A 72,089-nucleotide genomic window follows, 5' to 3' on the forward strand; every position below is an offset into this window, starting at 1 on the left:
TTTAGGGTTCCCAGGCTTAGGGTCGGAGGAGAACTGTAAGGAGAAGAAGAAGATGCAGGAGGCGGAAGGAGATAGGAGGAGAGGAAAAGCCGGGCGGTGGTGGCGAGATGTGTGTGGTGAGAGAGAGAGAGAGAGAGAGAGAGAGAGAGAGAGAGAGGGAGAGAGAGAGAGAGAGAGAGGGAGGAGGGGGCAAGCAGCCCCTTTTATAGTGAGTCGGCACACCTGGTTGTTGCTAGGTAACTGTGGGGTGGAGCTTAGACAGAATGCTAACACAAATAGTATGTAAATGCAAAGAGTGTTTTATTCTACAGAGGCCCATCATGCTGGGGGTGGGGTCTACCGTCTAGAAAGATGGAGACCCTGAAGTGAGCTTTCAGGTCCGATTTAAAGCATATTAGGGATATTCCGGGGAGGGGTAAGGTGACCTCTATCTGAATCTGTGCATTCTATCTCTAGGGACATTCCAGAACCATTGCTGGGACACGAGGTGGGGGGGTGGGGTTCGTTGGGGATGTGGGTGTGTGTGCGGCTAGAAACTGTTGCTGGGGAAGTCTGAAAACTGTTGCTGATCTTGCTTCAGGCTGGGTGGCCGGGCAGCTTCTGAGGCCTGAACTTGCCTGGACAGTTCTTGGAAACAGATTTAGGCCTAGTCTCCTGAGCTGCTGATCTGAAGCCTGTCATGAAGTCAGCCTGTCTCACCAGTACCCCAAGATTCAACTTCACGCAGTTCCATTATGACTCCACAGACTTCCATCCTCAATCCCTCACCCCGCAGACCTCTAATCTATTTTCCATTTTCACAGTTTTGCCATTTAAAGAATGTTATATAAATGAAATAATATACAGTGTAACCCTTTGAGACCGGCTTTCTCTGCATTCAGTATAATTCCCTGTGAACTATCAAAGTTACTATGTGTATCTCTGTCTGCTCTTTCCCGGACTAAGTAGCATTCATTTGTGGTGCGATGGTGCAGTTTTAATGGAGGGCATTGGGTCATTTCTAGTTTTTGACTAGTACGAACAAAGTCCCTCTGAACATCTTGTGTGTGTGTGTGTGTGTGTGTGTGTGTGCTTGCGTGCGCATGCGCGTGTGTGCTGTTCCAGTGAGTTTAATTAGGGTTCCTGCTTTTAGATGCATGTTCAGGTTTTAGAATAAAGCTGACTGTTATAGTGTGAAACACTGGTTATGTGTTTCAACAGTCGTTCCCCAGCAGGTGGCGCTGTTTGGAAAGGTTGTATGACCTGTGGGAGGTTGTATGACCAGCAGGGACAGAACTTGAGGATTACAGCTCTCGACTCTACTTCCAATTCCATCTCTGCTCCTGGTTCTGCTAAAATGTGAGGAGTCCCAGCTACCTGCTCCTACATCCATGGAGCCTCCTTGGTCTTGTCAGTTCATCTGTCCCCAAATCATATTACATAGGCTTATCCACATGTTTTCTCAGTTAGCCCCAGTTCCTGCCATGCCCTATTGCTTTCCACCTCCATGACTGTTGCCAATGGCAATAGAAAACTCAATGTGTGATGTTGATATAGTGACCATTTATTTATGCCCCTGATTTACACCCCCTGCCTGATGCCTATGATGGTTGCCAAGTTGGCAGATCTAGACTCATCTAGGAGACAGACCTATCCGTGAGGAATTTTCTAGATTAGGTTAACTGAGGGGATGACACACCTTAAATGGGGTCCTGGTCTGAAATCGAGCCAATTACTAGCATGTCTCTCTCGCTACTTCCTGACTGTGGGTGCAGTGTGAACAGCTGCCTCACATTTCCACCTTCCTGCCTTCCCACCTTGGTGGACTGTGTCCTCTCAAACTGTGAGCCAAAATAAACCTTTGCCTCCTTAAGTTACCTTTGTCACCAAATGACAGAGGCAGCTGATACAGTGTTGCAGGCATGCACAGTTGTGATCACAGCCTGGCCACAGCTGATACAGTGTTGCAGGCATGCACAGCTGTGATCACAGTCTGGACACAGCTGATACAGTGTTGCAGGCAGGCACAGCTGTGATCACAGCCTGGACACTAACCTTCTGAGGAGTCCCTAGAATTCCAAACATAAACTAGTAGTGGGAATTTCCCTTTCTTTCTTTCTTTCTTTCTTTCTTTCTTTCTTTCTTTCTTTCTTTCTTTCTTTCTTTCTTTCTTTCTTTCTTTTTGAATAATTAACCAAATGTATTTATGTATAAGAAACTCCCAATTTCATAATGCCAATTTGCAATGATAAGGTCTTATCCCAATATTTCTTTTTTTTAGCATTTTTTTATTGATATATTTTTTATTTACATTGCAAATGATTTCCCCTTTTCTGGGTCCCCACTCCCCGCAAGTCCCATAATCCCTCTTCTGTCCCCCTATTCTTCCATCCACCCCTTCCCACCTCCCTGTTCTGGAATTCCCCTATACTCTTGCACTGAGTCTTTCCAGAACCAGGGGCCACTCCTCCATCCTTTTTGGACATCATTTAATTTGTGGATCTTTCTTTCTTTCTTTCTTTCTTTCTTTCTTTCTTCTTTCTTTCTTTCTTTCTTTCTTTCTTTAAAAAACCAACTATTTATTTATTTATTTACTTATTTATTATGTATACAGTGTTCTGCTTACATATATGCATACCAGAAGAGGGCACAGATTCCATGATAGATGATTGTGAGCCACTATGTGGTTGCTGGGAATTGAACTCAGGACCTCTGGAAGAGCAGTCAGGGCTCTTAACCTCTGAGGCATCTCTCTAGCCCTTGGTTTCTTTAAAAACAGAAATGTTATGTGAATGTTTTGTTTGAATCCCAGGTGTGGGGTATGGGGCTGCTTCAGATTGTCCACAGTGGCTGACTATGATTTGTCTCATGCTCTGGCAGAGGCATGATTCTACCAGCTGAAGATAGTTTACATTTGGAATTCTGAGGACTCTTCAGAAGGTTTATAAATGCCAGAGTCCTGAGAGAGGTGGTGGAGGCTGCTGCTGTTGTGGTTGCTGCTGCTAGCTGTTAGCTATTGGCTGGTTTCTGGTTGGCTGCTGCTGGTCGCTGTTTGGGTAAGAAGAAGAAATTGGGCTTGCCCCAAGGAACTCGATGCCCCTAATCAGTAGGAAATAGTTTATTGAGATCAACACTCTCTTTCCTCTCTAATCTTATTTCCCTCCTACCCACTGTTGGGAGATTGGAAGGGATAAGGGAGGTGAAGGGTGGTGGGGAAAGGAACCCATTAAATAGCCCAGATCCAGCTGCAACAGGGGTCAGTCTTGAGCTCAAGCTGATCAAGGTGATCTCATTTCAGTTCTGTTGCTTTGAAGACATATTCTGATAAGAAAGCAATTTAAAGGATAACGGGGTTTATTTCAGCTCAAGATTGCAGGTTACAGTCCGTTGCAGCAGGTACTTAAATTAAGGCAGGAACTTAAAACATCTAGTTACAGCCCACCTGCAATTCAGAGCAGAGTGATGTGATTGCAGGCTTGCTAGTTTGCTCTCAGTGCAGTCTGTCTATTCTCATACAGCTTAGGACCTGTCTAGGGAATGGTGCCACCCATGTGATTCAGACAGTTGAGGCTGGAGAGATGAGCACACAGTGCACTTGCAGAGGACCTGAATTTGTTCCCAGGACCCACGTCAGATGACTGACAACAGCCTGCACCTCCAGCTTATCTGCCCTCCCCAGGTGCAGAAACCCACACATGGACACACATATTAAAAATCGTTAATAGCGATAAAGGAGGGAAATCACTACAAACATGTCCATAAGCCAACCTGATCTAGATAATTCCTCAGAGGCTCTTTTTTTCCAGTTCTCAACCCGTCGGGTCGGTGGTGATGCCTTTGGAGGTTGCCTTAGGTTTCCATTGCTGTAAACAGACACTGTGACCAACTCAACTCTCATAAGGGACAACACATAATTGGGACTGGATTACAGGTTCAGAGGTTCAGACCATTATCATCAAGGCAGGAAGCATGGCAGTGTTCAGGCAGGCATGGTACTGGAGGAGCTGAGAGTTCTGCATCTTGTTCCCAAGGCAAACATAAGACTGCTGTCTTCCAGGCAGCTAGGATGAAGGGTCTCAAAGCCCATCTCTACAGTGACACACTTCCTCCATCAATGCCACACCTACCCCAACAAGGCCACACCTCCCAAGAGTGCCACTCCCTGGGCCAAGCTTATTCAAACCACCACAGAGGTTAAATGACCCTTTTATGGGGCTTACCAAAGACCATTGGAAAACACAGATATTTTCATTATGATTAAAAATTGTAGCAAAATTACAGTTATGAAGTAGTGATAAAAATAATTTTATGGTTGCCAGGGGAGGGGGGGTTGGGTCACCACAACATGAGAGCTGTATTGAAGGGTCGCAGCATTAGGAAGGTTGAGGACTGATAAATTATTTCTCCACCAATGAAATGAGTGGATCCAAGCCACATGAGATTACATTAAACGCAGGTTTATTAGGAAGCTGCTCTCAGGTGATTTCTCTGGCTCCACCAACCAAGGGCAAGGAAGTCACCATGGGGAGAGAGAGGGGGAGGGGGAAGGGAAAGAGAGAAAGGGTGTGGGTACAGAGAGAGAAGAGAGAGAGAAGAGAGAGAGAGCAAGAGAGACCAAAATGTCTGTTGAGGATTTCCATATCCTTTGTGCAGAAGGAAAAGTCATGTGACCAGATTCTATAGGATCTCGTGGTCACAACACATATGCTTGCTCTTGCCCTGCCCAGAGGGGTGGAGCCTTCATGAGCTGTTAGACAACACGTGGCAAAGCCCAAGAGAAGGTCTCCCCCACAGCAGTCCTGGATGAAGGAGACCGTCCTTGCTTGTCCATACTGCTTTATTCATAGCAGATGAATTTGCTTATGACTTACTCAGGGTGAACCAGTGATTAAATACCTTTTGCAAGAAGCGATGCTCATTGGCTAAACACTTGGGGCCCCTAGATACCTCATTAGCATGGAGAATGCTAGGCTCTATGCTACATAACCAGTTGACACGGTCCTCTTAGTGGAGTGGCATGGTGGTCATGTGCCCCAGGACAGGAATCTGGTCAGGAGGTAGTCCAAACTCCTCTGGTTCTCAATTATGAGTTTAGTTGGGGTTCTGAACTTTGTTACTACCTTACCAGTTCTTCTGTCTGGTAGCACAGTCCACTGCCCCACAACTGTGAGTGGTAGAGTGTCCAGAACTTGCTCAGAAAGAACTCGGTGTCCCCAGATACCATCAAGGCAGGGGTGGCAGTGCAAGGTTGTGAGGCTGAGTCAAACATTCCATACCTGCCTGTCACTTGATTCTAAATGGAACTGGTTAGCGTCAGCACTACTTGCTTAGTTAGATTTTTCCATCTAGGGGTTAAATCAACTAATCATGAAGAATGGCTTTAGCATCACTAAATGAGAAAACCAAATGTTAGGGGTGTGGCTCAGTGGTAGAGCCCCTGTCTACAATCCCAGTGAAGGGCTGGGGTGTGGCTCAGTGGTAGAGCCCCTGCCTAGAATCCCTCAGTGAGGGGCTGGGGGCGTGGCTCAGTGGTAGAGCCCCTGCCTAGAATTCCCCAGTGAGGGGCTGGGGCGTGGCTCAGTGGTAGAGCCCCTGCCTAGAATCCCCCAGTGACTGGCTGGGTGTGTAGCTCAGTGGTAGAGCCCCTGCCTAGAATTCCCCAGTGAGGGGCTGGGGGCATTGCTCAGTGGTAGAGCCCCTGCCTAGAATCCCCCAGTGAGGGGCTGGGGGCGTGGCTCAGTGGTAGAGCCTCTGCCTAGAATCCCCCAGTGAGGGGCTGGGGGTGTGGCTCAGTGGTAGAGCCCCTGCCTAGAATCCCCCAGGGAGGGGCTGGGGGCGTGGCTCAGTGGTAGAGGCCCTGCCTAGAATCCCCCAGTGAGGGGCTGGGGCGTGGCTCAGTGGTAGAGCCCCTGCCTAGCATGTGTGGTGGGTCCCTACTTTCAATTTCCAGTGCCGAGTCAACAACAATAATAACAAAATTGATAATGGTTCACAGAATGCCGAGTTGAGTCATACAGCCTTCGCGTGGACCATCCCCCAATGTTGACATTGTCTTTAGCACTGCCGTTTAGAGATACTTTAGAGAGGAACAAACTGAAGCCTAAAGGTAAACAGTTTGCCTGTGTACAGAACAATTGCAGAACTCAAGCTTTGAGTTCCTCTCTTCAGGTGCTCAAATGCTGTTGGCTTTAGAGGCTGAATCCCTCTGGCTGGAGAGATGATTGTCCAGTGGTTACAGCACTTGCTGTAACTGTTTGAGGGCTGGAGCTCAGATCCCCAGAACCCACATAAAATCCTGGTGGGTTCGCTGGTCTGTTTGTCTATAACCCAATCTTACAAGGTGAAGACAGAGGATCCCAGAGCAAGCTGCTTAGGGGCCTAGACATGTAGTGAGCTCTGGGTTTGAGGGAGACCCTGCCTCACAGGACAGGGCAGAGGAGAGATTGATGGAGGGCCATTCCTACTATCAGCCCTGGGCCCCCATGTGCACGCACACCCAGGGGCTGCCGAGTGGTGATTTGGTTTTTCAAGACAGGATTTTAATGATCAATCAGACAGAGACTAGTCACTACAGAGACTAGACAGACAATATAGAGACCAGATAAACACAAAGACTGGGCAACAGAATGCTACAGCTAGTTTTTTTTCAAATTAACCAATTTTTTACCCATATGGGAATTCTTTATCCCAATTCAGCAGGAAGTAGTTTTACAAAGGCCGTCATCCTGGTCCCTTAAGTCGGGGTGGATGGGTTTGGTCATTTGATGTGTTATGGTTGTTATCATCTAGGGTGAAAGGCTGTTACTAGTTATGATCAGGAAGTGATAAAAATTTCAAGTAGTTTGTTTGAGTTATTGTATATTGATAGAAATTTAAGTTTTTAAAAATTAGACTATTATTTCACTATATTGCTCATAAATCACTTATTTAAAATGTGGTGGTTCTTACAATTATTTCTGCTGCGTGTAGGTTGTTAATGTTAGAACAAAGGACAATTCTTTTTTTTTTTTCTTCATGAAGTTTTTTATTTTTTATTTTTTTATTTTTTTTATTTTTTTATTCGATATAATTTATTTACATTTCAAATGATTTCCCCTTTTCTAGCCCCCCACTCCCCGAAAGTCCCATAAGCCCCCTTCTCTTCCCCTGTCCTCCCACCCACCCCTTCCCACTTCCCCGTTCTGGTTTTGTCGAATACTGCTTCACTGAGTACAAAGGACAATTCTTAAACAGGAAGGGGGATGTGAAATGGAAACTTCTGGTTTCTTTGGAAAGTCAGTTATGTCAGCTGATGATTTGTTGGGGTACACAGGTGAAGAGATGTCTTCCTGAAGCAGACACAGGTGATAGCAAACACGTGAAAGGACCCAGGATGAAGGAGTATAAATATGACCCCACAGACAGTGGGAGAGAGACAGGGTTTCTCTGGGTAGCCCTGGCTGTCCTGGAACTTTCTTTGTAGATCAAGCTGGCCTCAAGCTCACAGAGATCCACCTGTCTCTGCCTGCTGAGTACTGGGATCAAAGGTGTGTGCCACCATGCCTGGTGGTGCTGGCTAGTTTTATGTCAACTTGATAATCGTTAAAGCCATTGGAGTAAAGGGGATATCAACTGAGAAAGCATCTCTAAGATGTTGCCACACCTGGGCATTTTCTTAATTAGTGGTTGATGAAGGAGAGCCCAGCTCACAATAGATGCTGTAATCCTTGGGCTGGTGGTCCTAGGTTCTATAAGAAAGCAGGCTGAGCAAGTCAGTAAACAGCTCCCCTCCCCAGACTCAGAATCAGCTCCTGCCTCCAGCTTCTAACCAGGTTGAGTGTCTGCTTTGGTTTCCCTCACTGGACTATAACTCTGGATATTTAAGTCAAATAAGTCCTCCCCTTCCCATGATTTCAGCAACAGTAACTCTTAAGACAACCCGTGCACATGAGCACCTACATATGTGTACCTGGCATGCATACAACCACAAAACACAAAACAATGTACCCGAACACACAAACATGCAACAACAACAACAACAACACACACACACACACACAAACGGAAAAAAAGAGAAAAATCCCTGAACCCTGTAGGTTAAGAAGTTTGGGTTCATAGCTACAAAGGTGCTGGGGGAGATAGGGGTCATTTTTGATGCCATGAGTTTTGAGACCTCTGCAGACCGAGCTCCCCACTCACAACCTGATGCCTTTCCCAAGGTTCCAGGATTTGATGCAGCACACCTGAGGTGGGAGTCCCTGATCTGATTGGATTTTCTCCACCTTGCATTAGTTCTAGATTTGGAAGTTGCAAGGTGCATGGGGATTCAGTCAGGTTGGGCCAATCTGTCTGTTCAGCATTTAGGATGGGGCTGTCTCTTGTCTGGAGCCATCGTTCTAAAACCAGCAGATACCAGCAGCCTTGATGTTCATGCCTTGCTTCTTAAAGTGATCCTCTGGCCGGGGTGTCTCAGCTGCTCTGGGGTTCCAGCCATGGCAGAGAGGCGTCCTGGCCTGCACTCCTGTCAGAATAGGTTCAGTCTTGCCCTAACTTGGAGGGCTTAACCAGGATCTTCCAGCTCTTCAGGCTTGACTGACAACCTTGCAGGGGTGTGGTGAGGGTCAAATTAGCTATTCGTGAGAAAGCATTTAGGAGGGATAGATATTGTGTAAACTTAGTACGTTCTCTTTATCTCTTTCTCTCGATCTGTGCATATGTGTGTGCATATCAGTCCAGGGGTGTGTGGTGGTGGTGTGTGTGTGTGTGTGTGTGTGTGTGCAGACCAGAGGACAACCTTGAGTGCCAATCTTCAGGAACCATTCACCACTTTTTGAGGCAGGGTCTCTTCCCAGCTGAGATCTTACAAGCACCCCAGGCCAGTGAGCACCAGGGATCTTCCTGTCTCCGCCCTCCCCAGCTCCACTATGCCGGCCTTTTTACATGGGCCCTGGAGAAGAGCAGGTCCTCATGCATCTTCCCAGCTCTGTAAACACAGAGTTTTGTGATTATATGGGTGGAAAAGCAAAGGGTTAGGAGGCGGAGGGGGAAGGGGAGGCGTGGACGGGGAGGGGTAGTGCGGTTGGGAAGGCGCGTCATTTTTATATCTGGAGAGGAGGTCAGGGCCAAATACTTGTCTCTGCCCAGCTCCTCCGCTGGCTTTGCAGGAGCTGACTGGTTGAGGGTGTGGCTTAACTTTGATGTTTTGGCTCTGGGCTGTTGGTATGGGAGCCAGGAGTTGAAGACATCTGCCAACTAAATGAAATAAAAACTTTACTTAAGCCCCAGGAAGGCGATCGTTTGTATTATGTGGGAGTAGATGTTTGTGAGAATGAGAAATTTTCCCCTCAAGGTAATAAAGATGGGCAGATGAGGTGACTCAGCCAGTAAAGGCACCAACTGCCAAGTCTGAGGGCCTGAGTTCGATTCCTGGGACCCACACAGTAGAAGGATGGAACGGACTCTCCTGAAAGAGGTCCTCTGATCTTCCAACTAAAACCTTAGCATGAGCTTGTCCATGAACATACACACAGAGTAAATTTTAAAAATGTAATACGGGGTTGGAGGGATGGCTCAGTGGTTAAGGTCTGGGTTAGATTCCAGCGGCCCTGAGCTCCCAGCATCCACATGGTATCTCACAGCGGTTTGTGATTCTGTTCTAAGGGATCCAACACACACACACACACACACACACACACACACACACACACTCTGTTCACATGCCTGCCATGGAACACCCATGGAGATCAGAGGACAGTTGTGGAAGTGAGTTCTTTTCTTCCACCATGTGTGTCCCTGGGACAGAACTCAGGCCATCCAGAGAGATAAGTGCCCAGGGAATGTTCCAGAGATCAATTCAAGGGGATTGGACTTACAGTTAGATGAAGGGTGTGTGTGTGTGTGTGTGTGTGTGTGTGTGTAATGTGTATGTATGTGTGGTGTGTGCTTGTGTGTATGTAATGTATGTGTGCAAGGGAATAGCCTATGCAAAGGCCCAGAGACTCCAGGGGGATTTGGAGCATAAGAGGCAGTTGGTGGAGCATCAGTGTCGGGCTGCAAGATCCTTGGTGGGGTCCATGGATGCCGGGCGGGGGGCAGGGGTGGGGGTGGGGAGTATGCTGGCATGTCCCCACTATTCTCCCCAAGCTACTATCTCCAGCTAGCGCCCGCTGTGTGCCCAGCTCTGTCGTTCACTTGTCCCTGGAGCCGCTAACATTCTGTCCCACATTCCAGTAGCCAAATGGAACCGCCAACCTCGTGGTTGCATATCACAACACCCAGTAATTTTCCCCAGTAAAATCAAGACTCAATGCTTATAGTTAACCAATAGAATTTTTGTAACACTAAAAACACAATTTACAAGATGCCGATACAAATAATTTCAGAGCCAATTGATAATGATAAAAGCTTTATCCCAATGATTCTAACCTTATGATATCATAACCACCTGTAGCTGGCTAAAGACATGCTGGTTCATGTCTGCCGCCATCTTGCCTTCTCTCCCTCATCCTCCTGTAACTCTTAGCTCCGCCTTCCTTTTCCCTGTCCAATCACAGGTCTCCTGCTGCCCCAATGGGAAAATCCTGCAACTCATGGGAACCTCTGATTGCGCCACCTTCATCCCGTCTTAGGCTCAAATTTATCATCTCAGTATTTCTATTATGTTTTTAAAAAGTCCTGTGGCAGGAGAGGTGGAGGACCAGACCTCCATTTTTGTCATTAAATGGTGGCTCATAACCATCTCTAATTGTGGTTCCAGGGGATCCAATCCTCTTTGGACCTCCAGAGGCATCAGGCACACATGATAGTACACATACAGACATATGTGCAGGCAACACACACACACACACACACTCCAACAACTTTTAAAAAAACTTTTCATCACCATGCAAATTTGCTTGTGTCTTCAATAATGACAAAGCGGCATGTACAACAACCACGTGTTTGAAATAAATGTCTTTATAATCTATTATCAGTAAATATTGGCAAAATGTATGCCAAGCTGAAAATGCTCAAAAGCCACGACATGCACCACACTACCCTCCTATTGCTTTTGGCAGGGAGGGGAGCTTTCTATTCTCAAATATAGTGGTAAACTTCCCCTTTGACAGAGGGTTTTCCCTGGCCAATACAAACCATGAAGAAGTGGCCTGGATCAGCACTTAAAGAGCAGTCAGAAAGATGGGCAGGACTTGCCCCCTGGCATCATGCCAACTGTATCTGTCCAGCGATTGCTACCATAATTCTGAGGAACAAGCCAGCCAGCCTTCAGTAGCCACTGCGCTCAGCCTTGCCACATGGCTGGGGTGAGATCCTGTAGTTCTGGTCTGGGAGGGGCTATCTCTAGCCCCTGCCTCTTTGCTGTGAAAGTATGGTGTAATTAGGCTTCAAAATCCCTTTCTGGAAGACTGGGGCTGTAGCTGTGTTGGAAGGGCCTTTCCCTTGCTCTTGGGCTCGGATCCCAGCCTTGCGTTTTCCAGGCATGGTGGTGCATGTTCAGGTACAGTGACAGGGATGGATAAGGCATACAGCAAGGGGTATAGATAGGGCTGTGTCTGCTGGAGCTGTGCACTAGCACCCTGCTGCTGCGGTCTGCACACTGCCCCTAGACTCCAAAGGGATGATTGTTTTCCTCAGCACTGATGTGGTCGGCCCATGGAAGACCTTGTTTTAAGGAGGACCATGGCTGGTCAAGTAGATGGAACACAAGCACACCCGCACAGAAGCTGCTGGAAGAAGGCCAAGGCTATCCCTGGAGCTGGAGTTACAGGTGGTTGTAAGCCAGCTGATGTGGGTGCTGGGGACTGAGCCAAGGTCCTCTACGAGAGCAGTAGGCTCACTTAACCACTGAGCCGTCTCTCCAGCTGCCTTTGTCGATGACCCAACGACTTTCCTTAAGCTGCATCTAGAAGCATGGATGAGGGGCTGTTTACAGGAGAATGATGGGTAATTGATCAGTGTTACTATGGAAGAAGCCTTCTCCAGCAACTTTCAGCTACCTATAAATCCTCAGAAGTGCAGATTCCCAGGAGACACTTCCCCCTCCCCCTGTCAACTTAGTCCCTCTTCCTTTAGGTGGATGCTGATGGGTCCGATCTTGTGCAGATGATCGTAACCATTGAACACTGAATAGATTCTGTGTGACAGGAACTGTACACACATATGTGCGTACACACATGCACACACATGCAGACACATGCATGCATGCACACACACTTACAAACATGCACACACACTCACACATGTACACACATGCACACACATGTGCACATTCACATGCACACTCATATGCACACATACATTTATGCACACACACACACACACACACACTCGTGTACACACACTTATACCTAGATAACAAGGTTACAAGGCTGGACTTGGGGAACCAGAGAGTTATTGGGGTTACCAACAGAGTTAAAGAAGCAGGACTGACTCAAATGAAGCTGCATCTTGGAGTGACAGTTGCACCCTGGAGCTCTCTGTATGACTTGTAGGGTCCGTGAGTCTCCTTTCCCCAGCGTGGCTCTCCTTTCCCCAGCGTGGCTGGTCTCAGAGTTTCCAGATCCTTGGGGGAGGGGTCCTGCCAATCTTAGACATTCCTCTGGAGGAGATGTTTGAGTTCTATGGAGATTGCTCTGTGACATGGGCACAGTGTATGTTGTGGAAATGTCTGCCAGAGAGGAGGAATGTTGGGCAAATCTAACAACCCAAAAAGCCAATAAGAATGCATCAAGTTGCCATGTTTTCTGGCTTGGACTAAGTTATCTGAAGTGGTGGTGGGGTAGACACTGTCCCGGAACCTCCTAGGAGAGGTCACTGGGGGAGTGTGTGTGGATACACCATGGGGTTGTATTTTGATACTTAGAGGGATCCCATAATTCCATGCAGGTAAACACAGTACACTTACCACATTCTCAATTCTAGTTAATGTCCATGCCAGCAGCCAGCACACTGCACCAAGCTCATGTCTAGGTAGTTTTCTATCTGGAAAAAAAAATCTTTTTCTTTCCCTAAGTACCTTGCAGGGATATAAAAATGCCTGCATAAATACCCTTTTATACATCAGACTGACAATAAAAAGAGGCATTGCCCAAGTAGATGATACTCTTCACACTGGAGGATTGTAAAATCCGTGATCAGGGAACTGGGAATCAAAGTGTTGTGTGGTGGCCACATCAGTGAATATCTTAGAGATAAAACACACACTCTGAAAGAGAGCAATAATTAGAGAAGCAAGGCTGTTAGGGAAAGAGAGGGAATGCTACACTGAGGGAAAAGCAAAAGAAAATTGGCGAACAGAGAAAGTGGGAAATGGAACAGGAGAGAACGGGTTGTGCCCATTCTCTAGTATACCAGCAGCATCCGAAATGGCTACAAAATGAAAATGAGGCTTTGAGAAGGAAAGGCGATGTGACAGTTTTAATTGTCAATTTGGTCCGTTCTACGGTCATTTGAGAAGAGCCTCTTGGTGAGGGGTTGTCTAGATCAGATTGGCCTATGGGCACGACTGTGGGGGATGTTCTTGATTGTCAATTGATGTGGGAGGAGCCAGCCCGCTGTGGGCGGCACCATTCCCTAGACAGGGAGGGAGGGAGGGCATCGTGAACTGTCTGACTGGAGAAGGCGAGCTGAGAGCAAGCAGAAAACAAGAATCCGTGAGTATTTTTTCTCTGCTTTTGGCTGCAGGTGGAATGGTTTAAGTCCCTGCCTTGACTTCCCCAGGGTGGTGGATTGTAACCTGGAATTTTAAGCTGAATAAACCCTGTTGCCTGTGCCCCGGACAGCCCACTGCCCAACCCTACTTGCCCTTGAGGATTGGGGTTGAGGTGGCTCGGAGGCAATGGCATAGACTCCCTTGAGCAGGTGAGAAACGGCAAGCTCCTCTAATACCCCTCACCTGCACCCCATTGGCCCCAGGAAAGCATCTCTCTAAACAGCAGTTCCCGATTGGCTGGCACTGTCTGCGTCAGCAATTCTTGGTCTTTCAGGCAGTCCTCAATTAGGTCCTCCTGCAGGAGATGCCTTTGCGGCTGGGCAGCCCCGGTGTTTATACAGAGGTGACTGCTCTGTTCCCCTTACCAACCCCATCTTTTCTATGTTGCTTTTGGTCAGGGTGGCTTTAAGTTTTAGTGTGTGTGTGTGTGTGTGTGAATGTGTGTATACCACAGGTATTCACTACATGTCTACAGTGCCAGTGAAGGCCAAAAGAGGACACTGGATCTCCTGGAGCTGTGGTTGTGAATTGCCCACTGTGGGTGCTGGAAACTTGAGTCCTTTGCAGGAATAGTATATATTCTCTATCACTGAGCCGTCTCTCCAGTCCCTGGTCAGGGTGCGTTATCACAGCACCATAAGTGAAGCTAGAACAGAGACTATATTCAAAGAAAGTGATTTATCTTTTACTTTAATATATGTCAGTTTTTCTGTCTATCTATCTATCTATCTATCTATCTATCTATCTATCTATCTATCTGTTATAGATGCCTTCAGACACACCAGAAGAAGGCATCAGATCCCATTACAGATGGTTGTGAGCCACCAAATGGTTGTTGGGAATTGAACTCAGGACCTCTGGAAGAACAGTCAGTGCTCCTAACCACTGAGCCATCTCTCCAGCCCTTAATATATGTCAGTTTTAATGGGGTATAATTTGCTTCTAGTGAAATTAACTCTTTTGGAGGTTAATGTTTGTGATTTTCTATTTATTTACTTTCTGATGGGTCACTGGGGTGTTGGCTATGTAGGCCAGGCTGGCTTCAAACTTGTGATCCTCCTGCCTCAACATCTGAGTGCTGGAATTAGCGTGCCATCACACCTGCCAGCTACTATGATTTTCAGTTGTGTGCCTGTGACCTAATTCCTCCAACCAGATCCCACTGAAGTTTCCCAGATCCCTTTGACGTTTCTGTCACCTTCCAAAACAGCCCTGTCCCTGGGGAATCAAACATTTGATACATTTTATATTCAAGCCACAATGACACCAAAGCGACACGATGATGTCACAGCCTGGAGCCTGTCCCCACTCCTTACTCCTCTCTTCTCACCTTTCTGCCTTCCTTCCCTTTCTCTCACCTTCCCGTTCTCTTTTTCTTTTTCCTTTATTTATTTTATTCTTCCTTCTCCTTCCTTCTTCCTGTTTCTCCCCCTCCTCTCAGTAGAACCCAGGACCTAACATATACTAGGAAAACTTTACCCCCAGAGAGAAGTCACACTTTAAAAACAATGATTTATTTTAATTAACTTTCTAAGTTAGCATACAAAACAGTGAGTTTCACGATGGCGTTTTCATACATAGATCATTATAATGTCCTCATATACACCTCTACTACCCTCTCTCTTTTCCCTACCTTCCTACTGGCCCCCTTTCTACTCTGAAATGGTTTCCTTTTTGCTTCCATGTCATATCTATCTCATCTACGTATACACATGTATCATCTATAGGTACATGAGTATGCGTGCGTGTGCGCGCACGCGCACCGCCCCCACAGCATCTACATCTGTATCATCTATATTGAAGTTGGAAGAAAACGTGAGAGTCTTAATTTCTTTTCTGTTGCTGTGATAAAATGGCCTACAATTTAAAGGAGAGAGAGGGTTCACTTGGCGCACAGCATTACAGTCCATGACTGTTGGGACGTGGGGGTGGTGAGAACTTGAAGTAGCTGGTCCCAACACAGCCACAGTCAGGCTTAGAAGAAAGGAACAAGTGAGCGCTGCTGCTCCACCCCCTTTGTCCATTTCATCCAATCCGGACCCAGCCTGTGCAATGGTGCTCCACCCCTTTTGTTCTTTTTATCCAATCCGGGTCCAGCCTGTGCAATAGCACTTCCACCTTAAGGGAAGTGCCCCAATAACCCAATTAAGACACTGTAGCAGAATTTTCCCCCAGTTAATTTAAATATTAATGCAACAAGAAGTCTGTGATTGGGCAGTGGAAAAGGAAGGCAGGTAGAGATTTTTAGAGAGGGTAGAGGACGGAGGGGGATGGAAGAAAGATGGAGGAAGAGAGAGACGATCCAGACTCCGTGTGGCTTTAAATAGCCACAGGTAGCTATGAGTATCTTATAAGGGATGGATAATTACAGGACAATTTGTCTTATCTAGGTGGGCAGCGTATACCAATATCAATTGGCTATGAGTTCATTGTGCACACAGTGTTGAATTGACTATTACCCCTTGCTTTTCAGTTGTTGTGATGAAACACCATGACCAAGGCAATTTCCAGAAGAAAGTTCATTTGGGCTTTATAGCTCCAGAAGAGCCCATGATGGCTGAAGAGTCATGGCATCAAGAGCTGGAAGCCGAGGGCTCGCTTCTTGAACTACAAGCATCAAATAAAGAGAGTGCCCTAGACTTAGCGTGAGTCCTTTAACTCTTAAAGCCCGCCTGCTCAGACGCACTTCCTCTAACAAGACCGTGACTCCTGAGCGTCCCAAGGAACACCCTTCACTGGGACCCAGCATTCAAATGCCTGCGACGGTTGGGGGGGCAGCATTCAAACTATCACATTGACCATCAAATCTGTGTTTCTTCCTTCCATTACCTCTTCTTGTATTGCCCTTACCCCTCCCCTTTAGTCCGCTCTACCCTTAAGCTCCGCCTCCTGCCTTGATGCATATGGATATATTTAAATCTCGATTCAGCAGATGTAAAACTCTGTTCCTTTTACAGTTGAACCCTGCCATTCCCCGCAAGGAGGCGCTGCGTGCAAAGTGGAAGGAAACTCCCCGCTGGCCCAGTTCCGTTCTGCAACTAGACAGTGTGATAATTATGTTACGTTGTAGATACCAACTGTCCCGAATTGTATCCTTTACTTTTGTAATAGATATTATAAATTTGAGCTAATTAAATTATTGCTCCGAGGGGGCACCGAGGAGATGGCTCAGTGGGGAAGGCGCTTGCCGTACAAGCGTGAGGACCTGAGCTTGGACCTCCAGCACCCACAAGAAGAGCTGACTACGGAGGCGCACAGCGGTGCTAGGAGGTGAGGCAGAGGCAGGAGGAGCCTGCAGCTCCCATGTCAGCCAGTCTAGTCAAAACTCCACGATCAGCGAGAAACTCTGACTCAAGGAATAAGGCGGAGAGCAATTGAGGAAATGTTGACCCAGGGAGGGCCTCCAACTATACCTGCATGGGTGAGCTCGCTCCGCGCCTCGTCTACGCACACGTGCGTAATAACATTCCTATCCTCTCGTACACAGAGAGGAAGAAAAAAAGACTAATTATTAAAAATTATTAGCCTACAACACTGCAGCGCGACCCAGGAGCTGGGTGGAGAGAGTGGAGTCAGGACCTTCAGGTCTCTCCTTGCTAATTGGAGTAAGCTCAGGTTCCCCGCTGCAGCCAGCTGTCTTTATGTGATTAATTTAGAAAATGTCACGGTCAAGAGGACAGGCTTGTGTGGGTCTGAGCAGCATAGGTCTGAGGCTCGGCGTTGCCACTTAGAAGTTGAGTGACCTTGGAAAGAGTTTTAATTTAAAAAAAAAATCATTCATTTATTATCACTAGCCCAAGAAGAAATGTGTGACGATTATCCAATATTCTGTTTGACCTTTCATGTCCTGGGGACCGTCACTGGGGCGTGAGGGGGAGGGGTGATGTCAGATGAGGTGGACAAACAGCCAAGAAGAAAGAGGCCATCATGAGTCCGAATATTCCAAAATGTTCTGAATGTTAGAAAAATTAATCATCAATTGAGAAGAGCTTCTGGGAGCCACGAATACTTAAATTCTCTGCGCTTCAGTTTCTTTACTGGTGATTTGGGAATAGTAAGGAAGATAATGAAATAAAGGGCATTTCATAGCCAGCTCAGGGGATGCAAGCTTTGCAATCGCTGAAATTATTATTATTGTTATTATTATTAATTTGCTAAGCAGTTCAATATAAATTCTGGATAGGAATAAAATTTCCTGCTTCCACCCACCCAGCAGGTCCAACGTTTGTTGTTGTTTCTATATTTATGGTGTATATGTGTGTGTGTGTGTGTGTGTGTGTGTATGTATGTATGTGTGCATACATGTGTACATGGAAGCCAGAGGAAGACACTGGGGGATCTGCTCTACCAGTCTCTACCCTTACCCCCTTCAGACAGGGTTCCTCACTGGGTTTGTAGATGTGTGTGTGGCCACACCCAGCTTTTTACATGGGTGCTGAGGATTTGAACTAAGTCCCCAACTTTCCACAGAAAGTACACTAATCCACAGAGCCGTCTCCCCCCACTCATCACCCCCTCTTTGAGACGTGTTTTTGCTATGAACCCAGGACGGCCTTGAACTCATGATGTGTCTGCCTCTGTCTCCCAGATGCTGGGACTATGATGTGAGCCACCATGGTCAGCTTACTCCAGCCCATAGTGGAATGTTCCCATTTAGTGCTTGCTTAAGGAATAGTTGATTAATTGATAATTAATATTTAAAATCTAAGATGTCTTTGAGTCTTTGAAGCTAAAGATTAAATCATACCTTTTCTGACATTCTTAAGTTCTCAAATCCTTCAAAACCTCTTTGTACTGTTCAATAGAATGGCCAGGATTCAGGGGAGTCTAGAGTGGCATTGGATGACCGATGAACAGATACTTCCTAGAAACGTTCTTGGGCTCTGAATATTTTACTGACTTTGGGTGTGGCTCAGTGGTAGAAAATCAGCTGCCTAGAATCCCCTAGTTAGGGCCTAGTCTCAGTGGTAGAGCACCCGCCTAGAATCCTCCACTGAGGGGCTGGGGTGTGGCTCAGTGATAGAGCCTCTGCCTAGAATCCCCCAGGGAGGGGCTGGGGTGTGGCTCAGTGGTAGATCTTTTTTTTTTTGTTGTTGTTTGTTTATTTTTTTGGATTTGGTTTTTTTGAGACAGGGTTTCTCTGTGTAGCCCTTGGCTGTCCTGGAACTCACTCTGTAGACCAGGCTGACCTCGAACTCAGAGATCCATCTGCCTCTGCCTCCCAGAGTGCTGGGATTATAGGCATGCGCCACCACCGCCCGGCTTCAGTGGTAGATCTTAGAACCCCAGAAGTTGCTTGATTTCTTGCCCTGACTTCTCTAAATGATGATCTGTGATCTGGAAATGTAAGGTAAGCAAATAGTTTCCTATCCCTAGGCTGTTTTCGGCTATGGCCGTTGTCACAGCAACAGAATAAAACTAGAACACACAGTAATTGAAACACATGTTTTGTGTGGCTCAGAAAATTATGTATGACAATAATATTTTCAGTTTTGAATGGATAAATTTATTAAGTAATTTATTAAGCAAGCAAAAATAAAAGAACTGAAGAACAAGGAGCAAGATAGAAGCACCCGATGGATTGTAAAACATCAAATCGGGCGCCTGTAACATCCCACAGAGATACCAGAGTAGCCCAACTGATAACAAACAAAAGGCAACAAATGATCAAACTGGAGACTTAAAACCATCCAGCAGAAGTTGCCTGGGGAAGGCACTGGAGCAGCCTTCTGGAGTTCCTGAGTCCCCAGTGGAGCAGAGCAGAACAACATGTCCCCTTGGGTGAAGCTTCCAAGTACAAGAACAAATAAGAGCAGGAAGGTAACTTCCTCAAACAGGCACTTAGAGTCAACCAGCAGACATGGCTGAGGAAGCCTGGAAATAACCAACTTGAATTCCTGATTGAAAGTTCTAGGCAGAGCAAAACATTTGCAACATGGATGAACTTCTGCCTTCTTTCTTTCACTGAGGGCATTTTTATATTGTGGGACCAACAAGAGTAACCTCTGTTGATTACTTTGCTTTCTGGGACACTTGAATATACTGGTTCTCCTGGCTCCCAGTCTTTTTTTTTTTTTTTTGATTTTTGGATTTGGGTTTTTGGAGACAGGGTTTCTCTGTATAGCTCTGGCTGTCCTGGAACTCACTCTGTAGACCAGGGTGGCCGCAAACTCAGAAATCCGCCTGCCTCTGCCTCCCAAGTGCTGGGATTACAGGTGTGTGCCACCACCGCCCAGCCCTGGCTCCCAGTCTTAAACATCACATTATAATTTATCAATACAACTCATATATGTAGCTCTTTTTTTTTTTTTTTTTGTTGTTGTTGAATTGAAGGAGGCACCTAAAACCTCTGGAAGTAAACACAACTTACAAGTCTTAGGACGTTCCTAAAACTTACAAGATTCACAGTTCTTTCCCCCCACCCCCAAAGTTATATAAGCAGCAACAATTGCTGGGGAAAGGCCATTCTCCCACTGACTGAGCTGCTTGCAAACTATACAGAGAGCCCCAGGGATGCAGCTTTCAGGAAATGTTACCCATTCTGGGGTGAGCTTGGAAGCGACATAGCTGTGTTTGAGTGTTCCATGTTGCTGTATGTAGCCCCAGTGAACCCACTGGCTCACTAAGATAAACTTGGGTGCAATAGTTTCTTTAGTGTGTGTGTTTTTTTTTTTTTTTTTAAATTCAGGGTGAATAGACTTTTGTTGATATCTCCCCAGGAAGGTCATACAACACAAGACTATTTCAGCTTAGGTATGTATCCTTGGCAAGGGTCTTCATGGGCAGAGATGACACAGGAGAAAATAAAGGAAAATTAAGGGAACATGAGTAAGGAGCCTGTCACCCTGGAGTCTGGTTGAATCCTCTTGCGAGATGAGCATGAAGAATTCCAGTCCAGCCAGGCATGTGATACATAACTTTAATCCTAAGCAAACGGATCTCTGTAAGTTCAAGGCCAGCCTGGACTACATAGTAAGTTCTAAGCCAGCAAGGACCATAGAGTGAGACCCTATCTTGGAATAGAAATAACAAAAAATTTCCAACAACACAGTTAACAACCTTTGCTGGGAAGGTTGCCTACTCGCAGGTGCTATTCCTTTTTTACAGAGATATTTCAAATGTTAAACTGGTCAGTTGTGAACCAAGCTTAAGGTTAAAGGTTATATGGCGCTGGGGCCTCTCCAGAGAGAAACTCTAAGTTTTTGGAACTCTCAAAAATGACTCTAAACTTGTTTATAGCAAGTACAGCTTAGCTTCCTTGTGCAACCTTCTGTCCTACGGTGAGACCTTTAGGCTCCAGTTCTATCTTGCACACCCAGGAATCACCTATGATTTCATCTATTCCTTAGACAGCCTTTGAGTCATAACTGCTTGAGTGTGTGTGTGTGTGTGTGTGTGTGTGTGTGAGGGGTGGGGGAGGTGTATGTGAAGGCCAGAATTCAATTCAACTTCAAGTGTCTTTATCATCTTCTCACTTTATTTTTTTTATGGACTTTTTTTTTTTGTTTTGTTTTTTTTGTTTTTTTTTCGAGACAGGGTTTCTCTGTGTAGCCCTGGCTGTCCTGGAACTCACTCTGTAGACCAGGCTGGCCTCGAACTCAGAAATCCGCCTGCCTCTGCCTCCCAAGTGCTGGGATTAAAGGCGTGCACCACCACCGCCTGGCCTCACCTTATTTTTTAAGATAAAATCTTTCATTGAAACCGGAACTTGCTCTTTTGGGTGGAATGGCTGGCTAGGCCAACTCAAAGGAGGGAGCCCCCAGAACGCCCCTGTCTCTACTTCTCCAATGACATGGTTCTAAGCTCACCCTTCCATTCAGGGCTTTCTTACATGGCATTGGGGACCTAAATAAACTCAGGTCTTCATCCTAGGATGACAAGCACTTTTCCAACTGAGCCCTGTCCCAAACTCTGAATATGAGTTTTATAAAGACAAACAGGGCTCTCTAGAAAAGCCTACATTCGAGTTCATCTAGAATGCTCTCTATATGAAAACCCAGTACTTAAATTCTATATTGGGGCTGGAGAGATGGCTCAGCGGTTAAGAGCACTGACTGCTCTTCCAAAGGACCTGAGTTCAAATCTCAGCAACCACACGGTGGCTTGCAACCATCTGTAATGAGATCTGACGCCTTCTTCTGGTGTGTCTGAAGACAGTTACAGTGTACTTACATATAATGAATAAATCTTTTTTTTAAAAAAATCCATGTTAAAAGCTCTTCTTAATTAACCCCAACTTGGCTTCCATGCACAGGGTCCTGGATTTGGGCATCAGTGTCACAAAACTGAGTGTTGTGCCACATGCCTGCAATCCGAGCACTAGGCAGGAGGATCAGAGATTCAAATTTACCCTCAACTACATATCAAATTGAAGGCCAGCCTGGGCTATTTGAGACCCTCTCTAAAACAATTAAATATATGTCTTACTCAGGGTTTCTATTCCTGCACAAACATCATGACCAAGTAGCAAGTTGGGGAGGAAAGGGTTTATTCAGTTTACACTTCCACATTGCTGTTCATCACTAAAGGAAGTCAGGACTGGAACTCAAGCAGGTCAGGAAGCAGGAGCTGATGCAGAGGCCATGGAGGGATATTTCTTACTGGCTTGCTTCCCCTGGCTTGCTCAGCCTGCTCTCTTATAGAACCCAAGACTACCAGCCCAAAGGTGGTACCACCCACAAGGGGCCCTCCCCCCTTGAGAAAATGCCCCACAACTGGATCTCATGGAGGCACTTCCCCAACTGAAGCTCCTTTCTCTGTGATAACTCCAGCCTGTGTCAAGTTGACACACAAAACCAGCCAGTAGAATACAGTAGAATAGAATTCCAACTCTGCTCCACACCGACTCATCCTAAAATTCTTTGCTTCTGAAAAGTCAGGAATTCTGGCTTCCATTGTGTCAATCTCTTTGGAGACACGCCCCCTCCCATGCTGCAGGTGGCGCTGTGGAGACATGTCTGTAGCTTCTGTCTCCGTGTCACTGAGGGCCTGTTTACCAGATGGCGTGAACACTCCGTGGAGTCTGGTCACCATAATTCCCAATACCATTCTCGTCAATCTCCAAGTATTAAAGATAGCACAGAGAAGGCAGTGAGATGGCTCAGTGGGTCAAGGCGCTTACTGCCAAGCCTGGTGACTTCAGGTCCGCCCCAGCACGCGCAGGGAGGTGGAGGGTACTGAGTCCTGCAAATTGTCTTCACGGCACCATTTGTATGCTGTGGCCCTTCCTTCCTTCCTTCCTTCCTTCCTTCCTTCCTTCCTTCCTTCCTTCCTTCCTTCCTTCCTTCCTTCCTCCCTTCCTCCCTCTCTTCCTCCATCCCTCCCACGCTCCCTTCCCCACTTTTCTTTCTTTCCCTCCCTCTTTCCTTCATTTCTTCTTTTCCTCTTCTTCCCCCTCATACCTTCCTGCCCATCTTGTATCTCCTTCCTCATCCTCTTTTTTCTCTTCTCCTGTTCTCTCCCCTTCTCCCCAATCCCCTCTTCTTTCCTTCCTTCCATCCCTCCCCACCCCTTTTCTGGCTCCATTGTTCATCTTCCCGGGAGGCACTGTTGATAAAGTATGTCGGGTCCTCCACCTGTTAAGGGGGTTCCCTTTGCCTTCAAGGAGGGCTGGTGGAAATCACCCTCTGGCTGATGAAAGGCTCCCCCGGGCTTTCCCTTCCTGCGGAGTCTAGAAGGTGATGAAGATCATGATTACATTTTAATCCATAAATCCCTTTTCTTTCTTTCTTTCTTTCTTTTTTTCTTTCTTTCTTTCTTTCTTTCTTTCTTTCTTTCTTTCTTTCTTTCTTTCTTTCTTTCTTTCTTTCTTTCTTTCTTTCTTTCTTTCTTTCTTTCTTCCTTCCTTCCTTCCTTCCTTCCTTCCTTCCTTCCTTTCTTTCTTTCTTTCTTTCTTTCTTTCTTTCTTTCTTTCTTTCTTTCTTTCTTTCTTTCTTTCTTTCTTTCTTTCTTTCTTTCTTTCTTTCTTTCTTTCTTTCTTTCTTTCCTTTTTTCCATTGGAATCCTGTAAAAACCCTACCTTTGTTTTGGGAGTTTTATAACTTGACATCTATTTGTCTTGTGTGGGCAATCTTTGGATTTCTCCTGTGAAATGTGTCTCATCTAGGAACGTTTGTCAGCAGTAATTCCTCAGTGATGGATTCTAGAAACAACATTTTCCAGTCTGGCACTCTCCCTGACCTGTTTTTTGAGTTTTTCTTCTTTGTTCTCTTCTATTATTTGTTTCTTTGTTTATTTGCTGTGTCATTTCAATGTTTTACCTTGCCTATAAAATCCACACATCTTTAAAAAAAAAAAAATCTCCAAACTCCCTAGATAAAGCGACGGGAGTAAATTTGTGTGCTTTGAACCTGAAACACCAGCACAGGCTTGTGTGTTTGAACAACTGGTCTCCAGCTGGTGGCGCTGTTGGGGAAGTTTGCAGAACCATTAGGAGGCGTGGCTTTGCTGGAGGAACGTTCTAGTAAGGGAAGGCTTGCAGTGTTATCATCTGGCCCCACTTTCTATCTTTCCTCTACTTTCTATTGCACCAAGATCTGAGGAGGTGAGGAGTTCCCATGAGCATCCTGGAATCGTCTATAGCTGTCCTGTCCCTTCTAGGACAGACTGTAGCCCTCAAAGCAGAAGTCAAAATAAACTCAGTTTCAGCCACTTTTGTCCCAGTCTTCTTACATGGATACAATGTACTCACATTCACAGCTCACTCCCCCTTGCAACTCCCCTACCCGCTTCTCCCTCCCAAGTTCACATCCTCATGTCTTTTTCTTTCTTTCCCTCTAAAAGATTTATTTTTATCATTCTTAGCAGTGTGTATGGCTGTCCGCAGGGATCTCCAGGAAGACCACTGATTTCTCCCAGCATAACTAATCATTTCAGAGGGTTCAGCCCGTGGCGGCTTGGCTAATGCTTCCCATCTCTGCAGAAGAAGCCTGTGGAGGAGGAAATTGTTCACCCCACAGCAGACAGGGAACAGGAAACAGAGGACAGTAGTGTCTTTATTTGTGTGTGTGTGTGTGTGTGTGTGTGCGCGCGCGCGCGTGTTTATTCACAAGTGTGTGCCTGTTGTGCATGTATGTGCAGGACAGATGATGACCTAGGCTGATAACTGGGGTTTACAGGCACATGTAAGCCATGCTCAGCTGTACTGGCTGGTTCTGTGTGTCAACTTGACACAGGCTGGAGTTATCACAGGGAAAGAAGCTTCAGTTGGGGAAGTGCCTCCATGAGATCCAACTGCAGGGCATTTTCTCAATTAGTGATGGGGGGGGGAGGGCCCCTTGTGGTGGTGCCATCCCTGGGCTGGGAGTCTTAGGTTCTATAACAGAGCAGGCTGAGCAAGCCAGGGGAAGCAAGCCAGTAAGAAACATCCCTCCATGGCCTCTGTATCAGCTCCTGCTTCCTGACCTGCTTGAGTTCCAGTCCTAACTTCTTTTGGTGGTAAACAGCAGTGTGGAAGTGTAAGCTGAATAAACCCTTTCCTCCCCAGCTTGCTTCTTGGTCATGATGTTTGTGCAGGAATAGAAACCCTGACTAAAACACTCAGCTTTTTACATGTGGTCTGGGGATTTGAACTCAGGTCTTCAAGCTTGCAGAGTGGGCGCTTTCCCCCACTGAGTCCCCTCTCCATTCTTCTGCCACTAACTGTTTATCTTGATCAGCACTCACTGACCACCATTAGCTTCATATCCTTTTCAGGGTCCTGAGCTGGCCCACTCTGTGTTTTTTAGTCCCTAATTTGAAGAGGCTGTTGGCCAGTCCCTCTTGGAGCTAACTTCCTGCCTTGCATCTCCACACTTGCTTTGCTGCAGCTCTGACTTACATGGCCAGGGCCTGTGGATGGCCTACCACAGTGTTCTGAGGCTGCTCTGTCTGGCTGATGACACATGTCTTCCCTTTTCACTTATTTCAGAAGTTAGAATTCTGCAAAGGTCCCCAGCAACACGGTCATGTCTCCTTCAGTTTTAATTTACTGTCAAGTACAGGGCAGAGAATTCAGGCTGCAGATCCAGCTCTAAGCCCCGAGGCTCTGCGTTAAAATTCTCCAAATCTTCATCAAAAAATCAAACCCACAAGTCTCCTCTCCATAATTCGAGGACAGTGACCTTGGGCAAGCCTGCCTGTCATCGGCATTTACAATGCTAGATGAGGATTTTCCTATACCTCTGACTCTGGGTCGTGTTTCTCAGATTATAAATCAAAACCTCCTTAGAAATGCTCCAGTCTGTGCAACAGAAATACTATACATATTATTATTATGCCCCCATTGCCAGGCAACGCCACCCACCCGTCTCCCGTGCAGTTCATAAGTGTTCAATTATTTCTTCGTATTCTTAGGATAGCACAGTGCTTCAAAGTTGGTCTCCTACTTTCCTCTCTCCCTCCCCACCTCTCTCCCCTCCCCTCCTTCTTTCCCTCCCTTACCTCTCTCTTGGTTTCTTTCCTCTCTTTCTACCTCCTCCCTCTCCATGCCCCCTTTCCCTCCATACCCACCTCTCCCAGGCTGTTCTGGGACCTTTAAAACCCTTCTGCGCTCCAGCCCCTGTCCTTTTGAGGACGACTGCTTCTACCACCCCTAAAATGGTTCATATGACACAGTTTTACCATCCTTTCTTAAAATTTCTGTTTGAGGCATGGTCTCACCCTGTAGGCCAGGCTAGCCCAGAACTCACTACACTGCCCAAGGTGCCCTTTAGTCATAGCAATCCTCTGGCCTCAGCAGTATCCCAGGATACTGGGACTCCAGGTGTGAGCCACTTCAGGCAGCTTTTTTTTTTTTTTTTTTTTTTTTTTTTTTAATTATAAATCACACTATCTAGCACCAAAAGCCGCTTGCCTTGAAGTCCATCCTGGTCAGGCTTAGTAACTTCAAGAGAGGTCTCAGGCCACTCAGAATAAAAGACTCATTCAATAACAATATTGGAAAACATGAAGACACCGAGGGAACCAATAGGCCTCTTTAAGGGCAAGCCTGTGTGGGACCCTGGATTCACTCCCAGGTCTCACAAAACAGAACAAGGCCAAAGAAGGTCAAGAGTACAGGCCCAGAGTTCTCCAAGTTACCAGAGAGGACACAGAAAGTTTCTGCAGGTGATGTGCTCTGACTTTATGGTGTGCATCTTCCCCACCCTTGAGTTCTAAGCTAAATCTCTCTCTAGAACATCCCTTCAATATTATATTTGTACCCTGCAGTTGACCATGGGTGAGCGACCTTAGAGACTGACATCTAGGACATAGGTGGGGATTGCAGCTCACTGGTATTACCACGAAGCTGGGGGGTCTTCTGAGAACACAGCTCCTTTGTGGGAAGGGCCGCAGTGCCTGGCGTTGTTAGTTTTGATTGTAGACTTTAGAAAATCACCTGGGAGCTGGGTCTTTGGCAATGTCTGTGAGGAAGTGTCTTAATTACAGCTGCTGTGTGTGCCTGCCCCTGATGGTCGGGCCTGTCCACTGTGGGAGGCATCATTCCCCAGGCAGGGAGTCCTAGACTCTACAAAATGGAAAAGACAAGCTGAGTTGTAGCAGGAAGGACATTGATTTCATTTTTAAAACGATTTACATAACAATTTTCTTTATTTTTGTTTATATGTTTTGCCTGTACATGTAGTTCCTGCAGAGGCCAGAAGAGGGCATCTGGAGTCACCAGTTTTGTGAGTTGCCTGCCATCTGGGTGCTGGAAATTAAACTCAGTTCCTCCTGAAGCACACCCAGTGTTCTTAACCCATAAGTCATCTCTCCAGACCCCAAATTTTGGGACAAAATGACCAATCAAACAAACAGTTGGTGTGCTAATGTGTGCTTGTAATTCTGGAGATGGAGAGAGGAGAGGCAGAGACAGGGGGATACCTGGGAGCTTGCTGGCCTGCTTGGTGGAAGGTAGTTGAGGAAAAACACCTGAGGTTGTCCTCTGACCTCCACATGTTGGGGGATGTCTGGTGCTGGGCATACAAAGCTAAATTCTGAACCCTCAGATTCGGTTGCTGTCCAGATGAGAGAATTCTCACAGACACGGGTCTTGGTCTGGTAAACCTTGCTTCCTAATTTAAAGTTACTATGTTAATAAAAGGCTAGAGCCTGTGATTGGGCAGTAGAGAGAGGAAGGCGGGACTTGAGGATTGAGGGAGGAGTCTCAGGAGATTCAGAGGGAGAGGGAAGATGGAAGGTCGCCATTAGACAGTAGGAACCAGAAGCAGGCGGCTGAGAGAAGTGCACCCTGAGGACAGGCTGGCGGAGCAGAAGCAGCCTGGGAGAGACTCAAGCAGCAAGTAACAAAGGGTGTGTGGCTGAGATGCCAGTTAGAATAACTCAGAACCTGCCCAGTCTAGGCTTACAGCTTGTAAACAAAATACCAGGTCTGTGTGTCTCTTATAATGGCTAACTAGAATCAATAATTCATCCACACCTATATGCATGGGTGCACACATGTACACTCGTATACGAACATATACAAATAAAACGTAACTGTCCCTATTTCTGTATATCATCAGTGGGATAAAAAGAATTTTGAAATTGTTTGAGCCCAGCCAAACAAGTATCTACACCTGATTCTGAACCTTCGTGTGAGTTTTGACTTACGGTCTGATTGTCCATCAATTCCAACGGCCAGGGGACTCCTGAGCCAAGGGCCAGATTCAGTGGGAAGGAGGTAGGCAGAGGAGAGGCTATTCCCAGCATTCTCCAGTGAGGAAAACCCCTCAGGAGGAGGTAACTATTTTTTTTTTTTGTATTAAGAGATCAATGGGAGATTATCGATAATCCTGATGGTGGATACAACTCTTCAGACTCGAGTGCTTGCTGCCCTGTAATCTTGTTTGATCCCCGGATCGGCCTACGAGCTCGTCAAGAGCATCGGACATGTCCTAACCCGATTAGAGATAGAGAAGGACTCAGACAATTTCATTTATTGGAAGAAAGCTGAGAGGGAAGTGGGAGGGTTCGGGCTCCTCGGGGTGAGGGAAGGGGGGGTAAGCTCGGTCCTGCAGCGCTCTGTGGGTTCTCATCTGCTCTCTGCTTCCCTGCACTGTGGATGCAGGAGGCAGAAACTCAGAGGTGGAAGCAACCTGAGCGGCCACTCACAGATGAGACGATATGCTGATGTGGATTGATCTATCTATCGATCATCTATCTATTATCTAATATCTATCTATCTATCTATCTATCTATGCATGTATGTATATGTATCTATCTATCATTATTGTCTACATCTATCTGTCTATCATCTATCTATTATCTATTTGTCTATCATCTATATATCTCCTATCTATTATCTATCACCTATCTGTTTGTATATGTATGTATGTATGTATGTATGTATGTATTACCTATTATTTATCCATCTATATACCAATCAATTATCTATCTATCATCTGTCAGTTTATCTATCTATCTATCTATCTATCTATCGATCTATCTATCATTTATCTCTATCTGTATGTATCATGTATCTACTTCTGTCTGGAAGAACCTGACAACTCAGGGGACCTCACTCAGGTGAAAGAACACAGGATTTGCTATTGGTGACTGGCTTACTTCATTCTGACTACCCTAAAGGTTCATCACGTAGTGTTGTGTTGAACACACTGTCTATCTCTATATATACACACACTATATATACACACTCTATATAGACACACTCTATATAGACACACTCTATAGAAATACTCTATATAGACACACTATATAGACACACTCTATATAGACACACTCTGTCTATCTCTATATATAGATCATCTATCACTATCTATAATCAATGTATCCATACATTTGTCATCTATCTATTATCTATCTGCCTATCATCTATCCATATCTATCATTTGGCTACTATTTATCCTTCATCCATCTACTTATAATCTATCATCTATCTATAATGTATAGTCCATCGTCTATAATCTACCCATCTATCACCAACATCTATCTATACTCCGTCTATGTATCAGTCATCTATCATCTGTCTGTCAGTGATCTGTCCCCATCTCTCTGCCATTCTGTGGGTTCTGGTTTGCTATTCAGCCATAAGGAGACACTCTGCAACACGACACTACGTGATGAACCTTGGGGGCAGTCAGAATGAAGTGAGCCAGTCACCAATAGCAGATCCCGTGTTCTTTCACCTGAGTGAGGTCCCCTGAGTTGTCAGGTTCTTCCAGACAGAAGTAGAATGGTGGGTGCCAGAGGCTGGGGGAGGGGCGGGGAGTTTGTGTTTAATGGGTGTTGAGTTTCAATTTTTGCTACATGACAAGAGTTCTGGAGTTAATAGGCAGGCACGTGAATGTCTTAACACAGTGTTGGAAGGTGACTAAGACAGCATACAGAGGGAAGATGATGTGCCGGATAGTTTTATGTCAAATTGACACGAGCTAAAGTCATCCAGAGTAAAGAACCACAATTAAGAAAAAGCCTCCGTAAGACTGGGCCCTAGGCAAGCCTGTAGAGCATTTTCTTAATTAGTGATTGATGTGGAGAGCCCAGCCCATTGTGGGTGGCGCCATTCCTAGGCTTGGTTGGTGGTTCTTGGCTCAATAAGAAAGCAGGCTGAGCAGGTCATAGTGAGCACGCCAGCAAGCAGTTCCCCTCTGTGGCCTCTGCATCAGCTCCTGCTCCAGGTTCCTGCCCTGCTTGAGTCCCTGTCCTGACTTTCTTCCATGATGAACAGTGATGTGGAAGTGTGAGTCAAAGAAACCCCCTTCTCCCTTAGTTTCTTTGGTCGTGGTGTTTCATCATGGTGGGGTTAGGTCATTGGGAATGTGCCCAATGGGCTTAGTAACCCCAACGAAGACAGCTTGAGTTCTTTCCAATTAAACAGTTGGTGAAAACATTCAAGTAGGATGAATTAGGTAGGAACATTAGGTAGGTAATCCCCCTTCAGCTCCCATTGGGCTTCCATGATCCCACCCTAACCCTAAATTCCAAGCCATGCTGCTGCCTACGGTTCTGAATCTGCAGCCTTCTGGAGTGATCTTCCGAATTCTAAATGTTCTTGACCAAACACACCTCACTTGTAGGCTTTCTGAAGGCAACCTCGCCCGGACCAAATGCAAGTAATCAGACCAGAAGATCAAGGGATGTGTTAGCTTTCTATCACTGTGATAAAACACCGGGAACAAGCAACTTACAAGGAGGAAAAGTCTATGTTGACTCACAGTTTCAGAGTCTTCAGGCCGTAGTTGACTAGCCTGGCTATCTTGGGCTGTGGCGACGCCGTGCATGGCATTCAGAGCACATAGTGGGGGAAATCTGCTCTCCTTGTGGCAACTGGGCAGCAGAGAGGGAAGGGCTGGGGGCCACAGTCCGCCTCGAGGGCACATTCCCAATGACCTAACTTTATCCCGTATGTCCCAAAGTCCAAAAGTTGCCACCAAATTCCCAACAGTCCCGTCAGCTGAGGACCAAGCCAGCCTGGGATCTTTCTTTCCCGATGGACAGTTGTAGCTGGGGTTGTTTTAGAGGCAGACATGGATTTCAGGCAGCAATTTTCTTGTCTAAGTTGAGGCAGAAGGAAAACACTGTAAATCTCATCCTGACTTCTGGTCCAAACCTTCTCCCATCTGTCTTCCGGTTTGGGGCCATTTTGGGCCGGAAGCGGTAGTGGGGAGGGTGAGACCCCGGTGGGATTCCTATGCCTGCTCCCCTGGCTTTCTAAGCAAGTAGCTACGGGCAAAAGCGAGAACGAGAAAGTGAGAGGCAAACTTGTGGCTGCTGATGCTGTTTGACCCTATTCTGACCTTCCCAGGCTAGGGGAGCACAAATAGTTCAATAGTTAGAGCTGCACACTGTCCCGGTCTCTCCCTTACTGGTCCTTTCCTCCCACTTGAGAGCCCAGTCGAGGGACCGTCAGAACCTGGCTTCCTAGAGAAGCCAAAGCAAAGACGCACAGAACTGGAGAGCGTGAAATTCCAGCCTCAGAATCATCATGCCTGTGTGGTCGCAGGAGCTTCATCGCCCTCTCTGGACCTCCTTGTCTTCAATAAGCTTGTGAGGTCATTGCGCCTTCGATGGCATGGGACAAGATGTGAGGCTGGGCAACTGACAAGAAGTGACCACAAGGTGGCAGTAGAAGCCTGGGTTTTAGTCTGTTGACGCTTGGCCAGATTTATGTGAGGGGCAGCTTCAGGGGCTAGGGTGTGGGGCCACCACTTAGGAGAGTTGGGACGCTAGAGGGGGTGGGATGTGGCGCACCTCGATGACGTCTGTCACCCGGAGGCCCTTGAGATCACTTGGTCTCTTCTTTGTGGCTAGATGTACTTTAAGTACTTGAACCGACATTGGTGTGTGTGTGTGTGTGTGTGTGTGTGTGTGTGTGTGTGTGTATGTGTGTATTTTGTAAATTTTTTGTTGTTTGGTTTTTTTTTTCGAGGCAGGGTTTCTCTTGGTATCCCTGGCTGTCCTGGAACTCACTCTGTAGGCGAGGCTGGCCCTGAATTCACAGAGATCTACCTGCCTCTGTCTCCCAAGTGCTGGGATTAAAGGTGAACAACCACCACCTGGCTATTTTGTAAGTTTTAAAAATATCATACTTTTAAAAGTAAGTCAAGGCTGTTATGGTAGAGCATGCCTTTAATTCCAGTACTTGGGAGGCAGGAAGAAGAAGAGGAAGGGAGGGAGAAGAAGAGGAGGAGGAAGAGGAGGAGGATAAGAAGAAGAAAGCTGGACAACACAGTTGTCCTTTGGTCTCCATCACACACACACACACACACACACACACAGAGAGAGAGAGAGAGAGAGAGAGAGAGAGAATGATATCTGAGCCAACCATCTTCTTGCTGCTGCTGTTGCTAGTCCCTACACAATACTGTCTAGCAACCGTTTACACAGACTTGACCTTGCATTCGTCTAACTCCTTGCATTGGAGGTGCGTGGGAAGATGGGCAAGAGTTCTATACAAGCACCACGGCATTTTTGCAAGGCCTACGCATCCACAGAGTTTGGTGTTGAGGGTCCCAGAACAGAAGCTCCAGGTATCCCAAGGGCAACTGCATTACTGGGATTTAAATAAATCGAGGAGGACGCGTTTGTGGGTGATCTTGGGCTTGGCCATGTACAAGGAGAGCTGTATAAAGGAACAAACCTCAAAATGATGCTATTAAGAAAGGCGTTCCTAGGCCAGGAAGATGGCTCGGTGCGCAGAGCACTTGCCAGGCAAGTTTGAGGGCCTGAGTCTGAATCCTCAGAACTCACGTAAAGCCAACATGTTAGTGCATACCTGGAATCCCAGCACTTCTAAAGCAAGATGGCAGGTGGTGTGGGCAAGAGAATTTTGGGAAACACATGGGCTGGGTAGCCTGCTGTGCATAACAGGAAACAAGAGACCTGGGGTCAACCAAGCTACAAGAATATGATTGACAGCTGAGGTTTTCCTCTGACCCCCACTCATGTGTCATGGCAAGCATGCACCCCTACACACACACACACACACACACACACACACACACACACACACACACACACACGTGTACACATGCAGATAAAAAGTAAAAAAATAAAATACACTCCTTTAAAAAATCCCTTCAAGGGTAAATTTTCCAGTCTCGAAAGTCACATAGGCAACGTGAGACTTAATCTGTCCCTCAACGAGGGCAAACAAGCTAAATAGACTTTTCTAAAGTGCTGCTGGGACTCTGTCATTGCTATTCAGCCTGTCACACAGCTCTGTCAAGAAGCCTAAATTTAGATGGTTCCTTGTTCGGAAACCAGGACATTCCATTTTTGTCCGAAAAGCAATGACACAGAATTGAATCCTGTTCAGTTGCTGTTAATTCATAAGACATTTGAATCCAGCTGAAGAAAGAGAGCCGTTAATTGCATTGTTATTTATAGTAACATAAATTAGAAAAAAAATCTAAGTGGTAAAAGGAGAAAATAAACCTTGGTATAGTTAATCAAGGAATATTATGTGGACATTAAGAAGGATGGTCATGGGGTTGGGGGATAGATTAGTCATTAAGCGCTCGATGCGAAAGCACGAAGGCCCGAGTTCAGACTTAGAATACACATCAAGAAGACCCAGGCAGAACTACTAGTGCATGGTTGTAAACCCAGTGATGGGGTAGCAGAGATGGGGCACCTCATTGGTTCATAAAGAGTATTGCTTTAAGGAGCAACACCTGAGCTTTCCCTCTGCCCCATATCCCCCACAAATAATATTAAAAGTAACAATAATAACAATGCAGATAAATCATAGGTTAGTTATGGTGATGTGTGACTTACATGCAATTCTAGTACTTGAGAGGCTGATATAGGACTACCCAGGGCGATCCTGTCTTAAAAAAAAAACAAAAAAATCAAACCAAACCAAAACAAAGGCAAAGAGAAAAAGAAACAATTAAAAATTCAACTAAACTATCAATCAACTAATCAACTAACCAACCACCCACCCAACCAATCAACTAATGAACCAACCACCCAATCAACCAATCGACTTAACCAACCAGCCATCCAACAAATGTATCAACTAATCAATCAGTCATCCAGCCAACCAATTAACTAACCAATCAGCCATCTAATCAATCAGTCAACCAACCAACCAACCAACCAACTAACCAAACAACCTATCAGTAAACTAACCAATTAAACAACTAGCCAGCCATATAACTAATCAAACAACTAACCAACCAAGCAGCCATTCAACCAACTTATCAACTAATACCAACCAACCTATTAATGAACCAACCATCTAACCAACCAACCTATTAATCACCAACCACCCAATCAACTAACCAGCTTATCAATCAACCAACCAACATATCAACCAACTAATAACCCAACCAACAAACCGACCAATTGAACAAGCAAACAACAAAGCAGAAACCCTCAAAGGTTAGTCATGAAGACCCAGCGGGAAGAAGGGAAGTGCACGAGTTAAATGAGAAGCAGGACGTAAAACTGTACCAAAACTGTTGCAGCTATGCATGTATAAGACACATTTGAAAACAGGAAAAAGGTTATTTGTCACAATGGATTAGAATACTTTTAAAAAGGATTATATGGGGCAGTTGTGGTGCATACCTTTAATCCCAGCACTTAGGAGGCAGAGGCAGGTGGATTTTTGAGTTTGAGGCCAGCCTAGTCTACAGAGTGAGTTACAGGACAGCCAGGGCTACACAGAGAAACCCTGTCTCAAAAAACTATATATATATATCCAACTGCATATACACATGTGTATATATGAGCAATAACTGAGATTGATTTCTGCCCTCCTCCTCCACACACGATATTAATAGTAGCAATAACAGTGAAAATAAAACTGTATGTTTGTTATGGTGATCTATGTCTTACATGCAGTTCTAGTACTTGAGAGGTTGATGCAGAGGCTGACATATATTTCTCTATATATCAACTATACCTATATCATCTATATATCTACATCTAATCTATATCTAATCTATATCTATATCTGTGCACGGACCACAGTTGCATGTGGAGGTCGAGGACAACTTAGGCATTGGTTCTCTCCTTTTATCATGTAGGTCCCAGGTATCAAATAAGGTCATCAGACTTGACAGCAAGTGCCTTTGATGACCGAGCCATGTCCCCGGACCCATATTGCAAAACTGTTTATGGAGGAAGTTTTTTATGGCTTTCCAGAGTTAAGATTTTGTAGTGTGAGATCACTTGAACTTTATTTAGCAGGGGTGTGTGATGGAGATATCAGGAGGCAGCGTTTGGATTCAGGCTCCCAGCAACATCTCTGGGCTTAGAGGACCCCCAAATCACTTTAGTCTTTGTACACACAGAGGAACCATCCAGTCAGGTATGGTGGCATATGTACTCAGTTTCTGCATTCAGGAGGCTGAGGCAGGAGAATCAAGGTCAGCCTGGGCTACATAATGATGTCTTGTCTGAACACAAAACTCACTTAAAAAAATTCTAGTCTGGGAGAGAGTTCAGTCATTAATGTTCTTGCCATGGAGGATCTGGAGTTCAATGTCCAGAACCCAGGCATAGCAGGTCTGTTCTTGTAATCCCAGTTATGCCGGGCGGAGGCGGAGGCGGAGGCGGAGGCGGAGGCGGAGGCGGAGGCGGAGGCGGAGGCGGAGGCGGAGGCGGAGGCGGAGGCGGAAGGATCCCTAGACCCTGCTAGTTTAACCTCAATGGCAAATCCCAGCATGCATTGCTATGCCCTGGCTTTTATGTGGGTTCTAGGGACTGAACTCAGGTCCTCATGCTGTACAGCCAAAACTTTACTGAAATGGCCATGTCTCCAGAGCCAGAGGTTGGCTCTTGTCATGCTGTGGTCAGCAAAGGTGCTATGTTGCTGCTCCTAGGAGGGGAATCTGGGAAGGCATATGGAGAAGGAAACCCAGGAGCCCAGGTGGCAGGCTGGGTTCTTGCCTTCCCCGCCCCGTCCCCCACTCCTCTCCGCCAGGCCAAAGGAAGAGAACCCTGACCTGGAGGAGAACACTCAGTGGGCTGCTAAATACTGGATATTTTTCAGCTGGTGACTATGAAGCCTGACTGGGGTCTTGGGGCCCCTGACACACCTTCTTCAAGTGTCGCTTATCCTTTATGACCTTCTGTCTTGACCCAGAAACTTTCAGGATTCAGGTACTTGGGGCTCGGCGGCTGCCAAGGTCACGTGACCCTCTGCGTGGGCTGGAGAACAACGGAGAGGAGACTCAAGATTGCACTGCTCGGTTGGTGATGAATGTGAGCTAAGGTCAGTATGGATTTAGCCATGAAAACAGATGGTGGGAACCTGGTCTCTTTAGGTGCTGGGAAGGACTTGTGGTTGGGTGAACACTGGGTTGAAGAAGTGTTAGGATACTCTAGAGGAATAGTCCCGACAGAGTGATTTTACTTTAGAAGAGGGATTTGCTAGTTGGCTTACACAAAAGAGGCTGGGCAGTCAGTCCATCGTTGGCTGGCTGCATGCTGAAGAAACAGAGAATGGAAGTACTCACTCTGTGAGGCTGGGGCTGCCGGCCTGGACGATTCCTAGAGGGCTTCAGTCCATGTTAGAAGGTGGAAGATCTTGGCTGGGTTCCAGTGTCGGGGGGGTAGGATGGTGGTACAGCCATGGTGGCGCTCACCAGCCAGAAGATGAGGCAGGCAGGCCTGCCTTCCCTGCAAACCCTGGGCGATGCCTCCCATTTACCCTGCCCCCAAGTCAATCTTTCCCGCTAACGTCTTCAAAGACCCATCCAGACGCGTGAGTCTTAGCTGATTCCAGATCCAAGCAAGTTGACAGTCAAAATGTAAAACTTCCTGGCTATCTGCCTCAGTGTCTGCCACTTCTGCCACCTCTGCAGAACTTCATGCAAAAGAGAGTAGGCTTGGGGACTGTGAAATGGCTCCGTGGGAAAAGGCGCTTGTCGCCAAGCTTCAGGACATGAGGAGTTCTATCCTGGAAACCCACGTGGTAGAAAGAGAGAACAGGCACACAACACAAAACAAGTAAGGAAGGAAGAAAGTGCAACAGAATCAGAGCAGGCTCGCCTGACAGCCAGACAAACAGATGATGGGGAGGCAGACAGACAGACAGACAGACAGACACACACACACACACACACAGAGAGAGAGAGAGAGAGAGAGAGAGAGAGAGAGAGAGAGAGAGAGAGAGAGAGAGAGAGAGAAAAGAGAGAACATTGTAATTGATTTTGAAAAATAAATTAGTGGTGTATGTGTGTAATCCAGGTTCTTGGGAGGCTGAGGGAGGAGGGTCAGAAGGCTGAGGTCAGCCTGGGCTGTAGTCTGAGTGATACATCAAATCCTGTTTTTTAAAAATAGAGTAATCTAGTGGCTAAGGCCTTTGGACCAATCCAATGTTTTATTTATTTATTTATTTTTGTTTGTTTTGAGACAGGATCTTATGTAGGCCAGGCTGGCCTCGAGCTAACCTTGTGGCTAAAGAAGTCACCCAGCATTCTGCTCTGACCTTCTTGTGTGTGTGTGTGTGTGTACATACTTACACGCTCACACAGGTGTCACACTCACAGCTGGACATGGTGGCTCACGAGGCAGAGGCAGGAGGATCATGAACTGGTTGCTCGCCTAGACATTATAACAAGACTCTGTCTCTAGACAGACAGACAGACAGACAGACAGACAAGCATCAAAGATGTAGAGTCTAGAATTGATTTTGGCATGTTTGTGAGGAGGGGTGGGGACATGTTTAGTTTGGGTTACTGCCCATGTGTTACCTCTCCATGCTTGTCCTTACTGCTACTGATCCCCCGGAAGCGTGGAGCCCCCCTCCCCACGCCCTCACACCTGTTACCCCGAGGCTGCTCCTCCTCCAGCAGTGATATCCAATGAAGGGGACTCACAAAAGCCCACAGAAGGAGGTCAGCGGAAAGTCACTCTGAAATTCAGGAAGCGAGGCGAGAGTTTACTTTTCTGCAGCGGAATGAATTGCCGGAGATTTCCCAGGCCCTCTCGGCTGTCTTGTCTCTGAAGAATTCTATTTTGGTGCTGGCCGAGTATCCACCCAGCTCTTCGGCACACACAGTGAATAGAAATGGTGCCAGCTATCGGGGCTGAGTCACCGCAAAGCTACGGCTGTGGACCACGCTGATGGTTCTCAAGGTCTCTGTCTTTATGTTGTTTGTGGCTTGAGTCTGAGGTGCCTCCCACAGGCTCCTGTGTTTGAACACTTGGTCTTCAGCTGCTGGGGGTTCTGGGAAGTGTCATGTCTGGGAGAGCATTTCCGGACAGAGTTAACTGAGGCTTGTGAGCTGCGCCGCATCGAACCCCAGGTTAAATACAAATGAAAACCTCAACTAGGAGGAGGAAGCAAGCTGAGTGCCAACATTCCCCTCCCCCTCTCCTGGATGTGGACTCTAGGTGACCTCGTGACCATGGCGGGTGCTTTGCCCATCATGATAGACTCATCCTGTCAACCATGAGCTAAAATAAACCCTCTTTCCTTAAGTTACTTCTGTCATAGCAACAAGGTTGCTAATATAGGGCTGAAGATGCCTGTTTGTACTCAAGATTTATTTAATTTTTAGTTATGCACACAGTTGAGACCACCCATGTGTATGTGAGCAATGTATTTATGTATGTATGTATGTGCATGTGTGTGCATGTGTATGTGAGTACATGAGTACATGTGTGTATATGTGTATGCATGTGTGCATGTGTGTGCATGTGTGTGCATGTATGTGTGGGTACATGAGTGCATGTGTGTATGTGTGTGCATGTGTGTATGTGTGGTGTGTGTCTGTGTGTGCACGTGTATGTATGTGTGTGTTGTGTTTGAGCACGTATGTGCATGTGGAAGCCAGGGGTCTAGTCAGGTGTCCTCCTCAGTCACACCTTTTTGAGACAGGGTGTTAGGGTCTGAGAACTTGGGAATAAGCCACCATGAAACCAAGTTTGAGCCAAGAAAAATGTCTTTATTCAAAATCTTATAGATCAGGGAGATGGCCATACAACTGAAATGCAGGTCTGGGGCATTTCACTGAGATGGACTGTTAGGGGCAGAGAGTTGGTTAGAAGAGCTGCTAAGACCACAGGTAGATGATGTGCTGTGACATCTGGGAGAGGAGAGAACTGCTGCAGGCTCTGAGGTCTTATAGTGACCATGCACCAAGCCCCAGAAACCATGAGCCAAAATCAGTAATTTGAGTCATTCCTCTAGATACTTCGGATGCAACTGTAGATACACTGCATGGATACACTGAATTTAGTTTCCCCTTCAGGGAGAGAGAAAGATGGAGATGTGTCTTATGTCTTGAAGACCTTCTTAAAAGGATGTCTTATCAGAAATTCCCCAGCTTGCACCCTGGGGTGAAGCACAGTACCCAGTGTGCTATTCTTTGTGACAACACAGAGGGAAATTTCATTTCTTTTGTAATGCCTTTGCGTGAAGGAGCTAGGGTGCCTCAGACATTTGGATGTTGCCTAGGAAACGCCCGAAGAGGCACTCGGGCTTCACTAGCTCTCAGTGGCAGGGAAGATCTCTAACTTTGGAGGTCGCACAGTTGTGGCAGCACACGACTGGTTTCCTACCTGTTCTAGTAGAGGCACTGTCTCTCTCCTGTGTGGGTCTCTACTGTGTGGGTTATGGTAACAGTTTCCTAGGTTACGTTTCAGAGACCCGAGGCCTGCTTTGATTGACAGCACTGACCCTTCACTTGGGTCTGCAGATGTCCAGTGGGCAATGGGAACAGGCTGTGAAGGTTGGACATCTCTCTCTTTCCTTCTTTGCTGCTTCAGCCTACATGTCAGACCCTACCTGTCTCTGCATGTAGACAAGGCGCGCATTCAACAAATGCTTTGTTCAGAACTGCATTACAGGATGCACTTGACCTACTTTCTTACTCTCTTTCTTCCTCTTCAAGGGTAAAAACATGTAGGATCTACCATGACCAAAAACACAACACACACACACATACACACACACACACACACACACACACACATACACACACACACACACACACACACACATACACACACACACACACACACACACAAAGACATAGGGAGTTAGTACACGTGGCTTGGGGCATGTCTTAGGGTTTCTATTGCTGTGAAGAGACACTGTGACCATTGCAACTCTTACAAGGGAAGACATTTAATTAGGGCTGGCTTACAGGTTCAGAGGTTCAGTCCATTATCATCATGGCAGGAAGCATGGCGGCATCCAGGCAGACATGGTGCTGGAGAAGGAGCTGAGAGTTCTACATCTGGATCTGTGGGCAGCAGGAAGAGACAGTGACACTGGGCCTGGCTTGCACATCTGAAACTTGGAAGCCAGTACCCAGTGACACACTTCCTCCAACAAGGCCACACCCTATGCCTATTGGAAGGATTAATTTTTATTGAGACCACCACAGGGTGATGATTCTGCTGCTGTAATATTTGAAATGTGTCATATACTTTAAAACTTTTTTTTTTTAAATAACAGCTTCCTCAGAATAGCTTTTGACTGGGAAAACTGGCTCCTCAAAGTGAGCCCATGTGGTAAGATTACGGACGACACTTGATTCCCAGAGGTAGATGGCAGTGGGTGAGGCCAGTAACTGCAGAACAGAACTGCAGTTACAGAAGCTGCAGTGACTCCCAGATGTGCCCAGCAAGCACATGGTATTCTTGTTTTTGGTATTCATATGTATGTGGGTTAATGTGCATGCATATTATGTACAGGTAGATGCCTGCATGTATGTGTAGGAAGTCTGGAAGTCAGGATCAAGTGGCTTCTCCGATCTCATCTTACCTTTTGACACAGGATCTATTACTCAGCCTGGGGCTTACTGGTTTAACTAGTCTGGACGCAACCCTGGCATTACAAGCGTACGCCATCATGCCTGGATTTTCCACCTGGTCTGAGGGTCAAACGCGGGTTCTCAGGCTTGTATGGTGTCCCTGTTTTGATTTTGTTGCTATAATAAAATATGCAGATGAAAAGAAAATTAGGGTTTATTTTAGTCCACAGGTTCAGGTCTCCCCCACTCCCCAGGGAAGGTCCCGGTAGCAGGAGCCTGTGACAGCTGTCATATCCCAGGCACAGTCAAGAGCAGTGAGTGACTGCCCGTGCTTCCTGCTGGCTTGCTTGTGTGCAGCTCAAGTTTTCTTCCCTTATATAGTTCAGGATTCCTTTCCTAGGGAATTGTGTCACCCACAGTGGGCTGGGTCTTCCCACCTTTAATTAAGACAATTCCCCACATACATAAACACAGGCCAGCCTGATGTAGACACTCCTTGATTGAGGCTTTATTTCTAGATTATTCTAGCTTGTGTTGAAAATTAAAGTCAACGAACACACACACACACACACACACATACACACACGGCACGCGCCATGCTGACTCAGCCATCTCCTCACTGCTTTTTTATTTCACTACTGAGATGTGTGGTTTGTTATGCAGCAATAGGTGTCAGATACAAATGAGTGGGACTACTCAAAATGTAAAATAAGGCTTTATTACCTTCTGAAGTTTTCCTAGACAGACACAGCTACCAAATCAGAGACCACAAGTCCATGCAAAGCTTTTCAAATAACACGGGTCAATGTTGCCTCTCTCATCATGACTTGTGGGATAAGGGTGTCATTTGAAGACTTGTCCATTTGCTAGCAATAGGATGAGAAGCAACCCTTTGGCGAGATTTCAAAACTGAAGGAGCCTTGGGAGGCAGAATCATTTATAATAAAACACAGTGACTTGTAGCCTCGAGTTCTCAGTTATTAAGATTGCAGGGCCAAAGCTCAGCCCTGCAATTTAGTTCTTATCCATGTTTGATAATCTCGCCTCAGAGTCCAACATCTAAATACCACTGTCAGTCAGCACCCTTCTGCAACTCTTACTTCATGCAGTGGAACTGTGGGAAGAACAGGAAGTGAAAAGTTCCTGCTCCACAGGGATATCTAATTTAGATAAAACCTCTAAACAGATAAATGATTCCTCAAAACAGTGCTATAACTTTTTTAATTATTGGACTATTTAGAACTTTATTTATAAAAAATTATAGTACTTTATGTTTATTTAAAAATAACTCTAAATATGCAAAGAAACATAAAGAAAAATAGGTTTCCAGTCACTTTAACCATTGATTGTTGTTGACATTTTGATGAATATCTTTCCTGAGAATTTTTAAGGTATGTGTGTTGTTGTACCCACAGTTGGCAGACTCAGTTGTCTGTAGCATTGGTCTGCCTCAAATGCACTGGAACTTGCCTGGAACTCACAGCAATCCTCCTGTCTCAACCTCCTCAGCGTTGAGATTACAAGTATGAACCACCAGGCCCAGCTTGTACCCAATTTGGATGTTTTGCCTGCATGTGTGCTTGTCTACCATGTGTGCCTGATACCCATGGAGGCAAGAAGAGGGCAGTATATTCTCCTGGAACTTAAGTCACACACACACACACACACACACACACACACACACACACACACACACACGTGCACACGTATACATGCCTGTACACATGCACACATACATGCACATACGTGTCATGCACACACACATACATACACACACGCTTTATACCATCCTTGGTTACATAGTATAGCAGGTTCTAAGTGACCCAAGGCCACATCAAACACTGTCTAAAAATAATAAATTTAAAAAGCCTCTGAAGATAAGAATCAGCAGGTAAGAGCTTTGGCTCTTTTCCTAGAGGAAACAGGTTTTGCTTCACAGATATGCATACAGGCAAAACACATACACATGTAAAATGTTTTTTTTCAAATTAAAAAAAATCAGTATATATTGCCTTTCCCCCTTATTGTAACATGGACATTTTTCTATATCATTGTCGAAGTATAGAGAGTAATTTTAATGATTATAAAACAAATGATGTCATGAAGGGAATCTTCCACTGATAGAATGTTTGGCTGTTTAATTTTTTTCTCTGTTATAAAGAGCTATGCTGTAAAATCTCTGCATGTTCTTGCATGGATAACTATCCCCTTACAGTTTTTAGGATACATTTGTAGGAGTAACATGGCGAGGTCACAGGCTCCCAACCTGTGGGTCACAGCCCCATTGGGGTTGACTAGCCCTCTCATAGAGGTCACCTAGGACCGTTGGGGAAAAGTTACATTTGCAACTCATAACAGTAACAAAATTATAGTTAAAACTAGCAATGAACATTTGAAATGTAAATAAATTATATCAAATAAAAAAAAAAGACAAAAAAAAAGGGCTAGAAAAGGGGAAATCATTTGAAATGTAAATAAATTATATCAAATAAAAAAAAAGACAAAAAAAAAAACTAGCAATGAAAATAATTTTATGGTGGGAGGTGGGGGTCACCACAACAAGAGGAACTGTGTTAAAGGGTTTCAGTGTTTGGAAGGCTGAGAGCCCCTGGCCTAGGTTGGAACTAGGACTCCTGCATACAGTGTTGATGCAAGAGGTAAAGTGACCATGAAGGCTTTACACTGAAAACTTTCTCTAAAGAAATTAATCTTAATTAGATGGTGTGATAGTCTGTCTTCATTTCAACCTGCCTGGATAGAGACTGCCTTGAGACGCCTGCCTGGGAGTGTCACTGAAGAGTTTTCCAGAGTGGTATGGCTGAAGTAGGAAGCTCCACCCTGGACGTGGGCTTTACTGTCCCACAGGCTGGGGCACTGGACTGAATAAAAGGAGAAAGTGCGCTGAGCTCCAGCGTCCATCTATTTCTGCTTCCTGACTGTGATGCAATGTGACCAGCTGCCTCACACTCTGGTGGCCCTGTCTTTCTGGTGACGATCCACTGTTCCCTCCAACTGTGAGCAAAATAAGTCCCTTTCTTCAGCCCGGCCCAAGTATTTTGTCATAGTAACAAGAAAAGTAACTCATTCAGATTATTATGTCATCACTGAAAAAGATAAGGAAGCTGGGGGCGTGGCTCAGTGGTAGAGCCCCTGCCTAGAATCCCCCAGTGAGGGGCTGGGGGCGTGGCTCAGTGGTAGAGCCCCTGCCTAGAATCCCCCAGGGAGGGGCTGGGGTGTGGCTCAGTGGTACAGCCCCTGCCTAGAATCCCTAGTGAGGGGCTGGGGGCGTAGCTCAGTGGTACAGCCCCTGCCTAGAATCCCCCAGTGAGGGGCTAGGGGTGTGGCTCAGTGGTAGAGCCCCTGCCTAGAATCCCCCAGTGAGGGGCTGGGGGTGTGGTTCATGGTAAATTGCTTGCCTAGCATTTGCAGCAGCATTCTGAGTTCTATCCTAAGCATCATCAAGAAAACTAAAGCAATAGATAACAAATTTGTATCTCTTGATCTTGAATGTTATCTCTCCCAAGTGTCTCAGGGTTTTTACTGCTGTGAACAGGCACTGTTACCAAGGCAACTCTAATAAGGACAACATTTAATTGGGGCTTACAGGTTTAGAGGTTCAGTCTGTTATCATTAATGTCTAGGCAAGCATGGTGCAGGAAGAGCTGAGAGTTCTATATCTTCATCTGAAGGCTGCTAGGAGAAGACTGACTCTTCAGGCAGCTAGAAGCCCACACCCATGGAGACACACTTTCTCCAAATAGGCCACACCTACTCTAACAAGACCACACCTCCTAATAGTGCCATTCCCTGGGCCAAGCGTATTCAAATCACCACACCAAGTATATAAGTTTGTTCCCAAAGCTTGTTTTTTAGTTACAATTCAAAAATGGCCGCAAATGTGTTTCAGCACTGAGTCCTCCAATTCTGTTTCCTTCACCATCCGAGGCCCACAGAGGAATGGTTGTCTGTATGGTAAAAGGACAGGGCAGAGGTTGTATCGCACCCTCCTGATGGCAGGAACTCTTAGTCTCTCAGTGGAAAATCCTTAGGCTTGCAACCCGGCAGCTGTGGCTGCAGCTGGGACCAGAGTTATGTGTGCTCCGACCCCCTCACGGCTTCTTAGTATCCTTTCTTGGTGTTGTGATAAAATAGTCTGACTCAACTCAAAGGAGAAGGGGCTTATTTTAGCTCACAGTTCAAGAGCGCAGTCCATCACTGTGGGAGAAGCAAGGCGGCTGGAACTCGAAATGGCTGGTAACATCTCGTCCACTCTCAGGAAGCAGGAATCGATGGAGCTGTGCTTGTGCTCAGCTCGCGTTCTCCGTTCTACAGTCCATGATGATCCACCCCCGCCCTGCCCCCACCCCCCACCCAGGGACCGGTTCCAGCTCTGGTTAAGGTGGGTCTTCCCACACTAAGCAGTACAATCCGGATAATTCCTGGCTGGCATGCCCAGAGGCCTGTCTTCTAGATGATTCTAGATTCTAACCAGCTGACAACAGCAGCTATCGTAGTTCCCTAAGGGTTAAGGCTGAGCGCCCCTCCCTACTGCATATTAACCAGGCATGGGTCTGGTGTGGCTGTCCCTGGGGTCTCTTGGCTCTCCCCTCTCTCTCTTCTATTTCAATTCTAGGTCTGACCTTACAGACAGTAAAATCACGAGAGGCATTGGAGACAAAAGAGAGGGTGTCTGTCACATTTCATGTGACAAATGGATTTCTTAGGTTCTTCCAAGTAAAAGTTGCTGTCCTCCACCTACATCTCGGATCCCAGCAGAGGAAATGGGAGCGGGGCCGGGAAGGGCAATGTCCAAGCCTTGTCTATAGAAGACAGTGATTTTATAGGTGTCCTGCAAATCTTAGGGGTCATTGCAGAAGAGCCGGCATACAGATGCTAAGAGCCAGAGGTCGCGAAGGACCAGAGTGCCAGGCCTGCTACAAGGCCTCTGTATACACGAACACAGGGCAGCCATCCATAGTTCACGCTATGAGACTTGCACGGCATCAAGGCAGTCAGTGTTCCGCGTGGAGTGGGGAACGGATTACGAGCGCCCATCCTTGGCTGAGGAGCTATTCACAACTGACGGCATCTGGGGGATGGAGACTCAGTTTTCCTTAAAGCACCGCCCCTCCCCGGTGTGGACGACAGAAATTGGGTTCGGGTTTTGAGAAAAAAAAAAAAAAAACAACCCGAACCAAGGTACACACAGCATCTGAGGAGCAACAGAGGAAGTTGTTTTCCACTGGCGCGTGGTGTGTGTGTATGTGTGTGTGTGTGTGTGTGTGTGTGTGTAGAAAGAGAGGGAGAGGGAGAGAGAGAGAAACAAGTTCCATTTAGTAGGAAGGTGCAATGTTACAAACATGGGGCCCTGGGAAAACGGCCCTAAATCGATAAAGTGCGAACCATCAAGAACGGCAGAGGAAACTGAGAACCGCACCTTTACAATTCTTTCAATTATTGATAAGCCTTTCAGACCCACAGCTGGGAGGAACACGGGAGCCCAGCAAGCATTGCACTGCGACCCCAGCACCACACAGAACTCCGCATCCGGTGCTGGAGATGTCAAAAATACACGGAGACCCACAGACATTAATCATAGAGCTGCTGGACCACGCGGTGGCCTCGATAAATCTCACGGAATAGGTTTCACACGGCCCTTGAGCTCTGATCACGTTGCTATTAAGTTAGAAGTTAATACAGAAGGACAAGTTGAAAAATGCTCTCTGGACAGGCATTTGAGAACACGCTGCTCGTAACTTAGGGGCTAGATGAGAGAGAGCTTTTCAAGGGACGAAGGTGTTTCTTTGAGACAATTTTTCTGCAACCTAGGCTAGCCTTGAACTCATAGCAATCCTCCTGCTCCAGCTTCCCCAGTAGCTTTTAAAGGACACGTTAAGCAGACCATTCCAATTAAATTTAAATATTTAGAGTAAAATCTTGATGATTTGTATACCATTCTAAATGTTTAAAGTTTATGTTTCTTTTTTAAAAAGCTTTGTTTTTATTTTAACTTTATGTGCATACCTGTATGTGGATGTAGGTGCCCAGGGAGGATAGATGAAGGCGTCAGATCCCTTGGGAGTGGAGTGATAGGCAGTTGTGAACCGCTGGGTGTGGGTGCTGGGAACTGAAGACAGGCTCCCCCCAAAAGCGGCAAGTGCGTTCAGACGCTGAACCATCTCTCCAGCCCCACTATTTATATTTCCTTTATGCTGAAAATCTTAGCCTATTCATCGACTCGTTCTCTGATAACAATATCAATACCACTAGTTTAAACAGAAAGCTAAACATGGCTGGAGATTTCTTTTGCAATCTTTTTTTTATTAGTTTTCCTTTGGGTCCAGAATGCTCAGAAAGCAGGGTGGAAGTAACACATTCTAAAGTGTGTGACGTCACTCTGCATTATGGCGGACTTCACCAACTTTTTTTTTTTTAAATGGTGAATATCTTTATTAATTTTGAACAATACTGGTGCATTAACATATAAACAACAATAATTTGGTTGAACTTGTCAATAGCTCTATTCATAGAAAAATATATGACCTTCAAGAAGGAACACATTCTTGTTAACAGTCTATCATTATAAGTTCTAGAAGTTTAGACAACATCTGAGCTTCTGATTCTATATCTTCATGGCTGTCTGAGTGTTAGGAGTAAGCATGACTTCCTGCATTCGTCTAGGGTGAGAGCGGCTTTCTGCAAAGCTGCTTTACTGCTTGGTTGCATGGGTTTTCTTTCTTTTTTTTTTTTATTAATTTTAAAAATTTATTTCCTATATTCCTTGTTTACATTCTAAAAGCCTTCCCCTTTCCCAGTCCCCTCTCCCCTATATGTCCCATAAGTCCTCTTCTCTCCATCCATTCTCCTATCTTCCCCTCCAGTTTCTCTGTCCTGGTGCTCCCCTACAATGCTGAATCAAGCCTTTCCAGGATTAGGGCCCTCTTCTTCCTTCTTCATGGGAATCATTTGATATGCTAATTGTATCTTCAGTGTTCAGAGCTTCAGGGCTAATTAATAACCACTTATCAATGATTGCATTCCATGTGTATTCTTTTGTGATTGTGCTACCTTGCTTAGGATATTTTCCAGATCCAACCATTTGCCTAAAAAATTCATGAAGTCATTGTTTTTAATTGCTGAATAGTACTCCATTGTGTATATATACCACATTTTCTGTATCCATTCCTCCATTGAGGGATATCTGAGTTCTTTCCAGCTTCTGGCTATTATAAATAAGGCTGCTACAAACATAGTGGAGCATGTGTCCTTATTGCATGCTGGGGGAATCCTCTGGGTATATGCCCAGGAGAGGTATAGCAGGGTCCTCTGGAAGTGTCATGTCCAGTTTTCTTAGGAACCGCCAGACTGATTTCCAGAGTGGTTGTACCATCTTACAATCCCACCAGCAGTGAAGGAGTGTTCCTCTTTCTCCACATCCTCATCAACACCTGCTGTCTCCTGAGTTTTTAACCTTAGCCATTCTGACTGGTGTGAGGTGAAATCTAGGGTTGTTTTGATCTGCATTTCCCTAATGGCTAATGATGTTGAACATTTCTTAAGGTGCTTCTCAGCCATCTGAATTTCTTCAGGTGAAAATTCTTTGTTTAGGTCTGTACCCCATTTTTAAATAGGGTTATTTGGTTCCCTGGGGTCTAACTTCTTGAGTTCTTTGTATATATTGGATATTAGCCCTCTGTTTGATGTAGGGTTGGTGAAGATCTTTTCCCAATTTGTTGGTTGCCGTTTTGTCCTGTTTGACAGTGTCCTTTGCTTTACAGAAACTTTGTAATTTTATGAGATCCCATTTGTCAGTTCTTGATCTTAGAGCATAAGCTATTGGTGTTCTGTTCAGGAACTTTCCCCCTGTGCCCATGTCCTCAGGGGTTTTCCCCGGTTTCTTTTCTATTAGTTTCACTGTGTCTGGTTTCATGTGGAGTTCCTTGATCCACTTGGAGTTGAGCTTAGTACAAGGAGATAAGAATGGATCAATTCTCATTCTTCTGCATGCTGACCTCCAACTGAACCAGCACCATTTGTTGAAAAGGCTATCTTTTTTCCACTGGATGTTTTCAGCTCCTTTGTCGAAGATCAAGTGACCATAGGTGTGTGGATTCATTTCTGGGTCTTCAGTTCTATTCCATTGGTCCACTTGCCTGTCCCTGTGCCAATACCATGCAGTTTTTAACACTATTGCTCTGTAGTATTGCTTGAGGTCTGGGATACTAATACCCCCAGAAGTTCTTTTACTGTTGAGAATAGTTTTAGCTATCTTGGGTTTTTTGTTATTCCAGATAAATTTGAGAATTGCTTTTTCCAACTCTGTGAAGAACTGAGTTGGGATTTTGATGGGGATTGCATTGAATCTGTATAAAAAATTCTTGCCAACCTAATCCAAGAACACATCAAAATGATCATCCACCACAATCAAGTGGGCTTCATCCCAGCGATGCAGGGATGGTTGAATATACGGAAATCTATCAATGAAATCCACTACATAAACAAACTCAAAAAAAAAAAACATATGATCATTTCATTAGATGTTGAAAAGGCATTTGACAAAATTCAGCATCCTTTCATCCTAAAAGTCTTGGAAAGAACAGGAATTCAAGGCCCATACCTAAACATAATTAAAGCAATATACAGCAAACCAGTAGCCAACATCAAACTAAATGGAGAGAAACTTGAAGCAATCCCACTAAAATCAGGGACTAGACAAGGCTGCCCCCTTTCTCCATATCTTTTCAATATAGTACTTGAAGTCCTAGCTAGAGCAATTAGACAACAGAAGGAGGTCAAAGGGATACAAATTGGAAAGGAAGAAGTAAAATTATCACTATTTGCAGATGACATGATAGTCTACTTAAGTGACCCAAAAAATTCCACCAGAGAACTCCTACAGCTGATAAACAACTTCAGCAAAGTGGCTGGTTATAAAATCAACTCAAGCAAATCAGTTGCCTTCCTATACTCAAAGGATAAGCAGGCTGAGAAAGAAGTTAGGGAAGTGACACCCTTCACAATAGCCACAAACAATATAAAGTATCTTGGTGTGACTCTAACCAAACAAGTGAAAGATCTATATGACAAGAACTTAAGGTCTCTGAAGAAGGAAATCGAAGAAGACCTCAGAAACTGGAAAAATCTGCCATTCTTCACCAACGTTTTAAAGGGGTGATGGAGAGTTGGCTCAGCAGTGCTGTGGAACGATTAATTCCCAAGAACCAGAGTTTGGATCCCTGCGTCCATGTGAGGGAGCCAGGCCTTCAACACATGCAAGGGGCAGCCAGAGACAGGAGGGAGTCTGAAGCTTGTTGGTTTCCAACTTAATTGAGAAAGGAAATGGAGTCTCGGGTTCAGGCAGAGATCTGAGGGATAGAACACACCATGGCTTAGTCTGGGCTCTGCGCATGCTCATACAGGCAGGCACACGAGACCACTGTGTATGCTCATACAGCAGGCACACCCAGGCCACTGCACATGCTCATACAGGCAGGCACACGCAGACCACTGTGCATGCTCATACAGCAGGCACACCCAGACCACTGTGCATGCTCATACAGCAGGCACACCAAGACCACTGCGCATGCTCATACAGCAGGCACACCCAGACCACTCTGCATGCTCATACAGCAGGCACACCCAGACCACTCTGCATGCTCATACAGCAGGCACACCCAGACCACTGTGCATGCTCATACAGCAGGCACACCAAGACCACTGTGTATGCTCATACAGGCAGGCACACGCAGACCACTGTGCATGCTCATACAGGCAGGTACACCCAGACCACTGCGCATGCTCATACAGCAGGCACACCCAGACCACTGTGCATGCTCATACAGCAGGCACACCAAGACCACTGTGTATGCTCATACAGGCAGGCACACGCAGACCACTGTGCATGCTCATACAGCAGGCACACCCAGACCACTGTGCATGCTCATACAGCAGGCACACCAAGACCACTGCGCATGCTCATACAGCAGGCACATCCAGACCACTCTGCATGCTCATACAGCAGGCACACCCAGACCACTCTGCATGCTCATACAGCAGGCACACCCAGACCACTGTGCATGCTCATACAGCAGGCACACCCAGACCACTCTGCATGCTCATACAGGCAGGCACACCCAGACCACTCTGCATGCTCATACAGCAGGCACACCCAGACCACTCTGCATGCTCATACAGCAGGCACACCCAGACCACTGTGCATGCTCATACAGCAGGCACACCCAGACCACTCTGCATGCTCATACAGGCAGGTACACGCAGACCACTGTGCATGCTCATACAGGCAGGTACACCCAGACCACTGCGCATGCTCATACAGCAGGCACACCCAGACCACTGCGCATGCTCATACAGGCAGGCACACCCAGACAGGTACCTCTCGTTTTTAAGGCTGAGTATTAGTCTGTATACCTGAAGGAAACACAGTCAGTACGACTGAGGCATCTGTGTTTCCACACCTCCTATTCAACACAGCATCAGTTCCCCCTGTTGGGTGGGTAGACCTAGAAGATGTACACATGGGCCCAGAGGCACCTTGGAATTTATCTTAAAAATGAGAAATGTGGTCAAGTCCAATTTTATTTTGTCATTTAAAACAATAGCTTACCAATTTGTCTCACATGGTATGTGCTAAGCCATCCGTTTTCTCTCCCTGGAGTTGAAAGCTAATGGTGGGTCCCGGGACACCCACACATATACACCCAGAAAGAGAGTCTGAGCTATCCCACTTGCTGTGCTTCCGGGCTCTGCAGAGTCATTTCTACCAGCACAAAGACCTGCTTGGATACCCAATAAGTGCCAGAACTGTAAGACTTTTTCTTTATAAATTGTCTAGTCTATGGTATTTCATTATAGTGACAAAGCAACCACAAAAGTAGCTTGTCCTGCTATGTATGATCCTTTCATATGTATGTAATTTTATACTACATAATAATTTGACAGTTCCTCTCTCTTCCTTCCTTGCTTTCTTCCTCCTACCTTTCTAACATTCATCCAGAGACACAAGTACAAACACACCACACATACACACATATCACAACACAATACTACATATGCACATATACACATATACCATATATACACATAAGACTTCATACATATATACATAGTCATATACACATATACACACTACATACACATATATACATACATATATACACATATACACAGCACACACATCATGTGTATATACATGCATATAGACATATACACACACCACATACACACATATATACATAGCACACACATCATGTGCATATACATGCATATAGACATATACACACACCACATACACACATATATACACACCACACACATAAACACACCACACACACATAAACACATCACATAGACACACATACACACACCACACACACATAAACACACTACATACACATACACACACACCACATGCATACACATACACATATACCACACACACATACACCACACACATATACAGACATATATACACATATACTCACCACACATACATACACACACCACATACATATATAGACATATACACATATAACACATACACATATAACACACACATACCACACACGCACACATGCACACACATACCACATATACACATACATACACACATATCACATACACAAACACGTACATACATATACATATACAAGCACACACCATACACACACTACATACACACATATACACATACACACACATACCACTTGCACACATATACCACCCCCACCCTCTACCTCAGTATTACATACTAGAAACTACACACAGATGATCACCAGTGGAGTCCTGAAGGAACATGTGGAGGGGATAGAAATAGAATTCCAATGTATATTTGGTATGGCTTTGATATTAGAGGCATGTGATTCATTTAAGTAAGTTTTAAGATACAATTAAATCCTACTAAAGTCACCAAGGCTTGACAAACTTTATGCTTAATTTGAATTCTCACTTATATGTGTGTATGACTCAGCGGGTAAGAACATTTGCTGTGTAAACTTGAGGGCCAGAGATAAAATCCCCCAAACCCAGGTAAAAGCCAAGTTCATTTGCACTTGCTTGTAACTGTTACAAGGGATATAGAAACCAGAGGATCACGGTGGCTGTGGCTGCCAGCCTCACTCCAGGTGCAGAAAGAGACCCTGTCTGTCTAAAGGGAATACGGAGAGTGAAAGAGAAGGACAGCTGTGCACAATCACCATACACCATACAAACTTCCCTCAACTCCGCACATTCCAAAACCAACCGACCAGCTGACTGACTGACCAGCCAGCCAGCCAGCCAGCCACAGTCACTTGGGAGGCTGTGACAATCTAGTTGTCAACCTGATGAGATATAAGACCACTGGGGAGATGAGCCTGCAGGCTTGTCTATGGGTGATTATATTGATTAGGTTAATGGAAGAGGGTGGGCACGCCCACTGTGGGTAGCAACATCCCCTAGGCTTTAATTCTGGGCTGTATGAAGAAGAATAAGACGGGCGAGCACTGACGCTCACCTCTCTCTGCTCTTGATTGGACGCAGTGTGAGAAGCTGCCTCGCGCTCCTGTCAGGGTGCCCTCCCCACCATGTGTACCAGAGCAGAGCCTTTCTTCCTTAAGTTGCTGTCGTTAGGTGTGTTATCACAGGAACCGGAAATAGAAGACACAGAGACAGAGACCACAAATGAACTGAGAGGACAACACTCTAAAATTTAGTAAAATAAGCCACTCAAGAAGTCTAAAAACATTGAATTCACAGAAGCAGAACTGTGGTCAAGCGTGGAGCGGTATTGGTTGAAATAGACAAGGTTACAGCCACAGAGGGCTAGTACATTCTGGAGGTCTTACCTGCAGCATTGAGCTCATCAGGTTGGCTAGGCTGGCCAGCCAGTAATCCTCAGGGATCCTCCTGTTTCCACCCCTCTGGAATCTGGGTTACAAGCCCACTCCACCATGCATTGCCTTTTTATGTGAGTTCTGGAGCCTGAGCTCAGGTCTTAGACTTGCTTAATGGACATGAGCATTGGTACTTTGAATGCAACGCACCAACTGTTCCCCCAGATTCCTTGTCCTAAATGGTCCTCACCTGCTGGAACAAGCTGCCACCCTGCAGGGCTGCCAGGATCTGGCATGAGTCTGCTTTCTGTTTCTGCAAACCGAACTGGGAAATAGTGTTTAATTCTATTCTAATTTGCATCTCCCTGATTACCGACCACATAGTCATTTTTAGATTGAACTAAACCAGAGGTTCTCAACGAGGGAGAATGTTTTTCCACTTGAGGGACAATTTGGCACCGTCTCCAGGCACTTAGGATGTCACATGGTTGGTTAGAGACCACAGATGCTTCCCAGCATCCCACAGTGCACCTGGCTGAGGAGGTCCACAGTGCCAATGAAGAGAAGAAGCCCAGGACCCTAAAACTGTGTTTGATAAACACTGTCATACATAGCATCTAAACTGTGGGGCTGAGATGCATCATTCTCAGACAATCTCTGAGGTAATTATAAAAAAGGTCGTAATGAGACACTTCCCAGCTAAACCTCATCTTTTGCACACGTGCTCTGGAGTCATGCCTGCCAATGCTGAACACTTAAGCCACACTGGCCAAGGGGACATCCTGTCATGGCAAGCAGCAATATGGCTGACTACAGTGTGTGGATATGGTATGAAACAAACGTTGCCATCGGGAAGTAGAGATTACCTTGTCCTAGTAGCCATGGCAACAAAATAAGCAGAAAGATACAGAGGTAGCCAGGTCTGTGGTAATGGTAGTGACGGCTATTGACATTGCTTGATTGGAAGGGAGGGGGAGGGACACAGGAGCCTCACAGGGGAGTCTAGCCATTACTTCCTCCTACCCTCTCAGAGCCCCAGGTGATCTTGGGAGATGCCAGGGTATGCAGGGCTTGGAATATTGACTGAAAGGGGGACTCCACGCTGCGGCTTCTATGAGGTTGTCAGCCACTGTAGGGTGAGACTTTGCCTTGAAGCATCTGTTTTAGGTCATCTATGTTGTGGTCAGTCACCTGTGAGGAAACTCAAAAACACATTGATTTCCCCAACTGGACTTTGATGACATCATTGCTTTGGTCTGTTGGTGTCCTATATGTGGAGGGCAGATATTTGTTTATGTCTTTCCAGGAAAAAGTTCATGCAGCAGCAGACATGTGGAAGAGAGCCACGTGTGAGAACTTTAGCTGCAAGGGATGCTGGGAAAGTGAGAGCCTAGCCTTTTCTTCTCTGATCACAGGATTGCTCTTTAGTCCTCCATCTCTCTTCACCTATTAGATGAGGATTTGTCCAGCACTAAAAGAGGTGAAAACGCTGGGTTTGCAAGATGAATAACAAATATACCAAGGTGTCAAGAAGCCGATTAGAAGACAAAATGAAGCCAGAGAGTCAACGGAGTCATGGAGATTTCCAAGTCGGGTTTGATTATTTTATTTATTTATTTATTTCCCCATGGATGCCAATCTCTGATCTCTGCTTCTTACTTGGGGACTAAATTACACTTTTGAAAGTGAGTCATTTTTATGGACTGATTGAATGACTTCATTGACTTGAAAGAACATTCCAGCAACTGCTTTTAATTGCCTTTCCCCTTTAAATCAGAGGTGCTTATATTCAGGCCTGGATCTGCATCAAATTAGGTGATTATGTGTTGTCGTGACAGCTTCTGCTCTCATTTCTTCAAAGTGAACGGACTGTTCACTCCCACCCTGGATGTAATGACCTGTGCACAGAGTAACACCTGGCATGCTGGGTGACTGGCTGGCCTCCTGGGAGCGGTGGATTTGCATAGCCTGGGTGATTCCCTTAGAATTCTAATCAAAAGGACTCAGCTAGGGGCTGAAGAGATGGCCCAGGAGTTAGAAGCGCTTACTGCTCTGCTAGAGGGCCCGAGTTCAGATCTCACCACCCACACGGGGCAGCTCACAAATGGGTATAACTTTGACTCAAGGGAATTTGATGTCCCATGCTAGCCTCTGTGAGCACCTGCATGTGCCCTCACACACACACACACACACACACACACACACACACACACACGCTAAAATATTTATTATTATTATTATTATTATTGGTTTTTTTGGATTTGGTTTTTTTGAGACAGGGTTTCTCTGTGTAGCCCTGGCTGTCCTGGAACTCACTCTGTAGACCAGGCTGGCCTTGAACTCAGAAATCCACCTACCTCTGCCTCCCAGAGTGATTATTTTATGTTTTAAAAGAGGGAAAAACAAAATGGTAAGAGAAGATTTTTAAAAAATGGGCCGAGAAGATGTCCAGGCAGCGAAGTGCTGGTAGGCAGGGGTGAGGGCCTCGGTATCGATCCCCAGAAGCTGGGTAAAGGCTGAGCACCGCAGCCTGCTCCTGAGTCCCTGGCCCTCGGTGGGAGGCTGTGGGCAGCTGGATCCCCCGCCCTCATTGCTAGCCAGCCTCGCTGAAACCGTTCAGTGAGAGCCCTTTCCCCCTAAAGGAATGAGGAGGTGCTGGTTAGAGGAAGACACGCAACATCTTCCTGTGTCCTCTACATGTGCATATGTGTGGGTGCACACCTGTGTGCCCACAAGAATACAGGTCTCTGTGTGTGCACGGTGTGTGTGTGTGTATGTGTGTGTGTGTGTGTGTATGTGTACATGTGAGCATACAGGTGTGCACACATACCACATGCACATCCAGAGGCACAGAAGATAAGAGAAATGGCAGTCGGGATGAAAATGTAAGAGCATTGGCTTCTATTGAGTTTGTTTTTTATTTGAATCGGTTCACTAGATCACAGAGAGAGATGGCTCGGGGAGCCATCTTTGTTTCCTGCTGCTGCCTTAGTTATAGCTACGTGTCTAGCACTGCCGGAGAGAAGACAGACATGGCACGGAGAGGGGGGTGGGAATGAAAAGGATGTAACGGTGTCTGAGGAGAGAGCTCATCGGGAAGGTGACCACTGGGTGTCCTAGTTACTGCTTATGGTTGGTTTGACACAGCCTAGCGACATCTGACTGGAAAGCCTTGAGTGAAGAATTGATGAGATAGGATTGGTCATTGACATAGGATGGCCAAGCCCACTGTGGGCAAAAGTGAACAGTCCATTTTGGAAAAAAAAAATGGCCCCCATAGGCTCACAGGGAGTGGGACTATTAGGAGCTGTGGCCTTGCTGGAGTAGGTGTGGCCTTGTTGGAGGAAGTGTGTTACCTAGGGCAGGCTTTGAGGTCTCAGAAGCTCAAGCAAGGTCTCTTCCTGCTGCCTGTGGATCAAGATTAGAACTCTCAGCTCCTTCTCCAGCCCCATGTCTGCCTGCATGCCACCATGCTTCCTACAACGATGACAATGGACTGAGCCTCTGAATTAATGTTTTTCTTTATAAGATTAAATGTTTTTCTTTATAAGAGTTGCCATGGTCATAATGTCTCTTTGGCAGCAATGAAACCCTAACCAAGGCGCCCCCTGTAGGCAACACCATCCCTTAGGAAGAAGTAGTCCTGGGCTGTATAGAAAGCTAGCTGAGAATGAGCCTGAGGCAGCTGATATGCAGTATTCCTTTTTGGTTTCCACTTCAATATCTTTCTGGAATTTCTGCTCTGATTTCCCTCTGTGATAGACCATGACCAGAAAGTATAAGATAAAACAAACCCTTTCCTCACCTAAGTTACTTCTGGTCAGTTTTGTTTTTTTAAATCATAGCAGTAAAATGGAAGCTAGGTCACTTTATCAAGAGGAGGAGCTGAATTCGGTTCCCAGGATATACAGTAAAGAGGCGTGATACAGACACAGCCTTGCAATTCCTTTGCTGGGAAGGTGGAGACGGGGGATCCCTGGGGCATGCTAGCCAGCCTAGCCGTACTGGGGACTTCTAGGCCAGAGCAAGATTGTCTCACAAAACAAGATGGACAGTCCTGAGAAAAAAACACTCAGACTTGTGCTTTTCTCTGCCACCCCAACACCAATGTGTCCGATGATGCCGTCACAGGCAGTCTGTGTGAGGTTTGCAGCCATGTCTGTTTCCACAGCTTGAGCAGGAAAGGAGATTGTGGGATAAAGATTGCCCAGAAAGTCAGTTCCTTGAGCACCTTGCGAGGTGGAGAGTGTGAGTGGCTATCATGAAATAAAATCTAGTCAGAATAAATTGCCCATGCTTGAAAGTGAATTAGCTACAGTGGTGCTGACAGGTGGGAATGAGGGATTTGGTGTTTGCCATCTGCTCAATTATCAGGGCGATAATTACTTGAAACGACCTTTCAGCCCATCTCTAGACAAGAACAGATAAAATATTCCCCAATCCGTTTTTTTGTGAGCTTTGGTGTCTTAATTCATTTTGAATGAAGTGGATGCAGGACAAATCAGTGGGGAAGAGGCATGGTTAACCCTGTGCCTCTGCTTTTTGCTTGAGAATAACAGACTAACGTGGAAAGAGTCAAGTCTGCTCCTGGTTTCAAAGGTTTCCATCCAAGGTTGGAGGCTCTGTTGTTTCTGGATGAGGCAAAGCATCATGGGAAGGGTGTGATGGAGGAAGGAAACTGCTGTTTGGTGGCCAGGAAACAGAGAAAGTAACTGTAAATCAGCCAAGAGAGGATAGATCCTTTAAGGACCCAACTAGTCCCAAATTCCCACAGGTTCAGAACCTCAGCAGTCTATTCCAATTTAAAATTTAATTCATCAATTATTTCATGTGTGTTTGTGTGTATGTGTGTGCATGTATGTGTACATACTGAGGTTAGAGGACAACCTTGGGTGTCATTCCAATGATAGGTACTGCCAATGATTTTTTATGCATATGTACGTGTGTGTATATGTATGTATGTGTGCATGTGTGTGTATGTATATATGTATGTATATATGTGTGCATGTGTGTATATATGTGTGTGTGCATGTGTGTATATATGTGTGTGTGCATGTGTGTATATATGTGTGTGTGCATGTGTGTATGTATATATGTATGTATGTGTGTATGTATATATGTATGTATGTGTGCATGTGTGTATGTATATATGTATGTATGTGTGTATGCATGCATGTATGTATATATATATGTATGTGTGCATGTGTGTATGTGTGTATGTGTGTATATATGTATGTGTGCACATGTGTATGCATGTATGTGTATTTGTGTGCATGTGTGTGTATGTGTAAGTATGTTTGTGTCTGTGTGTATGTATATATGTGTCCCTGTGTGTATGTATGTATGTGTGAGTATATATGTGTGTGTGTGTGCATATGTATCAAGTTAAGAGTTTAGCCTTGGATATCATTCTTCAGGAGCCATCTTGTTTCTTGAGACAGGTTCTTTCATTGGTCTGAAACTTGTTGATTGGACCAGATTGGCTGTCCAGTGAGTACTAGGAATTTGCCTGTTTTTTTTTTTTATTCCATATAGTCTTTATTTACATTTCAAATGATTTCCCTTTTCCCCTGGATTCCCCCTCCCTGAAAGTGAATCTGCCTGTTTCAACTTCTGCTTATGCTAGGAGTCTAAGAATGCTCAACCATACCTCGCCTTTTTAAAATGTGAGTTTTATTGAACTCAAATCTGTGTGCACATGCATGTGCATATGTGTGTGTGTGTGTGTGTGTGCACCTTTTGAAACAGACTCTCCCTATGGATTCCCTGACTTGGTCTAGAACTCACTCTGTAGTTTATGCAGGCTGATATCTAACTCACTGCCTGCTTCTGCCTCTCCAGCGCTGTTATTAAAGGTGTGCACCACCACAGTTGGTCCGTTTTGACTTTTAAGACCTTCTATGCCAGCTACAGCCTTTGAAGCCTGCATCTGCTGTGAACTCCAGATGTGTCCTCCCATTTGCTGGATACTTTTATCCGGGGCTCCCATTGCCTCAAAAAAAAAAAAAAGTTCCAGAACAGTGCCCATAGCCTTCCAGGGTCGTCTCCAATCTTCTTGGTAACAGGCTTTGGACACTTGGGCATTTCCTACTGCTGTAACACAATGCCACAGGCTGCATACATTACAGAGAGAAAGGGTTTATTTGGATTTATGTTCTGATTCAAGGTAAAGCATGAACAGGAGAGGGGGGATATATGAATGATCCAGCCAGGCAGGCCATTTTACTCAGAATCACTCCTTAGATAACTCCACAACCTTACTAATCCAATAATGTGTAAGTGGATTGGTCCCTTCAGGAGGTCAGAACCGTATTCACCTCTTAAAGGTCCCACCTGGCTTTGCCTTTTGATATCTCACAAGAAGTAAATTTCAGTGAGTTTCAGAAGGGACAATAACATATAAAATCTACCTGTTCTCTATGTTAATCTGCTGATTTCTGATTTTAAATATATAAGGCACTCTTGTTCAGTGGTGAACACTCATCTAAATCCCTCAGTGAGGGGCCGGGGGCGTGGCTCAGTGTAGAGTCCCTGCCTAGAATCCCCCAGTGAGGGGCTGGGGGCGTGGCTCAGTGGTAGAGTCCCTGCCTAGAATCCCCCAGTGAGGGGCTGGGGGCGTGGCTCAGTGGTAGAGTCCCTGCTTAGAATCCCCCAGTGAGGGGCTGGGGGCGTGGCTCAGTGGTAGAGCCCCTGCCTAGAATCCCCCAGTGAGGGGCTGGGGGCGTGGCTCAGTGGTAGAGTCCCTGCCTAGAATCCCCCAGTGAGGGGCTTGGGTGTGGTTCAGTGGTAGAGCACCTGCCTAGAGTCCCCCAGTGAGGGGCGGAGGGCTTGGCTCAGTGGTAGAGCCCCTGCCTAGAGTCCCCCAGTGAGGGGCTTGGGTGTGGCTCAGTGGTAGAGCCCCTGCCTAGAATGCCCCAGTGAGGAGCTGAGTTTTGTCCACAGTTCCACACAATTTTATTCATTTTAATGAATGTCGAGTTGCATCTCATGGTGTTCTAGGTATTTTTTTTTCAGTGCTGAGCATACTTTTTATGATATTAAGAATGTGATGAATCAAGGATTCTATTATGTGAAGTGTTTGTTTAAACCTCTCTTTCTTTCCAAGTTATTTAGAGTCAAATTTTCTCTATTTAGTCCTGATTGTACTGCAACTCACTCTGTAGACCAGACTGGCCTCACACTCACAGAGACGCACCTGCCTCTGCCTCCTGAGTGCTGGGATTAAAGGTGTGCCCCACCACCCTCAGCTCCTTTCTTCTTTGTCAGTGCTGTGTTGCAACATGTGCCCCACATCTGTGAGCTGCCTTCCCTCACCTTTAAGGGCATTTCTTGATAAAGCTCCTGTATGTTTAATGATTTTAAAGACAGGGTCTCATTGTGAGCTCACATTGACCTCAAGCTCATGAGAGTCCCCCTGCCTCAGCCTCCCAGGTACTGGGAATGTACACACACTGTGCCCAACAGGAGCTCTTACTTGGAAGTTCAAGCTTGAGTACTTTCCTCTAAGTTGAAAGTTCTCTGTCTCATTATAGACTCTCCACATACCCCAGGGTCCAGAAAGAAGCGTGCCCTCTTTTCTTCTGGGATGTGACTTTGGGTTTACCTCTTCCCTTTAGATCCATATTCTGCCTCATACAAAATGTGTTTGGTATTTGTGGGAATATTGTGTCTGTTGATTGTTGTGTGTTGTGCATGCATGTTTCTGTGTGCATGCACATGGGTGGGTACATGTGATATGTGTTGTGTGTTGCATGTGTACATATGTATTGTGGTGTATTATGTGTTTTGTATTTACATGGATGAGTGTTGCCTGCAAGGTGGCATGTGTACATATGTTACATATGGTGTGTGTGTGTGCGCACACACTGGTATATGTGTGGTGTGAATGTTGTGTGTTGTATGGGGGTGCGTGAGGAGGTTGATGTTGGGTATCTTTGATTGATCCTCACTTTAATTTTGAGACTGTGTCTCTCAATGACTCCGGAACTCACTAGTCAGGCTACACCGATCTAGGACTCCATCTTTCCAGTGCTGAAGCTACAAACACGCACTGCCACACCTGGATCTTTGCATGTGTTCTGGGGAATCACACACCAGTCCTCATGTCTGTGTGGCAAGCACTTTATTGACAGCCATCTCCCCAGTTCCCTTGGATACAATTTTTATATGTGAGACAGGTGTCAGGATGAATATGCCCCCTGTGCATATCCAGTGGCTGCTGGGGCATTTATTGAAGAGTGATGCTGTCAATCAAATGGCCATCCGTGTACAGACCCGGCCTCTATTCTGCCCCAAATGGCCCCCTAGTCCCTCTGGGTGCCCATAGCATAGATTTCACGACTGCAGCTTTTATGTAAGCCCATCTCTAGACTTTATTTCCTCCTTTCAACTTTGTCCTTCACAACTGCAGAGAGCCCTCTCACTCAGCAAGGCCAGCTTGTCTTTCTATTTATTTATTTGCCACGTTGTTGATGCTTTTAGAATTCAAAATGAAAAATTGTACCAACGCTTCCATATAAAGCCAAAACCCTGCTGATATTCTGTGCAAGGGAGGTTGACGTGCATCCACTTGCACCTCCTGGCTCATTTCCATCCTGTCTCTCAGTCATCTGCTCATTCCATATGTATTTATTGAACCCTTGCTGTGTGTTAGGCCCTGTGCAAAGTGTAAGGGAAAGAAAACTGGTGAGCAGAGATCAAACACGGGCACTGGGGAGATGATGCAGTTAGAACATCGGGCGGGGTTGTGGGGCAAGTCAGGCATAGGAGCATGTGTTGCAATTCCAGTTCTGGGGAGGGGGGCATAGGTAGATCCCCGGTGCTCACTGGACAATTAGCTTCTAACAAAATTAATGTGCTCAAGGTTCAGAGAGAGACAACTCCCCTTTGAAACAAACAGACAGACAGACAGTGAGAAACAGAGAAGGACAGAGAGACAGAGAGAGACAAAGAGAGAGACAGAGACAGAGACACAGAGATAGAGGCACAGAGAGACAGAGACAGAGTTCCCTCAAAGATTCTAGCTTTGAGAAAGCAAAGATGTCATTAACTTCAAATAACTCATTGCATTTCCTATTTTGAAGAGGGTTATGAAGGAGAGAGAAAGCCATGAAAGACAATCCAGAAGGTCTTAGGTGGGTGGTTGGGAAGGCTGAATATGGGAAGAGGCAGGCTGCTCTGAGCAGGAGCTAAAACAGTGCAGGGGTCCTGAGGCAGACCAGTGTCAATTAGCCCCGAAAACAGCAGAAAGAGGCACGTGCCCTAGAAACTAACTTACTACCTCCTCCCTCCCTTTCCTCTCTCTCCCCCTCTGTCTGTCTGTCTGTCTGCCTGCCTCTGTCTGTCTGTCTGTCCATCCATCTCTCTCTCTCTCTCTCTCTCTCTCTCTCTCTCTCTCTCTCTCTCTCGGGTCTCATATGTCTAAGGGTGACCTGGAACCACTAATCCTCCTGCCTTCACTCTAGGCTCTCCCTGTGCCCAGTGATGTATCACAGATGTGCACTACCCTGGCTCATCCAGTGACATTTCTCAGGTGACGGCTTTGTATAGAAATGGTTCCTTCAGAAGCTGACAGATCCCTGACATGGGGATCGAATCCCATACCTTTGTTTTTATTTTCTGAATAATTTACTGTGCAGAGGAGGGAATTCGGTAGCATTTGTGCAATGTCCTGTCTCCACTTAATCAGGATTTAGACGTGCTTGTTCACACAGCCCACAAGCTCACCTCTGGCTTTTTGAGTAGATGAGTTATTTGCCTTGTTTAAGTGTTGGTAAGAGAAGGAAATCAAATTAATAACCCATGCAAGCATGCCCCAGACCTTCTGGTTTATGTTTAAAGATTTAACATCACCCATTTATTAACTTCTCCATTAATTTATAAGAGCCTCTAGCTCTTAGCTACCTAAAAACCCTTCTCGTAACATTGTAGGATGTAGAGAAATAAGTAAATAATTAGGATGATAATGTCTGTTGACCTTGGGGTCAGTGAAAGTAAAGAATTGGCTGTTATGGGCTGTGTGCTCAACTGACCGCGGGTAGCCTTGTCATTAACAAGGTCAATAATGGAAAAGTCGGAAACTCTGGACACCGAGGGGACATCACGTGATGAATGCTACCCATCATACACAGTGACACTTTAACGCTGGGCACAGCGGCAAGAAACAGATCTGCTGTGGTGTGGCGAGTGAAGGATAGACCCACCGATGTCCTCACTGCTCTTAGGACAGTGGTGTGGTGTGGTCTTAGGAGAGCACATTACATAATGGCCTGTCAGTTTCTATGGACGCTCGCCACTACCCTCCTCATAGGACTATCTCTCCCTTCCTCTCTTCCCTCCCTCCCCTCCCTCCCTCCCTCCCTCCCTTCCTCCCTCCCTCCCTCCCTCTCTTCCTTCCTCTATCCCTTCCTCCATCCCTCTTTCCTTTCCCCCTTTCTTTGAGACAGGGACTTATACACCTAGGGAGTGACCCAGAGCCAGCCATCCTCCTGCCTCTATTTTCCCACTTCCTGAGTCCTGTACTAAGTCACAAGTGTGTAACACCCTGGGGTCTGTGACCCAGTCTGAACTCACACTCATTTATTTAAAGCCTGTGTGCTGAGTGGCTTTTACTTGAGTGCACATGCAGGGAGAGGCCAGAGGTCAACACTTGAGTGTTGTCTTTAATGGCTTTCCACCTTGTTTTTTGAGATGAAGGTCTTACTGAGTCCAGAGCCCACTGAAACACATAGATGGCCAGCCAGCGAGCCTCAAAGATCTTTTTGTCTCTGTGTGCCTGGTGCTGGGATTATAGCTACAGCTGTGCTTTGTACATGGGTGCTGGGAATCTGGACCCAGGGTCTCATACTGTATCGGCTGGAGTCCTCAGCACCTCTACCCCCAGGTTACTGTGGACTCAAGTCTTAGTTAGGGTCCCATTACTATGAAGAGACACCATGACTTCTGCAACTCTTATAAAGGCAAACATTTGGGGCTGGCTTACAGTTTCAGAGGTTCAGTCCATTATCACCATAGCAGGAAGCATGGCACCATGTAGGCAGACCTGGTGCTGGAGAAGGAGCTGAAAGTTCTATATCTTGATTCAAAGGGAACCAGGAGAGACTGGCATCCTTGGGCAGCTAGGAGGAAGCTCTCTTCTGCAATGGGTGGAGCCCAAGCATAGGAGGAGACCTGCAAAGCCCACTCCTACAGTGATGCACTTCCTCCAACAAGGCCACACCTTCTAACAGGACCACTCTCTGTGGGCCAAGCAGATTCAAACCACCACAGTTTGTTTTGGCCACAACTTCCTATTATGGAGTTTTTCTTTCCCACTGAAGCACTAAGTGGTCCCTCAAAGGTGTGCCCCTGGGTATGCTCCTGGATGTTCGTTGAACTGTTTTGGCCTATCAAAAAGTTTGGTAAAAAGCAGCTTCCATTTCTTCCTCTAAATGTCTTAGATAACCCAGGTTTCCTTTGGGAGTTAGGCAGTCTGTGGTTTTGTTTTTAATGAGGCATTTGCTGTCTTCAGGAGGGAGGGTTTACTTCAAGGACTGTGTCCCCATGCTGCACAGAACTTCTTTCTGGCTTTGGATGGAAATTTTCTTTAAGTACATTTTTGTCTGGGAGCTTGGCACAGGTGGAGAAATTAATTTAGCATCAGCCAACATTTCCTCCTCAGCAGCAGCAGCAGAGCTCACAGGCATCCGTGGTCACGCTGGACTAGATGTCAGCATGAACGTGCTCGGTGGAGACACTCACTTCAGAACAAGGTAAAAGACTACCCCAAAGACCCCTCTGTTGAGCTTTATAACGCGTGTGAACAGAGATTCGCCAGCTTCTTTCTCAAAGAACTAAAAGTAGAAATAGCATATGTAACCCAGCTGTCCTCCTGAGTAGACAGCTGAGGGTCCATCAGCCAGTGTGCCTCAGGGTTACCTGCATGCCTGTGTCTGTCACTGCACTTGGTGGAAGCAACCTCGATGTCTGTCAACAGAATGGTAGAGAAAACATGTACACACGCGTGCGAGCACATGCACACACACAGACACACACACACACACACACACACACACACACACACACACAGAGTGGTGTTTTCTTCAGCAGCCTAGAAGAAAGAAATTATGTTGTTTGCAGGAAAAATCACAGATCATTGTGCTAAATGAAGTATGCAGGCTCAGAGGTACGCCGCATGCTTTCTCTCAAATATATATGTATATGTATGTGTATGTGTATGTGTATATGTATATGATGTATAAGTATATGTATATGATGTATATATTCCATGATAAGTATATGTGTGTTTGATTGTAAAACAGAAGGGCAACTTTGTGGGGAGAGAAAGGGGCTGAAGGATGGGAGGGAGAAAGGGTATATTGGAGAGAAGCAAAATATTTTATGTTTTCTCTCATGTGGAGTCTAGACATATATTTCTCTATATTACATGGCTATATGTTATATGGATGTATATTACATGGATATGTTTATCACATGGTGTCCTACTTAGGTTCCTTTGTTGCTGAGATACAATCCATGACCAAAAGCAACCTTCACATACCATTCCATCACGGAGAGGAGTCAGGCAGGAACCAGGAGGTAGGGACTGAGGCAGAAGCCATGAAGGAATGCTGCTTACTGACTTGTTCCTCGGGGCTCACTTGGCTGGCTTTATTACACACTCCATGATCTCTTGCCTAGGGATGGAACCACCCTCAGTGGGCTGGGCTCTCTCACATCACTCATTAACCAAGGAAATGTACCACAGACTTGCTTACCAGCTAATCTGATGGAGATATTTCCTCAGTTGAGGGTTCCTCTTCACAGGAGGCTCTAGCTTGTGTCAAGTTAACAAAATCCCGACAGAACAATATTGTATAGATATATAAAGATGTGACATGGAAGAAGAAAGATGGGCTACTATCTCCTGGAACCGCAAGTCAAATCAGCCCTTCCTCCTTTAACTTGCTGTGGTCAGGCATTTTGTCACAGTAATGGGGTAAACAATTAACACAGCTCCTTAAGCCCAGTATATATATGTGTGTGTGTGTGTGTGTGCATGCTTCAACTTTAATCAAGTGTTTAATCAAACCTAATTGCAGCAGATGTCAAACCTTAAAAAAAAACCAAATCAAGCATCTTCCTTATGAATCACACACAGCTTCCTAGAATTTTCCAACACATTATCTGAAGAAAGCAGGGAAAACAAATAAAATAAGGGCTGGGGGGAGGGCTCAATCAGTTAAGTGCTTGTCACACAGCCATGAGGATCTGAGTTTAATTCCTAGAACCAGTGTGAAAACCACAGCTCGGTAGCAAGGAGTTGTAATCTCAGCACTGGGGAAAAAGACAACAGAGGATCCTTGGGGATCACCAGCCAGTTAGCCTAATGGTGAACTCCAGGCCACTGAGAAATCTGTCTCAAAAACCAAGGTGTGTGTGTGTGTGTGTGTGTGTGTGTGTGTGTGTGTGTGTATGTGTGTGTGTGGTGTTAGTGAGAATTTTGGTTTCTTTAAAAACCCAGTTATGTTATATGAATATGTTTTTGTTTGAATCCCAGGTGTGAGATAAGAGGCTGCATCACACCAGGTGATCATGATTTGCCCCATGCACTAGCAGAGGTGTGATTTTTGCCAGCTGCAGGTAGTTTAATTCTGAGAACTCTGGAGAAGGTATAAATGGGAGAACCCTGAGAGGGCCTGCTGCTGTCCCTGCTGCTGGTCCCTGTTGTTGCTGCTTGCCAAGTGGTCGTGAACAAAGAGGCAGAAGAAACTGGATACATCCTGATGATGAAGATTGGACTTGCCCCAAGGAACTCAATGCTTCTAATTCGCTAGAAGGAGGCTATAGAGCTCTATATCACTTTCCTCTGTAGTCTCCTTTCTTTCTTACCTAGTGTTGGGGAGTTGGAAGGGTGGTAGATATAAGAACCCAATAAAATACCTAAAAAACATGCCAAAGTGGGGGGGCCTGGAGAGATGGCTCAGTGGTTAAGAGCAGATACCGTTCTTCCAGAGAACCAAAGTTCTGTTCCCAGCAACAACATCCAGAGACACACAAGTGACTGTAACTCCTACTTCAGGGAGTCTGCTGCTCTTTGCTAGCGTCTGAGGGTAGTGCACTCATGTCAGACCCTGACACAGACCATATGCACACATTAAAAACAAATAGAATTATGTTCATAGCAGTCTTATTTATGATAGCCACAAGCTGAAAAAAAAACTTAGATGTCCCTCAACAGAGGAATGAATACAGAAAAATGTGGTTCATTTACACAGTGGAATACTACTCAACTATTAAAAACAATGAATTCATGAAATTCTTAGGCAAATGGATGGAACTAGAAAATATCATCCTGAGTGAAGTAACCCAATCACACACACACACACACACACACACACACACACACACACACACACACACACGAAACCCACACATGGTATGTACTCACTGATAAGTGGATATTAGGCCAGAAGCTCGGATACAAGATTCACAGACCACATGAAGCTCAAGAAGAAGGAAGACCAAAGTATGGATACTTTGGTCCTTAGAAGGGGGAACAAAATACCCATGGGAGGAGATACAGAGATCAAGTGTGGAGCAGAGTCTGAAGGAAAGACCATCCAGAGACTGCCCACCTGGGGATCCATCCCAGATATAGTCACCAAACCCAGGCACTATTGTGGATGCCAAAAATGGCTTGCTGACAGGAGCCTGATAAAGCTGTCTCCTGAGAGGCTCTGTCAGCACCTGACAAATACAGAGGTGGATGCTCTCAGATTGGACTTGTTACCAACTAGGAACCAAGTCTCCTAACACAGGAGGCCTGTGGAGAACACTGCACAGTCAAACTATAATGCCACCTGCTGATAGAACTTTGGCTGAGCTCAATTTTTCCAGAATTTCCTCAGGAGTTGAATGTCTATAATGGGATATTTTTTTTAACACTCACATGGAGATGTCGAGAGAATCAGTGAGATTTCTCCAAAGTAGGAAACCTGGCAGGTTGTGACCTACATCTTGTTCCCTTGGAGCAAGTTCAATCTTCATCATCAGGATATAGCCAGCTTCTTCTGCCTCTTTGATCACGACCACTTGGCAAACAGCAACAACCAGCAGAAGGGGCAGCAGCAGGGGGGAAGCAGCCACCACAGGCCCTCTCAAGGCTCTCCCATTTATACCCTCTCCAGAGCCCTCAGAATTAAACTACCTGCAGCTGGCCAACCATTGGACTGAGCACAAGGTCCCCAATTGAGGAGCTAGAGAAAGGTCCCAAGGAGCTGAAAGAGCTTGCAGCCCCATAGGAGGAACAACAATATGAACCAACCAGTACCCCAGAGCTCCCAGGGACTATACCATCAACCAAAGTGTACACATGGAGGGACCCATGCCTCCAGCTGCATATGTAGCAGAGGATGGCCTTGTTGGACATCAAAGGGAGGAAAGACCCTTGGTCCTGAGAAGGCTCGATGCCTCAGTATAGGGAAATGCCAGGACAAGGAAGCAGGAGTAGCTGGGTTGGTGAGCAGGGGGAGGGAGAATGGGATAGGGTGTTTTCGGAGGGGAAACCAGGAAAGGGGATAACATTTGAAATGAATAAAGAAAATATCTAATAATAATAAATAAATAAACAAACCAACCAAAGTGAATAACCCCTGGGGTTGGCCTCTGGTCACCACATAGACCTGGAGACATATACACAAACACGCACACTCCCCAACCCCACAGGTGCACACAAACAGACAAGACATAAACCCAGTCTTGCTCTCCATGTTGACACAGGGCAGAGCTTCTAGAATCTCAAGTTTTGTTTTGCCCCTTCTCCCCACTTACTCTGTCCATTTCTCTACAATTGGAAATGTCTTTCCCTCCCTAACGCCCAGCAGTGGGCTCCTGTGTGGCCTCCTCAGTATCCCTGCCCTTTATCCCAGTTTTATTCTTCTAAAGCATCAGGTACAGAGAAGGGACACTCCAGGTTCAGCGGCCAGGCCAGCTCTGTGCTGGTAACCTAGCGTCTCACAGCTGTCTCCTCAATTAGGATGTTTTCTGCACTGTTCATGGGAGATGTAGGTCACAACCTGCCAGGTTTTCTACTTTGGAGAAATCCCACTGATTCTCTCGACATCTCCGTGTGAGGGTTAAAAAAAGAAAAAAATCCCATTATAGACATTCGACTTCTGAGAACATTCTGGAAAAACTGAGCTTGGTCAAAGTTCTGTCAGCAGGCGGCACTATAGTTTGACTGTGCAGCGTTCCCGCAGGCCTCCTGTGTTAGGAGACTTGGTTCCCAGCTGGTAGCGCTGTCGTGGGAGATTATGGAACTCTCTGGAAGTGGGGTATAGCTAGAGTAGTTAGGCCAATAGACATGTGTCTTTGAAAGTTGTATCTACTTCTAGTTATGGACTAGGTTTTTGCTTCCAGGTCAGGGGCCACAATGCGGACCAGCTTCCTGTTCCCCGCTATGCATTCCCTGCTATGAAGGACTAACCTCAAGACTGTGAGCCACAGCCAGCCTTTCCTCCCTGGAGTCCTCTGATTGGCTATCTGTATACAGTGATCAGAAAAGTAACTAACACAGATGAGAGAAGAGAAGATATAGGACTTAGCTTAAACCTTTATTTGAAAGTATAAATCTGGGTCAGGGGAAATGGTTTAAGCTTTAGGTGGCTAAGTACGTTCTTGCTCAGACATGAAAACCTGAATGCTTGTTGGTTATTCAGCCAGATACTGAGGCCTAGTGAGGAAGCCTGAGCCTTTGCTCGAGTTTAGGGACCTGTCTCAGTCACTTCTGTACTGGAGTGTCTCAGCACGACCTGCTTACACCTGTTCTTACCTAGCTACTGCTGATGTCCAATAACTTTATTGTCCCTGTCAGTCACCCCATACCCTTTGTCACCCTTTCCCACCCCCTACATCATCTCATCCCTCCAGAAATACCAACCTCCTCTCTCAACCCTATATAAACAAGAGACTGATACAATAAAACGAGTTCCTGCTTTGACTGACTCCCGGCTCAGGGTGGTTATTCTCCGGATGGCAGGAGATCCGAGTCAGGACAGTCACCATCCCATTTCAGCCCAGGAGAGACTAGGCTGGGCCGGGTTCACTCTGCTCGCCCTGACCTGCTGGCAGAGAGTCGGCACATGGTGACACGTGCTCATAATCCCAGCACTGGAGCGAGGAGACAGGAGGGTCCCTCAGCTCCCTAAGTAGCCAGCCTAGCCTACTTCTCAAGTTCAAGGCCAGTGAGAGACTCTGCCACGAACAAAACAAAACAAAAAACAAAAACAAACAAACAAAACGCCCCACAAAGACAGCACTGAGAAACAACATTGAGACTATTTTTTGGCTTCTGGTTGGAGTTACCGTCACTCGTATGGATAGAGTTTTCATTTCTCCATGCTGGAGATGAAGCTGATCTCTCCACGGCTTTGGGATAAACTTCCAATTCTGCTCAATTTCTGCTGCCAGCCATTCTGTGGTTTCTCCAGGAAGGGATGTCTTTGTGCTTGATGACATAGGCCACAGGGCATAACTTGGAAAAGGGGCTTGTGCACTCTGCATTCAGACTCCAAGTCAGGTGGAATCCTTGGCTATGTCTGTCTTTTCCTGGGCTTCTTGGTGGTCTTTCCTTGCTGATGGTCATTCCTGTTAAATGGATCCTACACAAAGAGGGACAGTCCCCCTTAGAATCCTCATGCATGGAGTTTTCTTCTTTTGTTTACTCTTCAAGGTAATAAACAGCCACCAGATTCAGGCATTTCCGCTGTTTGTTTATCTAGTTTTGTGCTAAGAACTCATGACATCCTTCTTTTTAGGGGGGCGGGTATGTTCAATGAACTTTATTGATGGTATTCAAGAAAGTTGGGCTCCCTAAGGCCCTTCCCTTCTTCTGGGGGGGGGGGTCTGGGATGGAAATTGTGAGGGAGATGGTCAGTGTTGGGGGCTGAGTTGAGACAGGAACTCTTTAGCAGCAGAGGGTCCTCCTCCCTCTCCCTCTTTCCTTCTCTCTCTCTCCATCCCCGCTCTCTCTTGTCATTGTTAGTGTAGGTGGTCTAGAGCTTCTTATTCCTTGGAGGCCCACCACCCTGTGTCTGTAGCCATATTCATTTTCATACCAGGAAATGAGCTTACAAATTTGTCTTTAAGAGCAGTGCCAGCCCCAGTGTCAAAGGTGGAAGAGTGGGGAGTTACTATTAAAGTCAGGCAGGAGACACTGGTCCTCAGCATAACTCAGGATGCCTTTCAGTGGCCCCGGATGCCTGCTTCACCACCGTATGGATGACATCATCCTTGGCAGCTTTCTCCAGGCAGCATGTCAGGTCCACAGTGCACATTTGGGTCAGAACATGCAAGGCCATGCCAGCGAGCTTCCCATTCAGCTCTGGGATGACCTTGCCCACAGTCTTGGTAGCACCAGTGGATGCAGGGAGGATGTTCTGGGCAGCCTCATGACCAGCACGCTAGAGG

The sequence above is a fragment of the Apodemus sylvaticus genome, chromosome 22 (assembly GCF_947179515.1).
Source record: "Apodemus sylvaticus chromosome 22, mApoSyl1.1, whole genome shotgun sequence".
Taxonomy (NCBI): domain Eukaryota; kingdom Metazoa; phylum Chordata; class Mammalia; order Rodentia; family Muridae; genus Apodemus; species Apodemus sylvaticus.